Raw genomic sequence first — 72,089 nt, 5'->3', positions numbered from 1 at the left:
CCTCCGATCCTGCTCCCCTCTCTATGATTCAGGGCTCTGCTTTTACGTGTGTCATAGCCCCACCCCTCTCTCCTAGAAGCAGGGGGGTTGGGCAGGAAATCCCTAGGAAAATAACTCAGGTTTCTCCTAGGCTGATAATGTGCATACCTTGCAGAACTAGGACTCCACTTCTCAGTAAAAGTCCTATCAGGCTTTCTGGTATACTTATTATGATATGGCACTCTGCTGGATATTCTTAGGCTCATACCTCTCCTGCTCTACCTCACTGTCTGAGGGGTAGTCAGCCATTTCCATCTCCTTACTTTTAACCTGGTCAGCTCTCCTGACCAGGGACTGTGCTCTGCTTTTATCCATTACAGGGACAAAGCTGGCTATGGGTTTGTCACAATATTAATTGATGTTATTTTCTAACATGCTGTTCCGCCACTTATTTCTGTCAAATGGGATGATCAGTAACACTCAGAAAAGCACACATACAATATAAAGCATAAAAATAACACTTTATTATATATATATAAGAATTAAATAACTTCACCGTAATTCCAGGCATCGACCTCCTTCACAATTGGGAACCCCTGCAGCAATTGATAGGTGGGAAGAAAAACGGGAGACTGTCCCTTTTAGGCGTCTTGGATTCTGTATCCCTGGAGACGTCTTGGATTCTACGGTTAGAGGCAAGTCCCGTCTTTTATATTGGGTGAAAAGCTGAAAAAGCTGCTGGGTTCTTAGTAAAGCATAAACAGCTGGTCTTGCTCTTTTGTTCTCTGTTTTGACAACACCTAGGTTAAGGAGGTGTTTGCAGAGATCGGTGTCCCATCTGTCCTTTTGATGTTATTGTGGGTGACACGCAGGCAAAGGAAGTCAGGAAACAAGGAGGTGTTTCAGTTCACTGTCCCTTTGATGCTATCGGGCGACATGCAGGCAAAAGGAAGTCAGAGAAGCAGACTTTGATGTTATCCAGGAGGTGTTTGCAGAGACTGGTTTACCATCTGTCTTTACTATCCCTTTGATGTTGTCAAGGTAACACTAAGGTTAAGGAGGTTAGATAAGCAGACTAGAGAGCTGCACGGGAACGGGGACGACGGGAATCCCGCGGGACCCGCGGGCATCCCGCGGGTTCCCCCTTTGGGTCACGGGGATCCCGTGGGGACGCCCCTAGGGTCGCGGGGATCCCGTGGGGACGCCCCCTAGGGTCGCGGGGATCCCGTGGGGATGCCTCCGAGGGTCACGGGGTTCCTGCGGGGCTGGATGTACTCAGTCGCACGGCTCTTCTCCCTACCTTCTCTGCTTGCAGCACAGAGCCGAACGGAAGTCTTCCCGACGTCAGCGCTGACGTCGGAGGGGAGGGAGGGCTTAAACAAAGCCCTCCCTCCCTCCGACGTCAGCGCTGACGTCGGGAAGACTTCCATTTGGCTCTGTGCTGCAGGCAGTGCAGGTAAGGAGGAGAGTAGCCTCGCGGTTCGAGTGGCTACCAAGGGAGGGGGCGGTCCGCCCCACCACACCCCGCCCCGGTTGCAGCACAGCCGGCCAGGTCCCCTTACTTTTGTGGCACTTCCCCGACCGACCGACAACAGCCCCGGTCCGACAATCCTCCCTGCCCTGTAGCCGCGAATCTAAATTATCTTCTTACAGCAGCTGTAATAAGGTAATTTAGATTCGCGGTTAAGGGCAGGGAGGTTTGTCGGACCGGGGCTGTTGTCAGTCGGTCGGGGAAGTGCCACAAAAGTAAGGGGACCTGGCCGGCTGTGCTGCACCCGGGGCGGTAGAGAAGGAGTGGGGAGAAGGATGCTGAAAGGCCATGGGGAAGACGGGAGGAGGGGGGGAAGGACTCTGAAAGCACTTGAAGACAGAGGAGGGAGAAGGACGCTGAAAGCACATGGGGAATACAAAGGGGTGGAGAAGGACGCTGAAAGGCCATGGGAAGGGCGGGGGGGAAGGACTCTGAAAGCACTTGTGGAAGACAGAGGGGGGAGAAGGATGCTGAAAGCACATGGGGAAGACAAAGGGGTGGAGAAGGATGCTGAAAGGACATGGGGAAGACAAAGGGGTGGAGAAGGACGCTGAAAGGCCATGGGAAGGGCGGGGGGGGGGAAGGACTCTGAAAGCACTTGTGGAAGACAGGATGCTGAAAGCACATGGGGAAGACAAAGGGGTGGAGAAGGACGCTGAAAGGACATGGGGAAGACAAAGGGGTGGAGAAGGACGCTGAAAGGCCATGGGAAGGGCGGGGGGGGGAAGGACTCTGAAAGCACTTGTGGAAGACAGAGGGGGGAGAAGGATGCTGAAAGCACATGGGGAAGACAAAGGGGTGGAGAAGGACGCTGAAAGGACATGGGGAAGACGGGGGGTGGAGAAGGACGCTGAAAGGCCATGGGGAAGACAGAGAGGGAGAAGGACGCTGAAAGGACATGGGGAAGCAGAGGGGGGAGAAGGACACTGAAAGCACATGTGGAAGACAGAGGGGGGAGAAGGACGCTGACAGGACATGGGGAAGATGGGGGGAGAAGGACGCTGAAAGGAAATGGGAAAGAGAGAGTAGGGAGAAGACGCTGGCAGGGAAGAAGACAGATGCCAGACTATGGGGGGAGCGGAGAGAAGAAGATGGGTGCCAGACCAATTTGGAAGGGGGAAGAAAGAGAGAGGCACAGTAACAGAGCAAATGGAAGATGCAGAAGGAAGAGAGACAGTGGATGGAAGGAATTGAATGAGAACATGAGGAAAGCAGAAACCAGGCAACAAAGGTAGGAAAAGAATTATATTTCTTTTTTTTTATTTTGCTTCAGGAAAAAGTAGTATATTAGTTGTGTTGATAAAAATTTATAAACATTAGAGGCTCTGGTAGAAACCCATTTGCAAAGTATGTATTCTTCCCAATTAATATTTTCAAATTAATAAAGTCTTTTTGCTTATTTGTAAACGGGTTTCTACCAGAGCCTTTAATTCAGTAGCATAATTAAATGAAATAACTATTTCTGAAGTTTATATGGACGGGCGGGGACGGAGGGGATTCCTCGCGGGGACGGGTGGGGACGGAGGGGATTCCTCACGGGGATGGGTGGGGACGGAGGGATTCCTCACGGGGACGGGTGGGGACGGGTGGGACTTTGGCGGGGATGGGTGGGGACGGGTGGGATTTCTGTCCCCGCGCAACTCTCTAAAGCAGACTTGAGGAAACATGTCACGTAGTATGCTAGGTATAGCAGTCCACCCCTGGATCCTTAAGTCTGCACCTCCCAATAAGAAATAATCCGCATAAAGGGAGAGAGTGTCCTTTTGTATACACAATAGGTAATAGATTAAGGAATGAAGAAACACCTTTTGTGCCGTAGCCCTCCCTCTAGTAAAAGCATCCCACCAAGGGTGTGCAGTGGTAGCTTCAATGTGATCTGATTGCTATATTTTGCATGGCTTTCTTTATAGATGGCAATAAAATATATTGGCAAAAGAAAAATTAATATTTACATTTGATATAAACATACTGAAAAGGGAGCTTGAATAGCAGGAATCACAAGTTCAACAGTACTGCTAGCAACACAAACATTTTTATGTGATATTTCTTGTATAAAGGTATAACCTTGCAGTGGAATGGTCCATTGGCACAAATTGTAAAGAACATGGTTCATAGATGACACATTTGTTTTATTTTGTTCATCTATTTGTTGCCCATGATAAGTGGGAAACCCTAATTGGGGTCCCAATGTCAAAGGCATCACCATAAAAGGACACATTGTTTCATTTCAAAATTACACCATTTTCTATCTAAGGGTATAGAATGTGATGTGGTTTTAAATCAATGAGATACAGTTAATTCTTTGTGATATCATTAACATTAACTGATCATATCGTAGCATTAGTTCATAATTATGTACAGTATTTGGCACCCATTCACCTTCCCATCTAAATACATCTGCTTCTCTGGAGCCAAAATATGCTTGTTTGCCAGCCAGTATTTCAGAAACAATAGTATTTATTCTACATTTAGGTAAAGGTAAAATGGGAAAATTAATTTTCCCTTCATAAATTATTTCCTTATGTTCTAAACCTGGTATTCTTGCATTCCCTAATATTTCTTGCTAATTAGGCATTTTACTTGAAAGTATCACATATAGGGAATCATGGAAATTAATAATCTTATTAATATTATATTTGTGCTCTTACTCATGGCTTACATACTTTTAGGGTAGCTTCATATTCACCATTGCTCACTGCAGTTATCTGGTATCCCGTTTTTCTTAGCAGCTTTGGTTAGGGTCTGGCTATGCTCCAGTTTCAATAGGCTTGCTATGCCACTCACATGCCTTCACTCACGTAAGATTCAAGTGCCAGAGACCAGCCCTAATGTGAAGTGGCAGGATATAGGCTCACTTCTATTCCCAAGTCGGTGCCACATAATAGCGTCATGGCACGGCACTGTATGTCTGGTTGCGTGTCATCATCTTCTTGATCTGGTGAAATTTTCTCTTAACCCAGCATGTTAGCCAAATCATCAGAATAAGAGAGTAGAGCTGACCAATTTTATCACAAAAGGATGAAAGTCTATATGGAATAACATTTTCCCAGTACGTGATTTTCCAAGGAAAATATTTCATCATGACTGTTTAGCTTCAATGCTTTAGTTACAATAAACACCCCTAGTGGTAAAAGAGAAGATAAAAAAAACCACTTTATGTACAGAATGTGATAACATGTGACACAATACTGGTGTGTAAGGTAGTATTTGTTTGAGATAAAAGAAACAACACTAATGCACTTAAAGGTATTCTGTAGGACATTCAGAAAATACACCTTTTTATGTTTTGGACATAATTATTATGTCACTTAAAAGAGACCATAAACACGTACTGATGGTAATACCAAAATAACTTATGTCAGAGATGTGCACTGCACTGTTTATACCTGGTAAGTTAAATAAAGAGAGACCATTTTTTATTTTATTTAGCAAATATCAAATACCAATGAGCACCATTTTACCAGGTATAAAGCTTTCTAATTTTTTCTCTTCAGATATCCTCTTATAATATAACCCCTAACTAAAATATAATTGGGCTGTATGAGCCATAGCATAAAATCATTGTGAGCATGGTTTTCATAAGATACTTTCTTGTAAGTGGGGGAATCTTTTTTGGAAAGGGTTATGGTACCATTTGGACTAATAGAAGGGGTGGAAAAAAAAACTCTGGAAATGGCCAATGTGCGATGTTTATTGGGGTACCCCATAAGCTAAAACAGACAACACATAACAGAAACAGACAAACACAGAGCTCCGGCATGCTTTCTTCCATCGGTAATGATTCAGGGTTGAATTTAATCTGTAAATAAGCACACTATTAATCAAAAGAGTCATAAACAAATTTGGTATCCATTAGATTCCCACTATCAGATCACAGTGCTGGAAGTATTTTAAATATAGCACAGTGAAATTGGTTCTCCTGACCATGTCTGGATACTAAGCTTCTAAAAGAAAGAGAGATAGAAACTTAAGTTCTTGCTGGTCTCCTTTCTTTCTTCTTCCATTTCAAAGCTCTGTCACACAATCATAAGAGAAAGCAAGCAGGGACTTTTTCATCTATAAAACATACAAGAGAAGTTTACGTGCAGGTACAGTGGTTCACACTGTTAGTGTGTGAGGTAAAGGACACATTTGCAAAATCACTTGGAGTGCAACTTCCTTATACTATCTAACAAAACTTTATCTATATATATAAAATCGGATGTATGTATGTATGTGCCGCGATCACGCAAAAACGGCTTGACCGATTTGAACGAAACTTGGTATGCAGATCCCTCACTACCCGGGATGATATGTTCTGGGGGTCTCACGGCCCACCTGCACATGTGGGCGGAGCTACAAACATAAAATCAGATTTCACCCATTCGTGTCAATGGAAAAAAATGTAAAACAGCTGCCAACACAAAAACGGCTTGCCCGATTTGAACGAAACTTGGTATGCAGATCCCTCACTACCTGGGGTGATATGTTCTGGGGGTCTCACGGCCCACCTGCACACGTGGGCGGAGCTACAAACAGAAAATCAGATTTCACCCATTCATGTCAATGGAAAAAATGTAAAAACTGCCTCCGCAAAACCGGCTTGCCCGATTTGAACGAAACTTGGTATGCGGATCCCTCACTACCTGGGGTGATATGTTCTGGGGGTCTCACGGCCCACCTGCACATGTGGGTGGAGCTACAAACATAAAATCAGATTTCACCCATTCATGTCAATGGAAAAAATGTAAAACAGCTGCCAACGCAAAAACGGCTTGCCCGATTTGAACGAAACTTGGTATGCAGATCCCTCACTACCTGGGGTGATATGTTCTGGGGGTCTCACGGCCCACCTGCACATGTGGGTGGAGCTACAAACATAAAATCAGATTTCACCCATTCATGTCAATGGAAAAAATGTAAAACAGCTGCCAACGCAAAAACGGCTTGCCCGATTTGAACGAAACTTGGTATGCAGATCCCTCACTACCTGGGGTGATATGTTCTGGGGGTCTCACGGCCCACCTGCACACGTGGGCGGAGCTACAAACAGAAAATCAGATTTCACCCATTCATGTCAATGGAAAAAATGTAAAACAGCTGCCAACGCAAAAACGGCTTGCCCGATTTGAACGAAACTTGGTATGCAGATCCCTCACTACCTGGGGTGATATGTTCTGGGGGAATCGCAGCCAACCTGCACACCTGGGCGGAGCTACAAACAGAAAATCAGATTTCACCCATTCATGTCAATGGAAAAAATGTAAAAAACTGCCTCCGCAAAACCGGCTTGCCCGATTTGAACGAAACTTGGTATGCGGATCCCTCACTACCCGGGATGATATGTTCTGGGGGTCTCGCGGCCCAACTGCACACGTGGGCGGAGCTACAAACATAACTTCAGATTTCACCCATTCAAGTCAATGGGAAAAATGTAAAAAGCTGTGGGACCGATTTGAACTAAACTTGGTATGCTGATCCCTCACTACCTGGGGTGGTATGTTCTGGGGGTCTCGCGGCCCACCTGCACACATGGGCGGAGCTACAAACAGAACATCAGATTTCACCCATTCATGTCAATGGAAAAAATGTAAAAAGCTGCCATTCTCACTGTGACCAATTTGGACGAAACTTGGTATGCAGATCCCTCACTACCTGGGGTGATATGTTCTGGGGGTCTCGCGGCCCACCTGCACACGTGGGCGGAGCTACAAACAGAAAATCAGATTTCACCCATTCATGTCAATGGAAAAAATGTAAAAAGCTGCCATTCTCACAGTAATTCAAAAACGTCTTGACCAATTTGAACGAAACTTGGTATGCAGATCCCTCACTACCTGGGGTGATATGTTCTGGGGGTCTCGCAGCCCTCCTGCACACGTGGGCGGAGCTACAAACAGAAAATTGGATTTCACCCATTCATGTCAATGGAAAAAATGTAAAACGCTGTGGGACCGATTTGAACGAAAATTGGTATGCAGATCCCTCACTACCGGGGGTGATATGTTCTGGGGGTCTTGCCGCCCACATGCACACATGGGCGGAGCTACACACAGAAAATCAGATTTCACCCATTCAAGTCAATGGAAAAAATGTAAAAAGCTGTGGGACCGATTTGAACGAAAATTGGTATGCAGATCCCTCACTACCGGGAGTGATATGTTCTGGGGGTCTCACGACCCACCTGCACACGTGGGCGGAGCTACAAACAGAAAATCAGATTTCACCCATTCAAGTCAATGGAAAAAATGTAAGAAGCTGTGGGACCGATTTGAACGAAATTTGGTATGCAGATCCCTCACTACCTGGGGTGATATGTTCTGGGGGTCTCGCGGCCCACCTGCACACGTGGGCGGAGCTACAAACAGAGAATCAGATTTCACCCATTCAAGTCATTGGAAAAAATGTACAAAGCTGTGTGACCGATTTGAACAAAACTTGGTATGCAGATCCCTCACTACCTGGGGTGATATGTTCTGGGGGTCTCGCGGCCCACCTGCACACGTGGGCGGAGCTACAAACAGAAAATCAGATTTCACCCATTCAAGTCAATGGAAAAAATGTAAGAAGCTGTGGGACCGATTTGAACGAAACTTGGTATGCAGATCCCTCACTACCTGGGGTGATATGTTCTGGGGGTCTCGCAGCCCACCTGCACACGTGGGAAGGGTGGGTTCACCCAAGAATGTATATGTTCTTGCTCCTGGAGGTGAAACTAAAAATGTTGTTTATAATCAATTTTTGTGTTAGTTGAATTGTATTCATTTTGTCAAATATTTCACATTATACTTTGAATATTTTACTTTTTATAAAGCTGTAACAAAATTATTTCATTCACCACTATAAAGTATCTTTATTTAAATCCATTTACAGTGTTATTGCTATAATTAAATACCCGTGTAACGCCGGGGCATCAGCTAGTACATTATAAAGGTCACTTAGCAATATTTCTACTTTTTTATTGTCCAACCTACCCCATATGTTACCCCAGATGTGAAATATGTTGCCTCCAGAATCAAAAAAAGGCCCAAGTCTGTTGTTTGTTTGTTTTTTCTTTGCGGAGAAGGGAAGTTTACAATTTTCTGTTTAACTTTCTCTATCACCTCTCGGCATCCTTTTGCCCTCTTTCTGCTATAATCTTGTGATAGAAAGTGGGACTATGTAAGTATTTTTGTGGTAGTCTGGTAGATATATATTGCCTCCCTTGCCAAGTGAATGCAAATTGTTCTGGACGTTGCTCCACTATAGGAATAGTAAAAAAATGCATTGGTTCATGTTTACAATTTTTGTGGAGATCGGTACTACTATTGGTTTCCCAACCACTACTGATCTCATAGGAATGTCTGGCAATTTACCAAAACTATAGATTCCATCGGAAAGCTGTAATGTTAACCCTTTTAGGATATCTAGCCCTATTATATTTTAAGGAATCCCATAGATTAATACAGTATATTCCCAAATTGGTAATTGTCCAATTTTAAAATTTGTAATTTTTTTTTCTTCCTGCTTGTATAATTTTCCCCCAATCCTGATATTTATATTCCTCCACCCCAGTGTCCACTACAGCTTGTACCTTTTGCTCCCCAGATTTCTATTAAATATTTATCGCTACCTGCGGACGCTGTTCTAATTTGGTCCAGGCAAACACTGAGGCTCGGCATTCACATTATTGATCCTCCCAACACTTCCACCCTTTTAAATCAGGATAAAGAATGGAAGCAGTTTCCTCAGGGGGAGCCGTTGGCACCAAAATATCCTCCCTCTCTCCTTTGTTCATTTGTGCTTGAGACATAGATTTCTTTCCCAGTCCTCTACTTTTGTACATTTCCCATAATGTCCTTGTATTCTTCCCATCTATTTCTTCCCCCTTTACACCATCTTTTATTAATTTCAAAAACATATTCCTCCGAGACACCCGATTAGCCCTGTTTGAATTGGATTGTCCTTTTCTCTTTTTATCAAAAGTATTTTGAGGTCCCCAGTCCCCCCCAATCTCCTAACTGTCGGACCGCTTCTACGGCTTCCAAAATAGTCCTGTCTATTTGATTGATCAACAAAGTTATCGTTACCTGTTTGTATGCCGGTGCAGCATACTTAATAATTTTATTTCTCATGGACACAGTAAAAGGTAATGTCATATATATTGTGACAAACCCAGCACCAGCACTAGTCCGGTCCCTGATAGGATCGGATGCAGAAGAGCAGACCAGATCGATTCTGGCACTCACCTTGAGGCTGACCTCCCTTGCCCCCATAACCAAAGAGATAGTGAACTGGAACAGAGGCAGGCAGATTGGCAACAACAGCCTCCTGTCTTTAGAGCAGCTAGAGAAGCCACGAGGAAGGTAGCTGCAGTAGAAAAACCTAGGCAGAGAAAAACTGCTGTAGAGCCAAAACCCATCCCCCGCTACAGGCTGAAGGGGATTGGCTCTGGTCTGTTTAAAAGCAGGCAGAGACAAACAGGAGGAGGAGGAGCGAGTGACCAGGGCGAGTCACTCCCACAGCTCAAGGCAGGTGAAGAGCTGTGGAACAGAGCAGGAGAGGAAAACGTGCTGGATTATTCCATGCAGGATTTGGAGGAAATCCTGCCTACTTCAAACTACCAGGTTCTAGATCGTGTGGAAGGCATGGAGATAGAACTGGCTGGCCCTATCTTAGAAAGCCAGACGGAAGGTATGGAAGTTGCATGAAAGAATGCAGCAACTGAGAAACCATTAGTGGTTTGTGTTTTTTCTTTCTTGTGCTGATGTTTGGTTTGTTTCTGCTGTGCAAACTATGCCTGCAGAAGTTAAGATATGTTTGAACTTTATAATTATTTTGAGAGTAAGAATAATACTTGCTTCAAACTGAGGAAGGGATTTAAAAGCAAGTTTATGAACCTGAAGCTCAAACTGACATAGTTAAGTTTGGTTTTTGGAACTTTAGAAATCCTGCTGTGACTCCCGTTCTTGAAGCTAATTAGATTATCTGTCTCAGCTGTGTGATGTTGCCTGCATGTGTGAGCTGAGAGAAAAGCTGAACTGTTACCAGAGTTTGCTGTGGCTATGTTTGCCTAAGGAGTTTTGATTTATTTTGAATTTGCAGTAAAGCTTTATTTTTGCAAAACTACTATTTTTGTTGAATGACCTGCAAAAGTGATGTTTGTTTTCTGTTGCATACTTTTGACCTGTGGGTCAGAATAAACAACTTATTCTTTCCTAAAGAACTTGTGTTGACTGGTGATATGGTGAAACCTTGTTACTTACCTTGCATCTCTTAGGCCCAGGCAAGTGCCTAGGGCCACCTGAAAAAGTCCTGAAGGTACCCCTGGTTGTAGGGGACACGCCAGAATCCCTGTGTTTGTCACCCGGCAGCCCTACACTACGGAGGGTTGGTGACAATTTGGTATCAGGAGTGCGGATCTGGTACCTCTTCAGGTGAAGGTTAGGGAGTGCAAAGGTGGAAAATTTTTTTTTTTACTTACTTTCTACAATTGTGTGGTTCATCGGAACCAGGATTACAACTGCTGTTGAAGGGAAGCGGCTTAAACAGTGCAAGGATGTCGGTTCCAGTGTCCGGAGTTTGGCGGCTGCAGGAAGGGTGAATAGCAGACCGGGGGTCAAGGCCATCATCCTGAGCTGGCGAGGAACAAAAGGGGGACCAATAGGTCTCTGAAGAAGGGTGGTGCACCCTGTAATGAGCACGCAGGCGATGATGCATCAGTACCTCTGGTAAGCATATACAACAGAGGGGCTGGTGAAGATAGTGTCGGGGAGAAAGAACTGTGTGGTATCGCACTTGGAGTGTGTGTTTTTTCATTTTTTTTTACAGAGTCAGCATGGAGCCGGTGGCGTTAGCAGTGGTTGCGGGAGAACGTCAGAGGCAGAATGAGGACTTAAAGAAGGTCCTGGAGACTAGCCACGGACTATGGCAAGCAAGCCAGGAGGCTAGTGAACGTCATCACAGTGACTTTATGCGAGCCATGGAGCAGCAGTCTCAATTAATGGCGCAGCTATTGAAGCCTACGACTGGTGGACAGATGCATATACCGGTATTGGGGACTGGGGGTAATCTACCTGTGGTAGGGCAAAACTCTCTAGGTTTATTGAATTTGAACAAAATAACACCACAGGATGCCCCAGATGATTTTTTAAACTCTTTTGAGAGGGTTGCTGCTGCAGCAGGTTGGCCTCCAGAGCAGTGGGCGGTTCGCCTTCTGCCATGTTTGGCTGGCGAGACCCTTGCGGCTTTTCAGACCATTGCTGCGCATCAGGCCAGTAGTTACCCAGCTGTGAAAGCACATATCCTAGACTTTCTGGGGTATACAAGAGAATATTACAGGCAAACCTTTCGTGCTCTCCAGTTAAAGGTTAGAGAAAGACCTAAGGCGCTGTTACAACGCCTAACGAAAGCTGCAGAGAGGTGGTTACAGCCTTTCTTGGCAGACCCACGAGCGATGTTCGCTGAGTTAGTCAGGGAACAATTCCTAGAAGCTCTGCCCCAGAACATAAAGGGGTGGATCCAGAAACAAGGATGCCAGGATCTGACACAGACATTATCTGTGGCAGAAGCTTATCTGGACGCCCAGGGACTTCCCGAGAAACCAGGCCCAAGTTATAGACCCCAGACACAGTTCCAGAGGGACACTGCACTTCAGGCTCCTACTAATAATAACATGCCACCCAGGAACCCTCAGAATCGTATACAGAAACCCCTTAATCCAGCTCCCATATATTGCTTCAGGTGTGGGGGAAAAGGACACCGTCAAAGGGAATGCAGGGAAAGAAGGGATTTTACTATTGCATGTGGGGTAAAGAGAGCTAGTCACGGAGAATATTTTCAGAAAGTACAAGTGGCTGGTAGGACAGTGTCTGCCCTAATTGATACGGGGGCAGAACAGAGCGTTATGGCACAGAAATTATGGCATCAAATTAGGGGTGCCAGCCCCAGTGATAAAGGGTTGGATACAGTGAAGGTGTGGTGTGTGCATGGTGATATGAGAGAGTATCCCCGTCAGCAGGTGAACTTGAGAGTTGGGGGAGAAATGATTGAGCTAAAGGTAGCTATTGCTAAGAATATACCTCATTCCTTGATCCTGGGTCAGGATTGGCTCAGAACCAAGGTTAGGGGTGATTATAAGACCCCTACCGGATGCAGGAGGGGGGAAGAGACCCAGATTAAGGGTAGACTGATATTGGGAGCATGGTCTAAGCAATATCAGTTCCAATCCAGGAGGGCCAGAAGAGCAGGGGACTGGCGAGCTAGAAATGGTGGAAAAGAATGGCAGCCCACAATCAGATGGGTACCCTTATCTGAAAAAGCAAAGGCCCCTACACGTGCATATGGGAAGGCTGCAGGATATGATCTTTATGCCGCACAGGAACAACTGATTCCCGCCAATGGGAGAGCCCTGGTTAATACTGATTTACAGTTGTCTCCGCCACCAGGCTCGTATTTAAGAATCGCGCCCCGCTCAGGCTTAGCGTGGAAAGCTTCGGTTGATGTAGCAGCAGGAGTAATCGACCCTGATTTTCGGGGTAATGTAGCGGTCCTATTGGTAAATCACGGGTCTGTACCCTTCCAAGTACAGCCTGGAGATTGCATTGCCCAGATAGTGTGTGAACGTATATGGGTGGCAAGACTGGAGAGATGGGTTTACTTCCCTGAGACTAAGAGGGGTATGAAAGGCTTTGGGTCATCGGGGAACACACACCCTAGTACACACGAACGATTGACTGACCAGGATAAAATACCTACACAAGTGGAAAGTAAGGGGACAGAAACCATCCAAATACAGAATTTGGAAACACATACTCCGGCAACCTTCCCGGTTCCTGGGGACTCACACAAGGGGGAACACAGTGAGGGGGCCGAATGGAGGAAGGAGATGGAGGAATTACAAGCACAGATAAGAGCTCTGACAAAGGATAAAGAGGATCAGGGTAAAGAAATACAGCAGGAACTTGAAGAACGAAATCAACAAAAGATAGGGTCCTTTAATAAAGCTCTAGAGGAATTGACCAAGCAACTTGCCCAAGTAGGAGAGCAGGTCGCAGGAAATCAGCGACAGCAGACTGAGTTTAAAAAGTTTATGGAAGGTTGGGCAGGAAAATGGAAAGACAAGGAAGGTGAAACAGGTAAATGGGTAAAGCAAAATCAAATATTTGAAACCCAGCTAGGCCAGTATAAATCTCAGTTGAACCGAGTGGAAGAAGTGTTGGAAGATTTACAGGCTCAACTGGAACATTCAAAGGAGGGTAGTATGGGTGAAATATCGGAGGCAGTAGCAGCTTTAGCCCACAGGGTATTCAGTTTAGAGGGGTTGGAGTGCACAAAGGGCGTAGATGTGTGTGAGCCAAACGAGGTCCCAGTGTTACGGTGGCCTGATGACTTTTGTGATACAGGCCCTAGTCCGAGCCCTTCTGATAAAAGAAACAAAAATAGGAAACGCCATTGAAGTTATTTAGCCTGTCACATATTCCCGAGAATATAGGGACTCCTCAGGGTACAAGCGAGGGTCATCCTTTAAGGGTGGGGGAATGTGACAAACCCAGCACCAGCACTAGTCCGGTCCCTGATAGGATCGGATGCAGAAGAGCAGACCAGATCGATTCTGGCACTCACCTTGAGGCTGACCTCCCTTGCCCCCATAACCAAAGAGATAGTGAACTGGAACAGAGGCAGGCAGATTGGCAACAACAGCCTCCTGTCTTTAGAGCAGCTAGAGAAGCCACGAGGAAGGTAGCTGCAGTAGAAAAACCTAGGCAGAGAAAAACTGCTGTAGAGCCAAAACCCATCCCCCGCTACAGGCTGAAGGGGATTGGCTCTGATCTGTTTAAAAGCAGGCTGAGTCAAGCAGGAGGAGGAGGAGCGAGTGACCAGGGCGAGTCACTCCCACAGCTCAAGGCAGGTGAAGAGCTGTGGAACAGAGCAGGAGAGGAAAACGTGCTGGATTATTCCATGCAGGATTTGGAGGAAATCCTGCCTACTTCAAACTACCAGGTTCTAGATCATGTGGAAGGCATGGAGATAGAACTGGCTGGCCCTATGTTAGAAAGCCAGACGGAAGGTATGGAAGTTGCATGAAAGAATGCAGCAACTGAGAAACCATTAGTGGTTTGTGTTTTTTCTTTCTTGTGCTGATGTTTGGTTTGTTTCTGCTGTGCAAACTATGCCTGCAGAAGTTAAGATATGTTTGAACTTTATAATTATTTTGAGAGTAAGAATAATACTTGCTTCAAACTGAGGAAGGGATTTAAAAGCAAGTTTATGAACCTGAAGCTCAAACTGACATAGTTAAGTTTGGTTTTTGGAACTTTAGAAATCCTGCTGTGACTCCCGTTCTTGAAGCTAATTAGATTATCTGTCTCAGCTGTGTGATGTTGCCTGCATGTGTGAGCTGAGAGAAAAGCTGAACTGTTACCAGAGTTTGCTGTGGCTATGTTTGCCTAAGGAGTTTTGATTTATTTTGAATTTGCAGTAAAGCTTTATTTTTGCAAAACTACTATTTTTGTTGAATGACCTGCAAAAGTGATGTTTGTTTTCTGTTGCATACTTTTGACCTGTGGGTCAGAATAAACAACTTATTCTTTCCTAAAGAACTTGTGTTGACTGGTGATATGGTGAAACCTTGTTACTTACCTTGCATCTCTTAGGCCCAGGCAAGTGCCTAGGGCCACCTGAAAAAGTCCTGAAGGTACCCCTGGTTGTAGGGGACACGCCAGAATCCCTGTGTTTGTCACCCGGCAGCCCTACACTACGGAGGGTTGGTGACAATATGTCAGTATGACCTATTACTAAGGCTACCTTCATAGTCTCCTCCTTAATTTTCATTTGAGCATCTTTTAATGTATACCAAATTTTATCATTTGAGGGCCAATCAGATTCAAGTGGATATCGCTTCGTGACACCCCTACTAATTATCTCTAATAAAGACCATTGGGCATTTTTTGCAGGATAAGGATCCTCCCGTAATGCATTTTGTACTGCTACTTCTTGACTAATTTGAACAAATTTAGGGGCATCTGTGGCATCCAACATAATCCCTGCTGCGCCCAGCTCCTGCACCCGAATTACCAATTGTATTAGTGGTTCCCCAGGCTGCTGTGTAAAGCATGCCATCGTATTGTGACAAACCCAGGTCCGTTTCGGGTTTTGGCCAAAACAAACCCGAATCCGTACCGGGTTTTGCCCCAGTGATCAGGAGTATTCACCGTGCACCTAGATGCAGGAGGGCTGATCAGGTGACCTGCCAATTGATTGATGAAGCTGACTTCTGCTCTGATTCTGACATGTAGGTAGAAGAGACAGGGCAGGATAAGATTAAGAGAAAAATCCTACACTCCATGCAGACCTGTCACTGTCAGAAAGCTTATTCAGTTTGAACAGCCTGTTAAAATCAGGGCTAGGGAGAAACCTGCCTGTAATAGCAGGAAGCAAGCCGGTGTGTGGAAAACCCTTCCCCCCCACCTTCTCAGAGGGGGAGTGGTTATCCACAGGATATAACGAGGCACAGGGGACATATGAAAAAGAGAGAGGAGAGACGGGAGAATGGGAAGCTGAGAGGAGGCAGTCTCTCACAGACTGTCCCATGCTGAGGCAGATGAGTTACCTCCTGTCTGGGACACTGGAGTACAGCCAGAAGGAGAAGCCATGGAGGGGCAGGAAAGCTGTGTAGGAGCTGACACTCTGCCAACACCCATGGAGACCCAGTAAGCCTAAGATTGGGATTTAATTTCTTTATGCTGCAAGCTTGTCTCTTACCCGTTTGAAGCCGGTGAAGCTCTCCTGGGAAGCCACATTTTTGAGGTTTTCTGTAAAGCAGGAATGTGTGTGTTTTCTGACAAACCATTTTGAATGTATTTCCTGTATGATGATTCAGCTGGGAAATCTCGATGGTCCTGCACAGCTGTGCCTGATTGCTACAGCAACGTTTAGAGGGAAACGTTTGCTTGATTTTGAACTCTGAATAATGCTGTGATTCTTATGTGTTCTGGACTGTTGGATAAAAGCATTACTTATCTGATTATTACTGCTCTGGTGAAGAGAACTGTATTTCTTGACTGATTAAAGTCCAGAAGCAGGGGACTGTACACAAGGCAGTGCTGACCCAGATTCAACTGCCTAATTATATTATTGTGAACCTTTGTATTTCATGCAATATCAGTCCATCTTGAACTACAAGGCTGTTGCCTATATTTTTTTGATTTATTCAACCAGTAGTTGAAATAAAGTTTATTTTTGCTTTGCCATTTCTGACTAAGATGCCTTTATACTTTGCATGCTGATAAGTTTAGAATGTGCCTGTTCTAAAGACCTGAAGGATCCCTTAGTGGAAAGGGACACGTCGGGTTTCAGCTTTGGTCACATTCCCAGGTGCTCGCTGCGCCTTACAGGAGCCTGGGTTGTGACAATTTGGTGTCAGGAGTGCGATTTGGTACCTCCTTCAGGTGAAGAAAGGCATAGCAAGGTGGGAAATTTTTTTTTTTTTTTTGTTCTTCTGGATTTTCAACTGTGGATTAATGTTGCCGGAGGAAAAGTTTGTTGGACTAAACTTCTGGAAGTGATTGCTGAACTGGGAGTTAGAAGTCTTCAGGACAGCGTTTTGGAGCCTGCAGAGGAGCAGCTGGATCAACAGCGGAGGAATCCACAGCAGTGCAGTGCAGGAGAGTGTTCCAGGAGTGGAGCCGGTGACCAGACGATCCCTGGAGTTTCCAGTGGAACCAGAGGGGGCCGGGAGGTCCTGGAAGAAGGGCGGTGCACCCTGTAAGGAGCACAGAGGCGAAGACTCACCAGTACTGCGGTAAGCGCACTAGACAGAGGGTCTAGGAGGGTGGTACTGGGGGGTCAGTGATTGTTAGGATACCACACTTGGATCGAGTGTTTGTGTCTCACATTTCCACAGATCCAGAATGGAGTCTTCAGCATTTGTGGCAGTGGCAGCGGAGTGTCACAGGCAGAACGAGGAGCTGAAGAAGGTGATAGACGCCAATCAAGGGTCTCTCATACGAAGAAAGACTGGGCAAATTGCAGCTCTATACTCTAGAGGAGCGCAGGGAAAGGGGGGACATGATTGAGACATTTAAATATGTCACAGGACGTGTCGAGGTGGAAAACGACATCTTCCTTCTCAAAGGACCATCGGTCACAAGAGGGCACGAACTCAAACTCAGAGGAGGGAACTTTAATGGTGACACCAGGAAGTACTTCTTCACAGAAAGGGTGGTGGATCACTGGAACAAACTTCCGATGCAGGTGATCAAGGCCACCAGCGTGCTCGACTTTAAGAATAAATGGGACATACACGTGGGATCACTACGAGGGTCGAGCTAAAGAACTAAGTCATTAGCACCCAGACTTAATGGGGTGGGTCAGTAGAGTGGGCAGACTTGATGGGCTGTAGCCCTTTTCTGCCGTCATCTTTCTATGTTTCTATGTTCTATGTTTCAATCAAGGTCTGTGGCAGGCGAGCCAAGAAGCAGCAGAGTGGCACCACAAGGACTTTGTACATGTAATGGAGGCACAGGCACAAATGATGGGACGGCTGTTGCAAGTGTTAGAGGCGTACATGGACGCCCAAAGTAGGGTAAATATTGTGAGACCTGCTTTTAGAGCACACCCACCCACACCCATCCCGATACACACATCTGGGGATATAGGACCCAGTGGGAAAATATTTGCTAGAACCCAGGGTAACACCCAGAGGAAATTTACACCTAATACAGGGGTGCAATGTTTCAAGTGTGGGGGAAGAGGACACCGACAGTGGGAATGCAGGCAGAGGAGAGACTGTACCATAACAACTGAGGTAAGGAGGAGCCCTCAGGGGGGTTATGTGCAGAAGGTATGGGTACAAAACAAAGCAGTGACTGCCTTACTAGACACAGGGGCGGAACAGAGTGCTATGGCCAGTGACCTGTGGCAACAGATAAAAGGTGACATCTCGGAAAGCACTAGCCTTAAGGAAGTTGAGATAGGATGTGTCCACGGTGATAAAAAGAAATACCCGGTGCGGATAGTGAATGTGAAGAGTGAAGGGGCAGCGGTATCATTGCAAGTTGCCCTAGTACACAACCTACCTTATGCCCTGATATTAGGTCAGGATTGGCTAAGAACCCAGGGAGGAGAGTTCCAAGTAGCCGGCCATAATAATATAAGCATACAGGCGGGTAGCCAAATATTAGGGGCATGGACCAAAAGAAAGCAGAATTACCCGAGGAGAGTACGGAGAGGCTGGCAGCCGACATTAAGATGGGTATCAATGTCTGATAAAGCCAAGGCCCCTACTAGAGCTTATGAGCGCGCAGCAGGTTATGACATATATGCAGCTCAAGAGGTAGAGGTGCCCGCTCAGGGGAGAGCAGTAGTATGCACTGACATACAGGTATCACCACCCCCAGGCTCCTATATAAGACTTGCCTCACGGTCAGGTTTGGCAGCGAAGAAGGCTATAGAAGTGGCAGCTGGGGTGATTGATCCCGATTACCGGGGTAATGTTGGAGTAATATTGGTGAATCATGGGTCGGAGCCCTATTGGGTCCGACAGGGGGATTGCATCGCTCAGATGATATGTGAGCGGATCTGGCCAGCAAAATTGCAACAGTGGGTACACTTGCCAGTAACAGGCAGGGGTGCTAAAGGCTTTGGCTCATCCGATAGGGCAATTCCCGCAGAGCAAGGTAAGCAGGAACAGCTACCAGGAGAGGCTCAGCAGGGAGTTAGGATAGGACAGAATGGCAGTCAAGAACATAAGATACAGGGAAGTGTCCCAGAAACAATTACACTACATGAACCTCAAAGGAAGGGCAGAGCAGGTATGGAGGAAGTCCTCAAACAAGAACTGAGGGAGTTGAGGGAACAATTAAAGTCCCTGAGGGAGGAAAAGAAACAAGAAATGTACGATCATACACAACAGTCAGCAGAAACCTTTAATAAAGCCCTGACGGAGATGGCTGGGCAACTCTCCCAAATGGGTTACAGGATCCGAGGCAACATGGCTTTACAAAAGGTAAATCGTGCCAAACGAACCTGATTGAATTTTTTGATTGGGTGACCAGAGAGCTGGATCAAGGACATATGCTAGATGTAATTTACTTGGATTTCAGCAAAGCCTTTGATACAGTTCCTCATAGGAGGCTGTTGAACAAACTTGAAGGGCTGAAGTTAGGACCCAAAGTGGTGAACTGGGTCAGAAACTGGCTATCGGACAGACGCCAGAGGGTGGTGGTTAATGGAAGTCGCTCGAAGGAAGGAAAGGTGACTAGTGGAGTCCCTCAGGGTTCGGTGCTGGGGCCAATCCTGTTCAATATGTATGTAAGTGACATTGCTGAAGGGCTAGAAGGAAAAGTGTGCCTTTTTGCAGATGATACCAAGATTTGTAACAGAGTAGACACCGAAGAGGGAGTGGAAAATATGAAAAAGGATCTGCAAAAGTTAGAGGAATGGTCTAATGCCTGGCAACTAAAATTCAATGCAAAGAAATGCAGAGTAATGCATTTGGGGATTAATAATAGGAAGGAACCGTATATGCTGGGAGGAGAGAAGCTGATATGCACGGACGGAGAGAGGGACCTTGGGGTGATAGTGTCCGAAGATCTAAAGGTGAAAAAACAGTGTGATAAGGCAGTGGCTGCTGCCAGAAGGATTCTGGGCTGTATAAAGAGAGGCGTAGTCAGTAGAAGGAAGAAGGTGTTGATGCCCCTGTACAGGTCATTGGTGAGGCCCCACTTGGAGTATTGTGTTCAGTTTTGGAGACCGTATCTGGCGAAAGACGTAAGAAGACTTGAGGCGGTCCAGAGGAGGGCGACGAAAATGATAGGAGGCTTGCGCCAGAAGACGTATGAGGAGAGACTGGAAGACCTGAATATGTATACCCTAGAGGAAAGGAGAGACAGGGGAGATATGATTCAGACGTTCAAATACTTAAAGGGTATTAACGTAGAACAAAATCTTTTCCAGAGAAAGGAAAATGGTAAAACCAGAGGACATAATTTGAGGTTGAGGGGTGGTAGATTCAGGGGCAATGTTAGGAAATTCTACTTTACGGAGAGGGTGGTGGATGCCTGGAATGCGCTCCCGAGAGAGGTGGTGGAGAGTAGAGCTGTGACTGAGTTCAAAGAAGCGTGGGATGAACACAGAGGATTTAGAATCAGAAAATAATATTAAATATTGAACTAGGCCAGTAACTGGGCAGACTTGCACGGTCTGTGTCTGTGTATGGCCGTTTGGTGGAGGATGGGCTGGGGAGGGCTTCAATGGCTGGGAGGGTGTAGATGGGCTGGAGTGGGTCTTGACGGAGATTTTGGCAGTTGGAACTCAGGCACAGTACCGGGTAGAGCTTTGGATTCTCGCCCAGAAATAGCTAAGAAGGAAAAAAAAAAAAAAAAAAATTTAAATTGAATCAGGTTGGGCAGACTGGATGGACCATTCGGGTCTTTATCTGCCGTCATCTACTATGTTACTATGTTTAGGTAGTTGATAACCAACATCAGCAAGAAGAACTGGGAAAAATCTTAGAAACCCTATCGGGGAAATGGAAGGATAGGGAAGGAGAAAATAATAAATGGGGTGAACAGAAACAAGTACTAGATGCCCAAGTAGAACAACAGAAGTTGCAGCTTGATAAAATGGAGAATACACTAAAAGAAATTCAAACCCAAGTAGGGAGGAGTAAAAAGGAAAGGTTGAACGAGAGGGCTGAGGCTGTTGCAGCCCTAGCCCAGCGGGTGGAAGGGGTAGAAGTTCTGGATCAAAGAGAGATGGAGCCTACCCAAACACCAGTGCTACATTGGCCTGAAGATTTTCAGGACCCTCCTGCCATTACACAGGACCTTGAGAAGGACTGTAGGAATTCTAGGTTAAGTGAGGAGGCTGAAATGAATAGGGTAGAGGAAGATCTATCCCTACCGGACCCAATGATGTTAGGAGAGGAGGTGAGACTCTCTCCCCAGAAGTGGGCACAATTTTTCCCTCACTTGTGTCCCGGTCAGCTCGGAGGGAGTTTACAGGGACCTGAAGCCACTCAGTCCTCAGGTAAAAAAACTAGAAATAAGAAACGTCATTGATTATTGCGCATCCCAGAGAATACAGGAGGTCCTTCATCTTTAAGCAGGAGTCAGCTTTTAAGTGTGGGGGAATGTGACAAACCCAGGTCCGTTTCGGGTTTTGGCCAAAACAAACCCGAATCCGTACCGGGTTTTGCCCCAGTGATCAGGAGTATTCACCGTGCACCTAGATGCAGGAGGGCTGATCAGGTGACCTGCCAATTGATTGATGAAGCTGACTTCTGCTCTGATTCTGACATGTAGGTAGAAGAGACAGGGCAGGATAAGATTAAGAGAAAAATCCTACACTCCATGCAGACCTGTCACTGTCAGAAAGCTTATTCAGTTTGAACAGCCTGTTAAAATCAGGGCTAGGGAGAAACCTGCCTGTAATAGCAGGAAGCAAGCCGGTGTGTGGAAAACCCTCCCCCCCCCACCTTCTCAGAGGGGGAGTGGTTATCCACAGGATATAACGAGGCACAGGGGACACATGAGGGGGAGAGAGGAGAGACGGGAGAATGGGAAGCTGAGAGGAGGCAGTCTCTCACAGACTGTCCCATGCTGAGGCAGATGAGTTACCTCCTGTCTGGGACACTGGAGTACAGCCAGAAGGAGAAGCCATGGAGGGGCAGGAAAGCTGTGTAGGAGCTGACACTCTGCCAACACCCATGGAGACCCAGTAAGCCTAAGATTGGGATTTAATTTCTTTATGCTGCAAGCTTGTCTCTTACCCGTTTGAAGCCGGTGAAGCTCTCCTGGGAAGCCACATTTTTGAGGTTTTCTGTAAAGCAGGAATGTGTGTGTTTTCTGACAAACCATTTTGAATGTATTTCCTGTATGATGATTCAGCTGGGAAATCTCGATGGTCCTGCACAGCTGTGCCTGATTGCTACAGCAACGTTTAGAGGGAAACGTTTGCTTGATTTTGAACTCTGAATAATGCTGTGATTCTTATGTGTTCTGGACTGTTGGATAAAAGCATTACTTATCTGATTATTACTGCTCTGGTGAAGAGAACTGTATTTCTTGACTGATTAAAGTCCAGAAGCAAGGGACTGTACACAAGGCAGTGCTGACCCAGATTCAACTGCCTAATTATATTATTGTGAACCTTTGTATTTCATGCAATATCAGTCCATCTTGAACTACAAGGCTGTTGCCTATATTTTTTTGATTTATTCAACCAGTAGTTGAAATAAAGTTTATTTTTGCTTTGCCATTTCTGACTAAGATGCCTTTATACTTTGCATGCTGATAAGTTTAGAATGTGCCTGTTCTAAAGACCTGAAGGATCCCTTAGTGGAAAGGGACACGTCGGGTTTCAGCTTTGGTCACATTCCCAGGTGCTCGCTGCGCCTTACAGGAGCCCGGGTTGTGACAGTATCCATGATTTCATGTGGAGTAACATCCTCCATAACATTATTTCTAGTTAGATTTTCTCCTGTTTGTAGACTTCCCTGTAATCTTTGTCTCCTCACAGGCTCTGCTTCTAAACTTTCTGCCTGTTCTCCTTCAACAAATATATCCTCCTCACTGTTATTATAATTTGAATCCCAAATATCCCCATCCCGTTTGTTTGGATTCCAATCATCCGGCAGATGATAAATTAAGATTTTAACTTTTCTGTAACTCACTTTCCGCCTCCATTTTTTGTATTTATATCGTGCACATCGCACAGCCTTATCCATTAACAACTTATTCTGACATTGTAGCATTCTAATGGCATGCTGTTGATTACACCTTTTCTTTTCCAGCTCTCCTCATTTCAATTGTAATTCATGTTTAGCTTCATGCAAATTCCTCCAGTCTGACAAAATCATCCTTCCTTGTCTAGAAATTCCTTCTTGCTCTTCTCCTTTTGAGATTTTCACCTTTTGTAAGGAGGCATATAATTCATGTGGATCCCCACTTCCAAAAGTACAGGATTCACATAATCCTGCTTCTACAGACCACTCAGTGGCCATTAATTTACCTATACTGTCATTCCCATTCGGAATGGAGGGATTGATCAACCCCACTTCTGGTACCAATTTGTTCCGCCACTAATTTCTTTCAAATGGGATGATCAGTGACACTCAGAAAAGCACACAGACAATATAAAGCATAAACAATCACACTTTATTATACATATATATATATATATATATAAGAATAAAATAGCATCACCGTGATTCTGGGCAACACCATCCTTCACAATCGGGAATCCTTGCAATTGATAGGAGGGTCGACACGGGCTGTCCCTTGGTTGCAACGAAAAATGGATTCTCAGGTTAGAGGCAAGTCCCGTCTTTTATATAGGGTGAAAAGTTGGAAAAGCTGCTGGTCTTTTGTTCCTTGTTTTGACAACACCTAGGTCAAGGAGGTGTTGTGGAAACCTTTGATGTTGTTTGGACAACATTCCGGTCCCATTTGGCGTTACTGTCCTTTTGATGTTATTAAGGAGGTGTTTGCAGAGACTGGTTTCACTGTCCCTTTGATGCTATCGGGCGACATGCAGGTAAAAGGAAGTCAGAGAAGCAGACTTTGATGTTATCCAGGAGGTGTTTGCAGAGACTGGTTTACCATCTGTCTTTACTATCCCTTTGATGTTGTCAAGGTAACACTAAGGTTAAGGAGGTTAGATAAGCAGACTTGAGGAGACATGTCACGTAGTATGCTGAGTTCATTTACCCCCGGGCCCTAGGTGGCCAGGGGGGTAACTGAAACTCTGCATACTACTGATATGTCTCCTCAAGTCTGCTTATCTGATCTGGGTGTTGCCAAGGCAACATCAAAGGTTTCCACAACAAGTATCTGCTATCTTGACCTTTTTTGACCTGGGAGTTGCCCAAACCGCATCAAAAGGACAGTAAACTGCAACACCTCCTTGTTTATCTGAATGTTCTGACTTCCTTTGCCTGCGTGTCGCCCGGATAGCATCAAAGGGATAGTGAAGACAGATGGTAAACCAGTCTCTGCAAACACCTTCTTAATAACATCAAAAGGACAGTAACGCCAAATGGGACCGGAATGTTGTCCAAACAACATCAAAGGTTTCCACAACACCTTCTTGACCTAGGTGTTGTCAAAACAAGGAACAAAAGACCAGCAGCTTTTCCAACTTTTCACCCTATATAAAAGACGGGACTTGCCTCTAACCTGAGAATCAATTTTTCATTGCAACCAAGGGACAGCCCGTGTCGACCCTCTTATCAATTGCAAGGATTCCTGATTGTGAAGGATGGTGTTGCCCAGAATCACGGTGATGCTATTTTATTCTTATATATATATATATATATATATATGTGTGTATAATAAAGTGTGATTGTTTATGCTTTATATTGTCTGTGTGCTTTTCTGAGTGTCACTGATCATCCCATTTGAAAGAAATTAGTGGCGGAACACATGCTGTTAAATGTGTGACCTTTTAGTCAAAAGACACATAAATATCAGACATAATGTGCATATCCCTTCCATAACTTACTTAGATTTACAATTCCCTTCCTTTCTCAATATTTCAATAACTCACCACTTTCTATTTTATGACTCATTGGATTACCAAAATTCAATTATACTGTGCTATCTATTATACCATACTCAGAACAATTAAGTACAGAAAATAAAATGATGTAAAAACATTGCAATTTAAGAATGCTTATTTTCATTGTGTATATTTTGGATCTTATTCACCATATCCTCCACTAGTCTTACAATATTGGTCTTTTGAGGCTGTCTCTAAGATACAAGATATTTAACAACCTTCTTATTCTTATTCTTGAGCCTTCTTATTCTCAGAGTTGTCACTGTGTCTCTTAGTATGAGTATCTCCCATGCCTACAGCTTTCTGTTCTGCCTGGGCCAGCAACCTCTGCTTTTTCTCTTGTTTGGTTTCAGGTCTGTATTTGTGAAACAATTTAAAAAGCTGTGTAGCTGTCTGATGGTCCAAAGCCTGGGTAAACTGGTTGATTGAAGAAGGCACTTTCAAACTCTTATAAAGAATTGACCTCTGGCGCTGCAGTCGAATGTAACGAGGCCATTTCACAAAGCGAGTCAGATCACGCTTTGGCTGAATATCTTGACCCTTACCAAAATTATTGGGTCTCTACTCGAACAGTGGATTGACAGCCTTCTTGGCCTCCTGCTTCTTGACTACAGAAGGGGCTGGAGCCACCTTCTTCCCCTTGGCCTTCTTCTCTTTAGGTATAGCAGACAGCAACAGAGAAAGGGTTGAAATCAAATTAATGATGTCTATCAAAGCTCTCCTCATGCTATGTAGAAAAGGGAAATGACCCATTAAAACGACATAGACCAACTGCTATTCCCTTCGACGTTAGCTGCAGTGTTGTGTAAACGTGGCCCAGGTTGGCACGCGCTGGCTCTCAATGACCCACCTTATCTCTTTCTTCAGGCCCGATGCTTCCACATCCTCGGTGCCTAAGATTGAATCATTGGAGCTTCCATAATATTAATTTTACTGTTCCATCTGTATAGAATCTCTTAAAAGCCAGTAGACAGTGCAAAGTCAGTTAATGTATGTCCGACTTGATTTCTTCAAAACTATAAGAACTCGTCTGGTAAAAGATATTATAATCCCTTAAATAGTGTCAAAGTGACGATATTACTGGAAATATAGAATGAGGCGGGACCAAAGGAAACTGTCCAATCAGAAAGCCACATATGAAAAATGTTTAGCTGTTAAACTGTAAAATATTTAACCCTATCCCTATCCTGTAAAATATTTCCTATCCAGAGAACACTGTTGAAAGTTATACCAACTCCATTTGTTGATCTTAAAAAACAAGACCCAATAATTTAAAAAACTGACACTTCTTTAGCATTAACCATTATTGATAAAGTCATTCTAATGAAACATACCAACTGATCCATCACAAAATACATTTAATTTGAATAAGAATTCTCATTCTGAAAGGTCACTTTGGGCAGCCAAAAAACCTAGAGACTTGAAGAAAGCACAGATGGTTTATTAGCATACATATGCGACTTCCGAGCTCCAAGCTGGCTTCAGAAGTGCCGAAACCAGGACGTTACAGAGATATTTATACATTCTTCTGGCTATACAACTGAATTCTAGAAAAAACTTTTCACGTGATACTTTTCTTAACAATCATTGGTCCTCAGCTCACACTAGCAGGTCACTAGCAAGTCACTTATCTAGGCCCTGCAGTCTTTCTGTTACATGTTGTTTATGCTGAGATAGCCATAAGAAGTTAGAATGTCCAAGCTAAAAAACCCAGTACAGGCAGGCTAGAACATGAGATAAGTTAGGTCTGCAGCTAAACATAATTCAGCATTTTATTAAAGAGAAAACTTAGTTCAACACTTAGGAAAACCAGTCCCAGACTCCTTCAATTCCATTGGCGTTGTTTGTTGTGATATAAATTATTTTAACTTTACTGGGTCTTCAAAATGTAAAGATTTGTTTTGATATGTTACCCGCATAACAGCTGGGTAAAAAAGACCGTATTGAGCCCCTAGCTGTTTTAACTGAGGTCTTAATTGAAGAAATTGTTTCCTGGTATCTGCAATTCTCTTTGCAAAATCCGGTACCAATAAGATTTTTGCATCCTTGTAATTCAAATTTTTGTTTTGTTTAGCGATTTGAAGAATTTCAAATGCTTGTTGATACTGCAGAACACAGAATATTAAAGGTCTTGGACCAGTATAGCCATTATTTATTTTTATAGGAATTCTGTGTGCCCTTTCCACTTCAAATGGAAATTTAGATAACAGTGGTATCAGTTTCGGAATAAGCATTTCTATAAAGGCTACAGCATTTTTCCCCTCTGAATTTTCCGGTAGTCCTAAAAGTCTTATATTTGCCTTCTTGCACGATTCTCTAGATTTTCAATTTGTGCTGAGAAATCTTGTTGTATTTTCTGACTTTTTAAACATGTTTTTTGAAATGTTATAACTGCTGACTCTGTTTTTTCTAATCTACTTTCCACATTGTCCATCCTTATTGTAATGCCATCCATTTTATGAGATAAACATGTTACCTCTTCAATTACAGTAGCAAGCTTTTCTGCGTTGCCCTGTAATAGTTCTCGGATATTCTTAATTCTTCCCTTATACTGATTTTATCTGGTGAATCTTCAGGTAAGGGAACCCTGGACGGTGCTGACAGATCTTGCTCACTTCTTTTTGATTTTCCACCCGAAAAAGCTGTTTCTAAATTAATTTGTTTCGAGGCAGCCATATTTAGCAAAAGAAGTTTTGTTTTTTGTTTTTAAACTTGATATCCGCGATCAAAAATCAATAAAAAGTATCCTGGGTACACAGAGCTACTTAGTTAGGCATCCATTAGCCAGCGATCGCAAGCCACCAGGATAAAGTAGTATATTAATTGTGTTTATAAAAATGTATAAACAAAGCCCTGCCAGCTGAACATCTCTTTCTCTGGTTCAGCAGCAGGAACTTTGATTTATAAGGAAAGAATAAGCTAAATATTGCAGAATGGCTTGTATGGATGCTGCGGGGACGGGGTGGTGAAAGTAAGGTGACCATATGTCCCATTTTCAACGCGACAGTCCCGTTTCCGGATGTCCCGTTTTCAGGGACAGCGTCCTGAAGTTGTGCACGGGGACACTGGCACGTGCGATCGCTTTACCTCCCTCCGGGGTCCATCAATTCAAAGCCCGATCCGCCGCCGCTGCTTCTTGTCTTCTTCCCGATGTCAATTTTGACGTTGGAGAGGAAGTTCCGGGCCAGCCAATCGCCACTTAGAATAGATGTTAGAATTGATGTCGGGAAGAAGGCAAGAAGCAGTGGCGGCGGTGGACCGGGCTTTGAATTGATGGACCCCCGGGTGTCACATATGCTAGGTACGCCACTGCCCCGGTCCCTTGTACGAAAAACAGTAGGATGCAGCACCAGAGCGAGGCCTGAATCCCACTTGTAAGAAGCAGTTGGAGGACTAGAATGAGGCTTGAACTGCAATGAGGGATAGTATTGGAGGCTTGAAAGTCAGGAAAAAAAGCATTGGTGGACCAGAATGAGGTTTGAAACCCAATGAAAGAAGCTATTGGTGCACAAGAATGAGGCTTGATATACGGAACTTCGAGAATGAAGTTTGGAACGCAAATCGGTTGACTAGGAAACAGCTCAGAGCAGCAGCAGCGCCAAGAATGTCTGGCAAAACACCTCGGATCGTCTGGGTCGCATGCAAATCGATGGGCAGGCACCAATGGCGTGTGCTGACGCGTTCGCCCCTTCCCCGCCCTCTGCTGAAGGCGGGAGAGGGGCACGGACCCTGGCTGCGCTCTGATTGGCCGCGGGGTGCCGACGCCTCTTCCCGGCTGTTGAGGTCAGCTCGCACTGCTTATAAACTGCGGCGGGGCCGAAAGTGTTTCTCTCTCTCGCGACCGGAAGGTAAGACTGAAGCAAGATATGGGGGGAGGGGGCGTAAGGGGGGGGAGGTTCCGGCTTCATTAAAAAGACAGAGGGGTGGGTCCGGACCCCCTCCCCAAGAAGCAGGAGCACTGTTTATAACTCTAAAGAGGAGGGAAGAAGGGGGGGAGGGTCCGGTCCGTTCCCCCCCCCCCGGAAGGAAGCGGCAGGAGGCCCAGGACAGAGAGGCCGAGGGGAGGGGGGGGCGCCTGTGCCAAAGATCAGCAAAGAAGAGAATGGAAGGAGGAAGCTTCTGCTTCTAGTAGACATACAGCGCTGTAGAAGCGATAGTCCCTGCTCAGAAGAGCTTATCTACTGGATGACAGGCTGGGGGGGGGGGCGTCAGTCCCTGCTCTGAAGAGCTTATCGACTGGATGACAGGCTGGGGGGGGCGTCAGTCCCTGCTCAGAAGAGCTTATCTACAGGATGACAAGCATAGGGGGGGCGACAGTCCCTGCTCAGAAGAGCTTATCTACAGGATGACAGGCTGGGGGGGGCGTCAGTCCCTGCTCAGAAGAGCTTATCTACAGGAAGACAGGCTTGGGGGGGGCGACAGTCCCTGCTCAGAAGAGCTTATCTACAGGATGACAGGCTTGGGGGGGCGTCAGTCTCTGCTCAGAAGAGCTTATCTACAGGATGACAGGCTGGGGGGGTGAAAGTCCCTGATCAGAAGAGCTTATCTACTGGATGACAGGCTGGAGGGGGGCGACAGTCCCTGCTCAGAAGAGCTTATCTACAGGATGACAGGCTAGGGGGGGGCGACAGTCCCTGCTCAGAAGAGCTTATCTACAGGATGAGAGGCTGGGGGTGGCAACAGTCCCTGCTCAGAAGAGCTTATCTACAGGATGACAGGCTGGGGGGGGGCGTCAGTCCCTGCTCAGAAGAGCTTATTTACTGGATGACAGGCTGGGGGGGCGTCAGTCCCTGCTCAGAAGAGCTTATCTACTGGATGACAGGCTGGGGGGGCGTCAGTCCCTGCGCAGAAGAGCTTATCTACAGGATGACAGGCTAGGGGGGGCGTCAGTCCCTGCTCATAAGAGCTTATCTACTGGATGACAGGCTGGGGGGGGGGCGTCAGTCCCTGCTCTGAAGAGCTTATCTACTGGATAACAGGCTGGAAGGGGGGACAGTCCCTGCTCAGAAGAGCTTATCTACAGGATGACAGGCTAGGGGGGGCGTCAGTCCCTGCTCAGAAGAGTTTATCTACTGGATGACAGGTTGGGGGGGCGTCAGTCCCTGCTCAGAAGAGCTTATCTACTGGAAGACAGGCTGGGGGGGCGTCAGTCCCTGCTCAGAAGAGCTTATCTACTGGATGACAGGCTGTGGGGGGGCGTCAGTCCCTGCTCAGAAGAGCTTATCTACAGGATGACAGGCTTGGGGGGCGACAGTCCCTGCTCAGAAGAGCTTATCTACAGGATGACAGGCTTGGGGGGCGTCAGTCCCTGCTCAGAAGAGCTTATCTACTGGATGACAGGCGGGGGGGGGCGTCAGTCCCTGCTCAGAAGAGCTTATCTACAGGATGACAGGCTGGGGGGGGCGTCAGTCCCTGCTCAGAAGAGCTTATCTACAGGATGACAGGCTTGGGGGGGGGCGACAGTCCCTGCTCAGAAGAGCTTATCTACAGGATGACAGGCTGGAGGGGGGGAAAGTCCCTGCTCAGAAGAGCTTATCTACAGGATGACAGGCTGGAGGGGGGGATAGTCCCTGCTCAGAAGAGCTTATCTACAGGATGACAGGCTGGGGGGGGCGTCAGTCCCTGCTCAGAAGAGCTTATCTACTGGATGACAGGCTGGGGGGGCGTCAGTCCCTGCTCAGAAGAGCTTATCTACAGGATGACAGGCTGGGGGGGCGTCAGTCCCTGCTCAGAAGAGCTTATCTACTGGATGACAGGCTGGGGGGGCGTCAGTCCCTGCTCAGAAGAGCTTATCTACTGGATGACAGGCTAGGGGGGGCGTCAGTCCCTGCTCAGAAGAGCTTATCTACAGGATGACAGGCTAGGGGGGGCGTCAGTCCCTGCTCATAAGAGCTTATCTACTGGATGACAGGCTGGGGGGGGCGTCAGTCCCTGCTCAGAAGAGCTTATCTGCAGGGTGACAGGCTTGGTGGGGGGGCGACAGTCCCTGCTCAGAAGAGCTTATCTACTGGATGACAGGCTGGGGGGGCGTCAGTCCCTGCTCAGAAGAGCTTATCTACTGGATGACAGGCTGGGGGGGCATCAGTCCCTGCTCAGAAGAGCTTATCTACAGGATGACAGGCTTGGGGGGGCAACAGTCCCTGCTCAGAAGAGCTTATCTACAGGATGACAGGCTGGAGGGGGGGACAGTCCCTGCTCAGAAGAGCTTATCTACAGGATGACAGGCTGGAGGGGGGGACAGTCCCTGCTCAGAAGAGCTTATCTACAGGATGACAGGCTGGAGGTGGGGACAGTCCCTGCTCAGAAGAGCTTATCTACAGGATGACAGGCTGGGGGGGGGCGTCAGTCCCTGCTCAGAAGAGCTTATCTACTGGATGACAGGCTGGGGGGTGTCAGTCCCTGCTCAGAAAGCTTATCTACAGGATGACAGGCTGGGGGGGGCATCAGTCCAAGCTCAGAAGAGCTTATCTACTGGATGACAGGCTGGGGGGGTGGGGGCGACAGTCCCTGCTCAGAAGAGCTTATCTACAGGATGACAGGCTGGAGGGGGGGACAGTCCCTGCTCAGAAGAGCTTATCTACTGGATGACAGGCTGGGGGGGTGAAAGTCCCTGCTCAGAAGAGCTTATCTACAGGTTGACAGGCTGTGGGGGGGGCGACAGTCCCTGCTCAGAAGAGCTTATCTACTGGATGACAGGCTAGGGGGGGCGATAGTCCCTGCTCAGAAGAGCTTATCTACAGGATGAAAGGCTGGGGGGGCGACAGTCCCTGCTCAGAAGAGCTTAACTACTGGATGACAGGCTGTGGGGGGGGGGGGCGACAGTCCCTGCTCAGAAGAACTTATCTACAGGATGACATGCTGGGGGAGAGACAGTCCCTGTTCAGAAGAGCATATCTACTGGATGACAGGCTGGGGGGGTGAAAGTCCCTGCTCAGAAGAGCTTAACTACTGGATGACAGGCTGTGGGGGGGGGCGACAGTCCCTGCTCAGAAGAACTTATCTACAGGATGACATGCTGGGGGAGAGACAGTCCCTGTTCAGAAGAGCATATCTACTGGATGACAGGCTGGGGGGGTGAAAGTCCCTGCTCAGAAGAGCTTATCTACAGGATGACAGGCTGTGGGGGGGCGACAGTCCCTGCTCAGAAGAGCTTATCTACTGGGTGACAGGCAGGGGGGGGCGACAGTCCCTGCTCAGAAGAGCTTATCTACAGGATGACAGGCTGGGGGGGCGTCAGTCCCTGCTCAGAAGAGCTTATCTACTGGATGACAGGCTGGGGGGGCGTCAGTCCCTGCTCAGAAGAGCTTATCTACAGGATGACAGGCTTGGGGGGGGGCGACAGTCTCTGCTCAGAAGAGCTTATCTACAGGATGACAGGCTGGAAGGGGGGACAGTCTCTGCTCAGAAGAGCTTATCTACTGGATTACAGGCTGGGAGGGTGAAAGTCCCTGCTCAGAAGAGCTTATCTACAGGATGACAGGCTGTGGGGGGGGGGCGACAGTCCCTGCTCAGAAGAGCTTATCTACAGGATGACAGGCTGTAGGGGGGCGACAGTCCCTGCTCAGAAGAGCTTATCTATTGGATGACAGGCTGGGGGGGAGACAGTCCCTGCTCAGAAGAGCTTATCTACTGGATGACAGGCTGGGGGGCGTCAGTCCCTGCTCAGAAGAGCTTATCTACAGGATGACAGGCTTGGGGTGGGCGATAGTCCCTGCTCAGAAGAGCTTATCTACAGGATGACAGGCTGGGGGGAGACAGTCCCAGCTCAGAAGAGCTTATCTACTGGATGACAGGCTGGAAGGGGGGACAGTCTCTGCTCAGAAGAGCTTATCTACTGGATGACAGGCTGGGAGGGTGAAAGTCCCTGCTCAGAAGAGCTTATCTACAGGATGACAGGCTGTGGGGGGACGACAGTCCCTGCTCAGAAGAACTTATCTACAGGATGACAGGCTGGGGGGAGACAGTCCCTGCTCAGAAGAGCTTATCTACTGGATGACAGGCTGGGGGGGGGCGTCAGTCCCTGCTCAGAAGAGCTTATCTACAGGATGACAGGCTTGGGGGGGGCGTCAGTCCCTGCTCAGAAGAGCTTATCTACAGGATGACAGGCTGGGGGGGGGGACAGTCCCTGCTCAGAAGAGCTTATCTACTGGATGACAGGCTGGGGTGTGTGAAAGTCCCTGATCAGAAGAGCTTATCTACTGTATGACAGGCTAGGGGGGACAGTCCCTGCTGAGAAGAGCTTATCTACTGGATGACAGGCTGGGGGGCAACAGTCCCTGCTCAGAAGAACTTATCTACTGGATGACAGGCTGTGGGGGGGGGGCGACAGTCCCTGCTCAGAATAACTTATCTACAGGATGACAGGCTGGGGGGAGACAGTCCCTGCTGAGAAGAGCTTATCTACTGGATGACAGGCTGGGGGGGCAACAGTCCCTGCTCAGAAGAGCTTATCTACTGGATGACAGGCTGTGGGGAGGGCGACAGTCCCTGCTCAGAAGAACTTATCTACAGGATGACAGGCTGGGGGGGAGACAGTCCCTGCTCAGAAGAGCTTATCTACTGGATGACAGGGTGGGGGGGCGTCAGTCCCTGCTCAGAAGAGCTTATCTATTGGATGACAGGCTGGGGGGGGCGACAGTCCCTGCTCAGAAGAGCTTATCTACTGGGTGACAGGCTTGGGGGGGGCTTCAGTCTCTGCTCAGAAGAGCTTATCTACAGGATGACAGGCTTGGGGGGGGGGCGACAGTCCCTGCTCAGAAGAGCTTATCTACTGGATGACAGGCTGGGGGGGGGGGAAAGTCCCTGATCAGAAGAGCTTATCTACTGGATGACAGGCTGGAGGGGGGCGACAGTCCCTGCTCAGAAGAGCTTATCTACTGGATGACAGGCTAGGGGGGGCGACAGTCCCTGCTCAGAAGAGCTTATCTACAGGTTGAAAGGCTGGGGGTGGCAACAGTCCCTGCTCAGAAGAGCTTATCTACAGGATGACAGGCTGGGGGGCGACAGTCTCTGCTCAGAAGAGCTTATCTACAGGATGACAGGCTGGGGGGGGACGACAGTCCTGCTCAGAAGAACTTATCTACAGGATGACAGGCGGGGGGGGAGACAGTCCCTGCTGAGAAGAGCTTATCTACTGGAGGACAGGCGGGGGGGGGAACAGTCTCTGCTCAGAAGAGCTTATCTACAGGATGACAGGCTGGGGGGGGGACGACAGTCCCTGCTCAGAAGAACTTATCTACAGGATGACAGGCTGGGGGGGAGACAGTCCCTGCTGAGAAGAGCTTATCTACAGGATGACAGGCTGGGGGGGAGACAGTCCCTGCTCAGAAGAGCTTATCTACTGGATGACAGGGTGGGGGGGCGTCAGTCCCTGCTCAGAAGAGCTTATCTACTGGATGACAGGCTGGGGGGGCGACAGTCCCTGCTCAGAAGAGCTTATCTACAGGATGACAGGCTTGGGGGGGGCTTCAGTCTCTGCTCAGAAGAGCTTATCTACAGGATGACAGGCTTGGGGGGGGGGCGACAGTCCCTGCTCAGAAGAGCTTATCTACTGGATGACAGGCTGGGGGGGGTGAAAGTCCCTGATCAGAAGAACTTATCTACTGGATGACAGGCTGGAGGGGGGCGACAGTCCCTGCTCAGAAGAGCTTATCTACTGGATGACAGGCTAGGGGGGGCGACAGTCCCTGCTCAGAAGAGCTTATCTACAGGATGAAAGGCTGGGGGTGGCAACAGTCCCTGCTCAGAAGAGCTTATCTACATGATGACAGGCTGGGGGGCGACAGTCTCTGCTCAGAAGAGCTTATCTACAGGATGACAGGCTGGGGGGCGACAGTCCCTGCTCAGAAGAGCTTATCTACTGGATGACAGGCTGGGGGGGGGGCGTCAGTCCCTGCTCAGAAGAGCTTATCTACAGGATGACAGGCTTGGGGGGGGCGTCAGTCCCTGCTCAGAAGAGCTTATCTACAGGATGACAGGCTGGGGGGGGGGACAGTCCCTGCTCAGAAGAGCTTATCTACTGGATGACAGGCTGGGGTGTGTGAAAGTCCCTGATCAGAAGAGCTTATCTACTGTATGACAGGCTAGGGGGGACAGTCCCTGCTGAGAAGAGCTTATCTACTGGATGACAGGCTGGGGGGCAACAGTCCCTGCTCAGAAGAACTTATCTACTGGATGACAGGCTGTGGGGGGGGGCGACAGTCCCTGCTCAGAATAACTTATCTACAGGATGACAGGCTGGGGGGAGACAGTCCCTGCTGAGAAGAGCTTATCTACTGGATGACAGGCTGGGGGGGCAACAGTCCCTGCTCAGAAGAGCTTATCTACTGGATGACAGGCTGTGGGGAGGGCGACAGTCCCTGCTCAGAATAACTTATCTACAGGATGACAGGCTGGGGGGGAGACAGTCCCTGCTCAGAAGAGCTTATCTACTGGATGACAGGGTGGGGGGGCGTCAGTCCCTGCTCAGAAGAGCTTATCTATTGGATGACAGGCTGGGGGGGCGACAGTCCCTGCTCAGAAGAGCTTATCTACTGGGTGACAGGCTTGGGGGGGGCTTCAGTCTCTGCTCAGAAGAGCTTATCTACAGGATGACAGGCTTGGGGGGGGGCGACAGTCCCTGCTCAGAAGAGCTTATCTACTGGATGACAGGCTGGGGGGGGGTGAAAGTCCCTGATCAGAAGAGCTTATCTACTGGATGACAGGCTGGAGGGGGGCGACAGTCCCTGCTCAGAAGAGCTTATCTACTGGATGACAGGCTAGGGGGGGCGACAGTCCCTGCTCAGAAGAGCTTATCTACAGGTTGAAAGGCTGGGGGTGGCAACAGTCCCTGCTCAGAAGAGCTTATCTACAGGATGACAGGCTGGGGGGCGACAGTCTCTGCTCAGAAGAGCTTATCTACAGGATGACAGGCTGGGGGGGGACGACAGTCCCTGCTCAGAAGAACTTATCTACAGGATGACAGGCTGGGGGGGAGACAGTCCCTGCTGAGAAGAGCTTATCTACTGGATGACAGGCTGGGGGGGCAACAGTCTCTGCTCAGAAGAGCTTATCTACAGGATGACAGGCTGGGGGGGGACGACAGTCCCTGCTCAGAAGAACTTATCTACAGGATGACAGGCTGGGGGGGAGACAGTCCCTGCTGAGAAGAGCTTATCTACAGGATGACAGGCTGGGGGGGAGACAGTCCCTGCTCAGAAGAGCTTATCTACTGGATGACAGGGTGGGGGGGGCGTCAGTCCCTGCTCAGAAGAGCTTATCTACTGGATGACAGGCTGGGGGGGCGACAGTCCCTGCTCAGAAGAGCTTATCTACAGGATGACAGGCTTGGGGGGGGGCTTCAGTCTCTGCTCAGAAGAGCTTATCTACAGGATGACAGGCTTGGGGGGGGCGACAGTCCCTGCTCAGAAGAGCTTATCTACTGGATGACAGGCTGGGGGGGGGTGAAAGTCCCTGATCAGAAGAACTTATCTACTGGATGACAGGCTGGAGGGGGGCGACAGTCCCTGCTCAGAAGAGCTTATCTACTGGATGACAGGCTAGGGGGGGCGACAGTCCCTGCTCAGAAGAGCTTATCTACAGGATGAAAGGCTGGGGGTGGCAACAGTCCCTGCTCAGAAGAGCTTATCTACAGGATGACAGGCTGGGGGGCGACAGTCTCTGCTCAGAAGAGCTTATCTACAGGATGACAGGCTGGGGGGCGACAGTCCCTGCTCAGAAGAGCTTATCTGCAGGATGCCAGGTTGGTGGATGGTTAATTTGCTTGCTGGGGTGGGGAGCAGTGGTAGTAGGGTTATGGGTCAAAAAGTTGGAGTTTCAGGTTGCTTTTAAGCAAGGGATGGGGTGTGACAGATCAACTGGGGTAGTTCATTCTAGGCATCCAGGGTAGCTAGACCAGTGTTTCTCTACTCGGTCCTGGAGTACCCCTTTGCCAGTCGGGTTTTCAGGATGTTCACAAGGAATATGGTTGAAATAAATTTGCATATAATGGAGGCAGCGTATGCAAATAAAGTTTATGCATATTCATTGTGGATATCCTGAAAACCCTACCAGCAAGGGGGGAACTGCAGGACCGAGTTAAGAAACACTGAGCTAGACAACGTTGTACATCACAACACAAAAGAGACAGTCCCTGCTCAGAAGAGCTTACAGTCTACTCAAGATAGACAAACTGGATAAGAAGGTGCATCAATACACTGTGCTCGGCCGGGAGAATGGGGCATGTGAGAGCAGCACCACAACCTAGTAGTCATCTTGACATTTCATCTGATTTATATTGGTTATTTTGAAAATCATTCCCCCCTCCCACACCAACACCACAGCCCATATGTAGAACTTCTCATGCTGATAATGTGATTGCAATATGCTTTTCTGATCTCCCTCCAGCTGGCAGCATGGAGGGTGGGGAGAGGCTTACGCAAACAGCTTCCAGCTCACATCATAGGAGGCTGCTGACATTAAAGTAGGGGAGGAAAGGAGATTAATGTTGGAATAGGAGTTAGATAAGGACACACCAAGTTCTTTTGGGCAGGGACATCCTTAATTTGAACTATTAAATGCTGTAAGCTGCCTATTTATTAATTGGGACTTATATACCTCCTTTTTCAAGGAATTCATTCAGGGCAGTGTACAGCAAGAAGTCAAACATAAGCAATAGACGATTACAGCAACAAAAATATTGAAATTGCAATCAATATATGACACAGTATGCTACATTACATTAGTGCTTACGATTTACAAAAGCAGGTCCTTCTCCATAGTGCTGGGCCCGGTTGCTCTGCCCACAATGTTGCATAGTTTTGCATCATCAGTAAATAATGCAATGTTGCCTCGAAGTCCCTGAGTTAGATCCCTAATAAAGATATTAAATAGCATCAGGCCCAATACCGAGCCCTGTAGCACTCTGCTGGTCACCTTTGACGTTTTTGAGGGGATACCGTTCACCATTACTCTTAAGTCTGCCGCTAAGCCAGTCTTGAACCCATGCTGTCGGTGTTTTTCCTAGTCCTAACGAGTACATCTTGTTCAATAACCTACAGTGTGGAACACTATCAAAAGCCTTGCTAAAGTCTAAATACACAATATCCAGGGACTCACCCTCATCCAGTTTTTTGTTTTTTGTTACCCAGTCAAAGCTAACTCTCACCAATTCCCCTCTTGGTCTCCTGCCTCTGCTTCTCTCTCCTGCTGTTTTATCTGCTTTTCCCCCTTTGGCTTCTCTCTCCCTCTTCCTCTCTATGTAGCTGCTTTTCTCCTGCTCAGGTTGTATATTTACTGCATTTCTTCTGGTATAATAAACTTGGCCTGCATCCTGTACATAGTTTGCAGATTGTGTTTTGTTTTTTGCTTGTTGCTTGGTTTGCTGCAGACCTTGTTGGATTTTTTCTTTTTGTTGATGTAGGAAAGGCCAGCATTGTTTGTAGACTGGCCATACAGACATCCCAGCAGAATAGTGGGGCACTCTGGGGGGGTGCACTGCAGTGAACGTCACATAAAGGGTCCCAGGTAAACGTCTTGCCATAACACCCTTTTAGTGTATGGCGAGTCCTCCAAAACTTGCCGGACCCAACTGTTCAGCACCACTATAGCCCTTAGTCTGCAGGTGTCGCCTATATGTGGGTACAGTGGGATTTGGGTGGGTCTTGGTAGGCTCACAAGTGTAGTAGTTGGAGTGAGATATGGGCCCAGGTTCTCTCCTCTGGAGTCCAGGGCACTGACCTGCTTTGCTGCTCTCGTAGGACTGGCCATAACATCTGCAGCTGTGTTTCATTCACATCTTTAGGGGGTGGGAAGGGGGTCATGCTTCCATTCCTCCAGTGGATATCTGGTCAGTTTTGGCACCTTTATTTATTTCTAAAATAGGTCTAGCCCCTGGATGTTTCCTAGAATGTTTGATTCTGGCAGAAAAACATCCCTTCGAGGGAGTAACAGGCAGATAGATAAGGGCGACCCGGTCGACATTGTATATCTGGACTTTCAGAAGGCATTCGACAAGGTTCCGCATGAACGACTACTTCGGAAAATTGCGAGCCATGGAATCGAGGGAGAAATACTCACGTGGATTAAAAACTGGGGGTAAAGGGGCAATACTCAGACTGGAAGAGTGTCACCAGTGGGGTGCCGCAGGGCTCGGTGTTTGGACCCATACTCTTCAACATCTTTATAAACGATCTGGACATAGGTACGTCGAGCGAAGTGATTAAATTTGCGAATGACACAAAGTTATTCAGAGTAGTAAAGACGCAGGGGGATTGCAAAGATCTACAAAGTGACATAACCAGGCTCGAGGAATGGCCATCAACATGGCAGATGAGATTCAATGTTGATAAATGTAAAGTGATGCATGTCAGTAATAAAAATCTCAGGCAAGAGTACAGGATGTCTGGGGCGGTTCTTGGAGAGAACTCCCAGGAAAGGGACTTGGGAGTTTTGATTGACAAGTCGATGAAGCCGTCTATGCAATGTGCGGCGGCGGCGAAAAGGGCAAACAGAATGCTAGGAATGATAAAGAAGGGGATCACGAACAGATTGGAAAAGGTTATCATGCCGCTGTACCGAGCCATGGTGCGTCCTCACCTGGATTACTGCGTACAGCACTGGTCGCCGTACATGAAGAAGGACATGGTACTACTCGAAAGGGTCCAGAGAAAAGCGACTAAGATGGTTAAGGGGTTGGAGGAGCTGCCATACAGCAAAAGATTAGAGAAACTGGGCCTCTTCTCCCTTGAACAGAGGAGATTGAGAGGGAACAAGATCGAAACATTCAAGGTATTGAAGGGGATAGACTTAGTAGATAAGGACAGATTGTTCACCCTCTCCAAGGTAGGGAGAACAAGAGGGCACTCTTTAAAGTTGAAAGGAGATTCCATACAAATGTAAGGAAGTTCTTCTTCACCCAGAGAGTGGTGGAAAACTGGAATGCTCTCCTGGAGGCTGTCATAGGGAAAAACACCCTCCAGGGATTCAAGAAAAAGTTAGACAAGTTCTTGCTGAACAAGGGCTGGTAGGGCTAGTCTCAGTTAGGGCACTGGTCTTTGGGCCACCGCATGAGCGGACTGCTGGGCATGATGGACCACTGGTCTGACCCAGCAGCGGCATCTCTTATGTTCTAAGTCATGAGCCCGCCCTAGTCCCACTCATACCATGCCTCTAACACGCCTCCTTGTGCTTTAAATGAACTGTAGACGAACAGCATAGAAATCCTTCTAGAAAATAGGTCTTGAAAATAGCAATTTGGCACTTTTGGGGTGTTTTTCTCTTTTGAAAATGAGCCCTGCTGGGTCAGACCTGAGGTCCATCGTGCCCAGCAGTCCGCTCACATGGCGGCCCAACAGGTCCAGGACCTGTGCAGTAATCCTCTATCTATACCCCTCTATCCCCTTTTCCAACTGGAAATTGTCCAATCCTTTCTTAAACCCCAGTACCGTACTCTGCTCTATTACGTCCTCTGGAAGCGCATTCCAGGTGTCCACCACCCGCTGAGTAAAGAAAAACTTCCTAGCATTTGTTTTGAATCTATCCCCTTCCAATTTTTCCGAATGCCCTCTTGTTCTTTTATGTTTTGAAAATTTGAAGAATCTATCTCTCTCCACTTTCTCTATGCCCTTCATGATCTTGTAGGTCTGTATCATGTCTCCTCTGAGTCTCTACTTTTCCAGGGAGAAGAGCTCCAGCCTCTCCAATCTTTCAGTGTATGAAAGGTTTTCCATGCCCTTAATCATTCGTGTCGCTCTCCTCTGCACTCTCTCAAGTATTGCCATATCCTTCTTAAGGTATGGTGACCAATATTGAACACAGTACTCCAGGTGCGGGCACACCATTGCCCGATACAACGGCAGGATGACTTCTTTTGTTCTGGTCGTAATACCCTTTTTAATAATACCCAACATTCTGTTTGCCTTCTTCGCGGCTGCTGCGCATTGCGCCGTTGACTTCATTGTTGTATCCATCAGTACACCCAAATCTCTTTCAAAGTTACTTCCCGTTAATACTAATCCCCCCATTTGGTAGCTGAACATCGGGTTCTTTCTCCCTATATGCATGACCTTGCATTTCCCTACATTGAATTTCATCTGCCATTTATTCGCCCACTCCTCCAGTTTGTTTAGGTCCCTTTGTAGGTCCTCACACTCTTCCGTAGTTCTAACCCTTCTACAGAGTTTAGTGTCGTCCGCAAATTTTATAACTTCACATTTCGTCCCCGTTTCCAGGTCATTAATAAATACATTGAACAGCAGCGGTCCAAGTACAGACCCCTGCGGAACTCCGCTCGTGACTTTCCTCCAGCGGAGTTCAATGTGGTTACAAATGAAGATACTGGACATTACTCTGTGAATTACAATCTAAACAAGAGTAAGACATTTAACAGAAGCTTTAACAAAAGAAAATATTTAAAAGATAAGTCCTCAGTGCTAAATGCCCACGGCGACTGTCTCTACCCACCACCACCACCACCAGTCCTGATTGTAAGAGCCTCTTATTGGGCAGTCTGATGCAGTTGCACTGAAAACAGGGCCAATAAAACTTTTCTGGTTACAGCACCTCTTCCAGAGGGCTTGTCTCCTACAGGGTATAGAGCAGTATTTGTGGAAGCACAGAGGTGCTTGTAGGGAGTTCTCGGAAGCCAAGACATCAAGGCAGAAGAGCTCCAGAGCAGTTTTTGATTCTGTTTCAGATTCTCTGTCTGCTTAATACTTTAGTAGTTTGGCCAACTGTCCTGAATGATGTCATCCTAGCTTGCAATCTACTTACTACTTTTGACCAATGAACTGTACAGAAGAGAGATGAGAACTGTTTGGCAGGCTAAAGGTATGTTGGGGGGCCGAGTTGTGAGTGTCCAATCGTACTGAACTTCCTCACCTCATACACTTTTCACATGTTGGAAAGATGAATGTTAGCCAAAATCATGGCTGTTTGCACATTGTTGGCGCATGGTATGAGGCAATATTTAATTATTTACTTTTTGTTCAGATAGCAAAGAAAGTTAAATGTTGGCTTCTGCTCTCTGTCTTTTTTTTTTTTTTGACCCCACATACTTTTAGGAACCTGAACAAAAAATGTTGATCTACACTTTTCTCTCACTTCTGCTCTCTTCCTTACCTGTTCTGTGCAAGGAAACAGATGCTTGTTTTTAGGTGTTGGGCAACCTGGTACCTGAGCTTCTTCCATCCCATTTTCAGCTCTCCGAACATAAGACTAGTCATAGGGAGTCAGATCAGTGGTCCATCTAGCCCAGTAGCCCGTCTTCACAGTGGCCAATCCAGGTCACAAGTACCCCCAAAGAGTAGCAGCATTCCATGCTACTGATCCAGGGCAAGCAGTGGCTTCCCCCATGTCTGTTTCAATAGCAGACTATGGACTTTTCCTCCAGGAATTTGTCCAAACCTTTTTTTAAACCCAGCTACCGTAAGCAGTGTTACCACATCCTTTGGCAACAAGATCCAGAGCTTAACTATTTGGTGAGTGAATAAACTTCCTCCTATTTGTTTAAAGATATTTCCATGTAACTTGATTGTCCCCTAATTTTTCTAATTTTTGAAAGAGTCAAAAATCGATTCACTTGTATCTGTTCTATACCACTCGTTCAGGATTTTGAAGACCACAAACCATATCTCCCCTCAGCCTTCTCTTTTTCAAGCTGAAGAGCCCTAATCTCTTTAGCCTTTCCTCATATGAGAGGAGTCCCATCCTTTGATCATTTCCTAATTCAGCTCTATCTTGAGATAGGGCGACCAGAACTGAATGCAATACTCTGTGAGGTTCCACCATGGAGTGATAGAGAGGCCTTGTTTTCCTAATTCCTAACATCCTGTTTGCTTTTTTAGCCGCTGCTGCACATTGGGCAGAAGATATCAGTGTACCTACTACAGGATATTATGTATGTAAGCAATGTGTAAACCGCATTTTTATGCAGTATATAAATTGTTAAATAAATAAATGCTATTAATTACTTCTATAGTACTACCAGATGCACGCAGTGCTGCACAGTCACAAAGAAGAAATCAGTCCCTGCTCCAAAGAGCTTACAGTCTAAACAGTTAAGGGGAATGGTTAATCAGCTGGCTGGGTTAAAGGGCAGAGGAGTAGGGTTAAGGATTGATGGTTATATGAAAAAGGTGGGGTTTCAGTCTGCTTTTAAACAAGGGAAGGGGCTTGACGGACAAATTTGGCTAATTCATTCCAGGCATAGGAGGCAGCTAGATGAAAGAAACGAAGGATAAATCTAAGAGCAGCATATCTGAGGAACAGAATTCTCTGGGAGGTGTATAAGAAGAGAGAAGCAAGAGATATTGAGGGGCAGGGCCACCTAGATTGTTAACTCCTGATTTCAAGTTTACCTCTTGGATTATATTTGGGCATCTGTTAACAAAGTTGTAACTTTTAGGTTAAACTGTACTTGCTGTATACAGCCTTAGGTGAATCTCTTCATAAAGCATAGAAACATGATAGCAGATAAAAGCCAAATGGCCCATCTACAGCATCCACTATCTCCTCCTCTCCCTAATTGATCCCACGTGCCTGCCCCACGCTTTCTTGAATTCAGACAGTCTCTGTTTCCACCACCTCTTCCGGGAGACTGTTCCGTACATCTACCAACATAAGAATAGCCTTACTGGTCCATCAAGCTCACTCACGGTCACTAGTACCTGGCCAAAACCCAAACAGTAGCAATGTTCCATGCTACCAATCCAGGGCATAACAGACTCCAGGAATTCCTCCAAACCTTTCTTAAAACCAGCTACGCTATCCGCTTTTACCACAACCTCTGGCAACGCATTCCACAGCTTAATTATTCTCTGAGTGAAAAAATATTTCCTCCTATTGGTTTTAAAAAGTATTTCCCTGTAACTTCATCGAGTGTCCCCTAGTCTTTGTCATTTTTGACGGAGTGAAAATTGTACACTTGTACCCGTTCTACTCCACTCAGGATTTTGTAGCCTTCAGTCATATCTCCCCTCAGCCATCGCTTTTCCAAGCTGAAGAGCCCTGACCTTTAGTTTTTCCTGTCTGTAAAAAAAAGTATTTCCATAGATTACACCTGAGCCTATCACCTCTTAGCTTCATCCTATGCCCTCTCATTCCAGAACTTCCTATCAAATGAAAAAGACTCGACTCTTAGCATTTACGCCACAAAGGTATTTAAACATTTCTATCATATCTCCCCTCCTGCTTTTCCTCTAAAGTATACAGTATACTTGATGGGTTGAATTTAGGACCCAAAATGGTGAACTGGATTAGAATCTGGTTGACGGACAGACGCCAGAGGGTGGTGGTTAATGGAATTCGCTCAGAGGAAGGAAAGATGAGTAGTGGAGTCCCTCAGGGATGGGTATTGGGGCGATATGTTTGTGAGCGACATTGTTGAAGCGTTAGAAGGAAAGGTTTGCCTTTTTGCGGATGATGCCAAGATTTATTGCAGAGTAGACACCGAGGAGGGAGTGAAAAACATGAAAAAGGATCTGCAAAAGTTAGAGGAATGGTCTAATATCTGGCAACTAAAATTCAGTGCAGTGCAGAGTAATGCATTTGGGGATTAGAAATCAGAAGGAGCCGTATGTGCTGGAAGGTGAGAAGCTGATATGCATGGATAGGGAGAGGGACCTTGGGGTGATAGTGTCTGAAAATCTAAAGGCAAAGAGACAGTGTGACAAGGCAGTGGCTGTTGCCAGAAGATGCTGGGCTATATAGAAAGAGGTGTAGCCAGTAGAAGAAAGGTGTTGATGCCCCTGTACAGGTCGTTGGTGAAGCCCCACTTGGAGTACTGTGTTCAATTTTGGAGACTATATCTGGCAAAGGATATAAGAAGACTTGTAGTCCAGAGGAAGGCGACGAAAATGGTAGGAGGTTTGAGCCAAAAGATGTGTGATCAGAGACTGGAAGCCCTGAATATGTATATCCTAGAGGAAAAGAGGGACAGGGGAGGTATGATTCAGACATTCAAGTATATGAAAGGTATTAACGTAGAATAAAATATTTTCCAGAGAAAGGAAAATGGTAAAACCAGAGAGCATAATCTAAGGTTGAGGGGTGGTAGACTCAAGAGTAATGCGAGGAAATTCTTCTTTATGGAGAGGGTGGTTGATGCCTGGAATGTGCTCCCGAGGGAGGTGGTAGACAGGAAAGCGGTGACAGAGTTCAAAAAAGCATGGGATGAACAAAGAGGATCTCTAATCAGAAAATAATGGTATATATTGAAGAACTAAGGCTAGTACTGGGCAGACTTGCACAGTCTGTGTCACGTATATGGCCATTCAGTTGAGGATGGGCTAGGATGGTTTAGATGAGCAGGAGTCGGCTTCAATGGAGACTCCAGTAGATGCATAATACTGGGCAGAGCTCTGGGTTTCTGGCCCAAAAATTTCTAAGAAAAAGAACAATTTAAATTAAATCATTAAATTATAGAATGTATGTTTGGGCAGTCTGGATGGACCATTCAGATCATATTTGCCATCATTTACTATGTTACACATAAAATCATTTCTACCACGGGAGACCTCTTACTACCACTACTTATACCGTGTATACTCAAATATAAGTTGATCCGAATATAAGTCGAGATTCCCTTTTTCCCCAAAAAGAGGAGGAAAAATGGTTGACTCGCATATAAGTTGGATGGCTTAATAGTCAAGTGCCCTGCTCTGTCAGGCTCTGCACCCAGCTCCCTTTTTGCTAGGCACAGCACGCAGCACCCTTCCCTCCCTCCCCTGTTAGGGATTGCACCCAGCCTCCTTCCTTCCCTCCCTCTCCTGTCAGGCATTGCACTCAGCCCCCTTCCTTCCTTCCTTCCTTCCTTCCCTCCCCTGTCGGGCATTGCTCCCAGCCCACTTCCTTCCTTCCCTCCCCTGTCAGGCATTGTACCCAGCCCCCTTCCTTCCTTCTCCCGTCAGACTTTGCACCCTCCCTAATTTGCGGGAACCATTAAGGAAGCCACTCAGCACTGAGCAGCAGCGCAAAATCGCGCGCCTTCTCGTGCTTCTTCTCAGTGGCCGATGACGCTCACAGGCAGCTAGTTAGCAGCGGGGTAGGAACTTGGAAAGTTCGCTCCTGCCCGCTGCACCTCCACCGACGATCATCAGTAGAGGTATGAGCCTCAGGCTTGGACAGGGAGGGCAGCGGCCTGCAATAATTTTGGAAGGGGGGTAGAGGTGGTAACCTGAATATAAACCGGGACCCCCATTTTTTTGGCCATTTTATATTTGAGTATATACAGTAATTTAATGTACTGCACTGCGTAGATCTAGCAGTGGTATAGAAACACGTAAGAGATGATCACTGCTTAATAGAGCTTACAATATAATTAAAACAAATAGGAGAAATAGAGATTAGGGAATTTCTCACAGGGGGAATGATAAAACAGACATGAGTACTTTACCAAGTGAATGAGAGGATTTAAAAGCAGCCTTGAAAAAATTTGACTATTGCCAGAAACTGAGCTTTATGTCCTGACTCAGGAAGTCTGTTCCAGGGATATGGTGCAGCAAGATAGAAGGGATGGAGTTGGCAGTAGAGGAGAAGGGTACAGCGTGGAGTTCCCAGGGAGAAATATAAGGAGAGATAATGAGGAGCTGCAGAGTGAATGACTGGATAGGAAGCTGATGAAATGATTTGAGGAGAGGGGTAACGTGAGCAAAGCGACACTGGCGGAATATAAGTCATGCAGCAGAATTTTGAATGAATTGAAGGAAACAGAGATGGGTTTAGTAGACCTGTGAGAAACAAGTAGCAGTAATCTAGGCGACAGGTGAAAAGGGTGTGGGTAAGGGTTTTGGTAGTGTGCTCAGAAAGGGAAGGTCAGATTTTGGTGATATAGAGAGAAAGAAATGATAGGTTTTAGTGGTCTTTTGAAAGAGAGAGGAGTCAAAGGTGACTCTGAGGTTGCGAGACAGGGAAGATGTGTTCTACATAGAAACAGAGAATGGGAAAAGAGGTGGACAGGAATTGCTTTCTCCATTCTGCATGTTGCTAACAGAAATAACAGCACATGACAGAATCTGTCCTGGGCAAACAAATGATGTGGACAGTGGCGAACCTGGGGTATGTGACACCCGGGGCCAATCATTTAACAACCCCTCCCTCATATAAAAATGTTAAGTTTATTTAATCTTGATATACCGCACAAAAATATCTTAAATTGTAAAATAACAAAAACAGGAGAACAATAAGACAAAAATTTGAAATATAAAAGAGAGGCTAAAAGGGAAGGATAAAAATGAGAAATACAAAATCATGATAGGAAAGAAAACAAAGGTAAATTACATAAGAATAAAATAGATCAGGGTCGCCCGGAAATCAAGATGGTGTCGGGAGCAGATGCCTGAGCGAGCTGTGCTGCTCATTGTATCTGGACCCGCGTTGTGTGTTTCCTTCTTGGTAGCGATATGGGGAAGAGGAAGGGAGTTTCCCGCTTGGTCCCTCCGGCGGTCGAGCCCCCTCAACGGCTGATCCAGACGACGTTAACGAGCGTCTTTGCTCGTTCGGGTGAGGAGACCCAAACTACTTTGGGAGGAAGCCCAGAACTTTCGGGGAACCTCAACGCTGAGAGTTGGGCTACGTTGAGTCCCGAACAGAGGCTGGTTCCTCCCCAGCCTGGAAGTGCATCAGTGCAGGGAACGGCTGGAATCCGGCAGCCCCGAGAGGGAGAGCTTGACCCCAGCACAAGAGGGACATCCCCATTAAGCCCTTCGGATGAAGGAGGAGATGGGAACTACCAGAAATCTCCCTGCACTTTAGAGGAAGAGGTGAGAGGCGCTTCGGGAGGGAATACTATCAGCTTTGGGGAGATGAAAAAATCAGACAAAATAGATATGGAGGCGCTGTGGCAGGCCATATCAGTCATGGATTCCAATCTCAAATTGACTTCATCTACTATTAAAACAGATTATGGAACTATCTTTTCTAAGGTGGAACAACAAGGGGTATGTCTTATTAATTTGAAAGAAAGGCTGGAGAAACAGGAAAATAATTTAAATGATGTAAAGAAGCTACAAATGGAACTGGTTAAGGAGAGATCTTATGTTTCCCGTAAGATGAAGAATTTTTAAAATCAACTGAGGAAAAATAATTTAAGATTTTTGAATTTTCCAAAATGTCCTATTTTATCACCAGTTGAGATGGCTAGGAAATATTTTTGTGAAACTTTAGCCGTTCCACCAGAAAATTTACCTCCAATCGTTAGAGCTTACTATCCGAATATAAAGACACCACCACAAGGGAAATCCACTCCTACAGAAATTCCAGTGGATAAAGCAATGGATATGAATTTGTCTTCATTTCTGGAAAATTCCCTTGAAGTTGTCACCCATAGAACTACCATGTTGTTGACTCTAGCCTTGGAGAGTGATAGGGAATTATTTCTTCGTATGTATTTTCGTCATATAAATGATAAGTTTTTGGGCTCTAATGTTCGAGTTTTTCCAGATTTAGCTCAGAGGAACCAGAGACGTAGGAAGGAGTTCTTGTCCTTGAGGCCAAGAACTCTTGCTTTGGGGGCTACATTTCTTGTTAAATTTCCTGCAAAGTGTTATGTATCTTATCAAGATAAGAATTTTCTTTTCTTTGAGCCTAAACAACTTTTGGAATTTATTGGATCAAAAGTAGTAGATAAAGTCAATCCAATCTTATCAGCTTCTTTGATTGGGTAACAGGGAAGCTAGACTCGGGAGAATCTCTGGACATAGTGTACTTGGATTTCAGTAAAGCTTTTGACAGCGTCCCACACCGTAGACTGTTAAGCAAGATGAAATCGATGGGGTTAGGTGAGACACTAATTGCATGGGTTAATGATTGGCTGAGTGGTACATAAGAACATAAGAACATAAGCACATAAGCAGTGCCTCCGCCGGGTCAGACCATAGGTCCATCTAGCCCAGCAGTCCGCTCCCGCGGCGGCCCAAACAGGTCATGACCTGTCTAAATCATCCGAAGGGGCCCCCATGCCACCTTGGTTTCCTGATGAGTCCTATCTTCCCATCGAAGTCCTAGCCCTCCGGTCTTGCACATGCACGACCTGGTTGGGTTTCTATACTTTCTCAGTATCCCACGATCCTTTATCCCCCAGGAATCTGTCCAGTCTCTGTTTGAATCCCTGTACCGTACTCTGCCCGATCACTTCCTCCGGTAGCGCATTCCAAGTGTCCACGACCCTTTGGGTGAAGAAAAACTTCCTTGCATTTGTTTTGAACCTATCTCCCTTGAGTTTCTCCGAATGCCCCCTCGTACCTGTTGTCCCCTTCAGCCTGAAGAATCTGTCCCTATCCACCCTCTCTATGCCCCTCATGATCTTGAAGGTCTCTATCATATCACCCCTGAGCCTCCTTTTTTCCAGAGAGAAGAGCCCCAGCCTGTCCAACCTCTCGGCGTATGGGCAGTGTTCCAGCCCTCTTACCAGTTTCGTTGCTCTCCTTTGGACTCTCTCAAGTACCGCCATGTCTTTCTTGAGGTATGGCGACCAATATTGAACGCAGTATTCCAGATGAGGACGCACCATCGATCGATACAATGGCATGATGACTTCCCGCGTCCTGGTTGTTATGCCCCTCTTTATGATGCCCAGCATCCTGTTGGCTTTTTTCGAGGCCGCTGCGCACTGTGCAGATGGCTTCAGTGATGCATCCACCAGCACACCCAAGTCTCTCTCAAGACTGCTTTCTCCCAACAATGCCCCCCCCCCATTTTGTAGTTGAACAACGGGTTCTTTTTCCCTATATGCATGACCTTACATTTTTTCACGTTAAAGCGCATTTGCCATTTGTTTGCCCAGTCTTCCAGCTTGTCTAGGTCCCTTTGCAGGTCCTCACACTCCTCCCTGGAGCTAACTCTGCCGCACAGTTTGGTATCGTCTGCAAATTTTATAACCTCGCACTTTGCCTCCTTTTCCAGGTCATTGATAAATATGTTGAAGAGTAACGGCCCCAGCACCGATCCCTGTGGCACACCGCTCGTGACTCCCCGCCAGTCAGAAAATTGGCCCTTTACTCCGACCCTCTGCAGTCTACCCGACAACCAGTGCTCGATCCATCTGTGCACATCCCCTCCCACCCCGTGGTTCCACAGCTTTCTAAGCAGCCTTTCATGTGGAACCTTGTCGAAAGCCTTTTGGAAATCGAGGTAAATGATGTCGACGGGTTCCCCATTGTCCACCCGACTGCTTATTCCCTCAAAGAAGTACAGAAGGTTCGTTAAGCACGACCTTCCCTTACAGAATCCGTGCTGGCTTTTTCTCAGTAGGCCATTTCTCTCAATGTGTTCGCAAATGCTGTCCTTGATCATAGCTTCCACCATCTTCCCTATAATTGAAGTCAGGCTCACCGGCCTGTAGTTCCCGGGGTCACCCCTCGATCCCTTTTTGAAGATAGGTGTGACATTCGCCAATCTCCAGTCCTCTGGTACCTCTCCAGTTCTTAAGGATAGGTTGCAAACATGCTGGATTGTGTCCGCTATTTCTTGTCTTAGTTCCTTCAGAACCCTTGGGTGGATCCCGTCCGGACCCGGTGATTTGCCGCATTTTAACCTGTCTATCTGTTTGAGGACATCCTCCTTACTTACCTCTATGTGCTCCAATTTTTCAGCCTGTTCCCCACTCATGAGCTCCTCTGAGTCCGGTATATTAGATATATCTTCTCTCGTGAAAACCGATGAGAAGAACGTGTTCAACCTCTCAGCTATCTCTTTATCCTCCTTTATCACTCCCTTCCTATCCCCATCGTCCAAGGGCCCCACCTCCTCTCTCGCTGGTCGCTTCCCCTTTACGTAACTGAAGAATGCCTTGAAGTTTTTCGCTTCCCTGGCCAGCCCCTCTTCGTATTTTCCTTTTGCTTTTCTAACCTCTCTGTGGCATTCCTTTTGGCAATTCCTGTGCGCCTGGTGATTTTCCTCCGTTGGGTCCTTTTTCCATCTCCGGAAGGATACTTTTTTGTCATTTATTGCCCTCTTTACTTCTGTTGAGATCCAAACTGGGTCCTTTGACCTCTTGTTCTTGCAGCCTTTCCTGAAACTGGGGACGTACCTTCTTTGTGCTTCCTGCAGGGTGTCCCTGAATAGGGTCCAGGCGCTTTCCACAGTCTCCATCCTAAAGATGTTTTTGAGCTTCCTCCCCACCATTTCCCTCATAGCAACATAGTTCCCTTTCTTGAAGTTGAGTGCAGTTGTTGCGGTCCTCCTTACTGTGGGTGTCCCCCTTTCTAATGTGAATCTGATCGCATTGTGGTCACTGTTGCCTAGTGGTCCTCCCACTTCTACCCCACTTGCAGGCCCCCCTAATCCGTTCAGGATGAGGTCAAGAGTAGCACTCCCTCGTGTCGGTTCCCTGACCAGTTGCTCCATGAAGCAGTCCCTCACAGCTTCTACAAATCCTGTTTCCCTAGTGCAGTTGGAGTGACCCGTACTCCAGTCTATCCCCGGGTAGTTGAAGTCCCCCATCACTGTCACACTTCCAGTCCTGCACTCCTGTCTCAGTTCAGCTTCCAAGTCGTGTCCGACTCCTTCCGGCGTACCAGGTGGGCGATAGTACAGCCCCAGTTTTATGCCTGCACCCTTGTTTCCTGGCAATTTGACCCATAGCGATTCCAGCCCCTCTGCCTTCGTTGCCATATCCATCCCGACCGAGTAGATAGAGTCCTTTATATATAGTGCTATGCCTCCCCCCTTCTTGTGGGTCCTGTCCCTTCTGTTGAGTTTGTACCCAGGCAGCGCTACATCCCAATGATTCTCCTCTGTCCACCATGTTTCTGTAATTCCAATTATATCCAGGTCTTCCCCTTGGCCACGACCTCTAGTTCACCCATTTTGGCCGTGAGGCTTCTTGCATTTGCGTAATAGCATCGCAGGTCCCGTCGTTTTTTCCTCCACCTCTGCATATACCTGGGCCGCCTCTCCTGTTCCCTCTATTTCTGCTTTGCCCTCAGCTTTTACCCTCGTAGCTTTCAGTTTCCCCACATTCCCGTCACCCCACTTCCCCGCTTTTCCTCCGGTTTTTCTTGCCCCCTCTTGGGCCCTGGCCTCTGTTCGATCCCCCTCGCCTTGTGTCACCCCTATATTGCCCTCCGTTTTCGCCCTTGTGCCACCCAGTCCCCCTGTGTCCCCATGCCCCTTCAGAGGGTGGTGGTCAACGGCACCCTTTCTGAGACATCGGATGTGACCAGCGGAGTGCCACAGGGCTCAGTCCTGGGTCCATTCCTTTTTAACATATTCATAAGGGACTTGTCCCGAGGGCTTCAGGGTAAAGTAACACTATTCGCCGATGACACCAAAATATGTAATATAGTAAGTGAAAGCAATCGGCAGGATAGTATGACGCAGGATCTGCTTACGTTGGAAAACTGGTCCTCGACATGGCAGCTGGGCTTCAACGCTAAGAAATGTAAGGTCACGCATTTCGGCAGTGGAAATCCATGCAAAACTTACACCTTAAATGGAGAAACATTAGCTAGGACTTCAGAAGAACGAGACTTGGGAGTAATCATCAGTGCAGACATGAAGGCTGCCAAACAAGTAGAGAAGACCTCATCCAAGACAAGGCAAATGATGGGATGTATCAGTAGAAGCTTCATCAGCCGCAAACCTGAAGTCATAATGCCACTATACAAAACCATGGTCAGACCTCATCTGGAATACTGTGTGCAATTCTGGAGGCCACATTACCATAAAGACGTGCTTAGAGTTGAGTCAGTTCAACGGATGGCCACTAGGATGATCTCCGGGCTTAAAGGTCTCCCGTACGAAGAAAGACTAAACAAATTTCAGCTCTACACTCTAGAGGAACGCAGGGAAAGGGGGGACATGATTGAGACATTTAAATACATCACAGGACGTGTCGAGGTGGAAGACGACATCTTCTTTCCCAAAGGACCCTCGGTCACAAGGGGGGCACCCACTCAAACTCAGAGGAGGGAAATTTAATGGTGACACCAGGAAGTATTTCTTCACAGAAAGGGTAGTAGATCACTGGAACAAGCTTCCAATGCAGGTGATCAAGGCCACCAGCGTGCTTGACTTTAAGAATAAATGGGACATACACGTGGGATCCCTACGAGGGTAGAGTTAAGGAACTAGGTCATTAGCACTCAGACTTAATGGGGTGGGTCAGAAGAGTGGGCAGACTTGATGGGCTATAGCCCTTTTCTGCCGTCATATTTCTATGTTTCTATGTTTCTAAGAAGGATTGGTAACCATGTCTAGAGATGTATGACCTGCCAGCTGGCTGTAATTCGGGAATCTAATACCGTGACCTTAATTAACTTTGTTATTTCTATTTGGAAGTTTATTTTTTTTCTTGATCTTCATTTTTGTGGACTAAATAAGATATAGTTAATGTTTCCTTTATAACTTTTATTGAATATAATTTCTGGATCTGTAGCATCAAGTAAAGCAATGCTTGTATTTAAAATGGAAAATCTTATAAATAAATTAAAAAAAAAAGAATAAAATATGCATCGGAAAAAAAAAAGGATCGGAGGAGCTACACCCAGGGTGGACCTCTGAACCCCCTATTAGTATGCCACTGCCCAAGGAAGGGGATTTTGGTCTCCAAAAGTCATTAAGAATGTATTAAAATTAGTCCAATAAAAAGATGTCCTTATTTCCATTTCCATTTTTTTAAAATAAAAGTTAATCAATACAGCTACAATAATATTTTATTCTAAAGCAACCCCCCAAAAATCTTTTTTCTACCTTTGTCATCTCTGGTTTCTGCTTTCCTCATCTTCTCTTCATTCTTCATTCCATCCAGCATCCGCCCTCTTTCTCTGTCCCTTCCATTTTTCTTTGTCTCCACTCTCCAAGCTTTGGCATCTTTTCTTCCCTCCTCTCCTTCCCATTAGAGAATGACACAGGTACAAATTTTTCCCCATCCTCGCAGGAGCTCATTTTCCCATCCCAGCGAGTTCTTTTCCTGTCCTTGCCCCATTCCTGCAAGCTCTGTACTCATCTTCACAAGCCTCAAACACTTTAAATCATAAGTGTTCGAGGCTTATGTGGTTAAGACAGAGCTTACGGGAATAGGGCGGAGACAAGATGGGGACATTGAGTTTCTGCAGGGATGGGGACAAATATGTCCCTGTGTCATTCTCTACTTCTCACCCCAATTCACCCCATGATCTGGCATCTACTGCCCTTCCCCTATTCCTTTGATTCTCTCTCCTCTCTTCTTTTTCCATCCCTCTCCCTCCATGCTCTGGCATCTCCTTAACTTCCTTCCTTCCTTCCCGATGGTCTGGCACATGCCTCCTTCCCTGCCATGGCATTTCTCTTCTCTCCTTCCCTGCCATGGCATTTCCTTTCTTTCCCTCCCTCTCTTCCTTTCTGATGGTCTGGCATCTCGGTTTCCTTCCCTTCCTCCCTGGTCTGGCAACTCTGTCTTCTTCCCGCCCCCTATGCCCTGGAATCTCTTACTCGTTTAACATCTCTTTCCTCTCTTCTCCCTTCCCTGGTCTTCCTTCTCCCTCCCTATCTTTGTCATCCCCTGTCAGCAGTGCAACATTCAGAACTCATTGGTCTCGTCGGCGTCGGGTCTTCCTCTCTGCCAGGGCTTGCCTGGCAGAGACCTGTTGGAGAGGAAGGCCTGATGCCGGCATAGCAGTATATTATGAATGCTGCCGGAAGAAGTTCCCGGAGTCGGATCATGACACCGGTACTCACTCGGGGCATTCTTTTATGGGCTGCACCCAGGGCAGGCCGCTACCTCCCCTTGGTATGCCACTGAGCATGTAATGTTGCTACTATTTGGGTTTCTTCCAGGTGCTTGTAACTAAGATTGGCTACTGTTGGAAACAGGATCTGGCTATGATGATAAAACTGTAGAATGTCAATGCTTCTGTACAATGAGATTTGTTCTTTAAACCTGTTTTCTGTCTATTGTGGTGTATGTTATAGATTGGACTCCAGACTGGTTGTGGCCAACTGAAGCTGAAAAGAGAAGGACTAGAAAAAGTACACTCACTCTTGAGGTGAGTGGAGTGATTTTTCAGTCCTAAAACAGACATTTCAGAGTTTAGAAAAATAAAAAGCCCTCTGATTTATTGAGCATCACTTCTGGTGGCAATTGATTTTACTACACCATAGGCGTGAGGTAGCTATATCCAGAATGATGGGTACAAATATGAAAAAATGATAATCTGGTCAGCAATGAAATGCTATTTACTTTGTATTGTAACTATTAATGTCGTCTGCTCTTTATTTTTATTCCTTACTGAAGTTGTCTCTGAATACAGTACTTGTTCCTGTTTGCACTTTTGCTTCTGAATGATTTATTTTTCTAGCAAATATTTGGTACTTTTTCAGTTAAAATTAATAAATTGTCATGAAGAAAAGAAATTTCAGAGAAGTTGTTCCAGCAATAAGCCTAACTAAACCCTTGATATCCTTAAATGTTTTATCTTGTAGCCTCGGTCGTAATCTACCTAGGAGGACACGTCAGCTACTGCTGGTTTTATTTCCAACCTTTGGCCTGCAGTGGAAGCTGAATGTCTAGCTTGCTTTCTTCCATCTGTTGTTTTGTCCTCCGTAGCCTGTCACACAGTTTGCTGTGAAGTGAATTTTCCATTTTTTTTTCTAGGAAGAGTAGTTTGATTTTCCTAGAAGACTTATTTCCTTTTGGGAATTGCTTTTGATTTAGTTCATTATTCAGGTCTCTTACAGAGACCTTTGGTTGGTATCTCGGGTCAAGTTCTGTGCTGATATTCTCGTTTTCTGCGGATCCACACCTTCAAAGTAAGTGCTTCAGATACCTCTCTCTGCTCTTATCTGCTCATTTGTGGTGGTCCCCACAGATCACTATCACCCTGTGAGGCTGTCATTTCCCTCTTAAGAATACTCCTGGGTTGTCAGAGCCACCTTGAAACTCAGTCCTGCCATGAGAAGGGTAGAACCAGAAGGCCATGGTTCAATAGGTATAAAAGCTTGAAGCACTGCTAGATTAAAGAGGCCCAACTGTATGTGAACCTCATCTGCGACAGTCAGGTAGGCCACATTTAATGTGGTATCTTTGACCCAGCTGGGCACAGTCTGACCTGGGTAAACTGCTAACCATTGTACAGGTAACTCTGAGGAGCCCAGCAGTGATGGCTGCTTTGCCCATAGATGATGGTACCGACAATTAAAGGATATTTTCATGTCTGAGGACTTTTGTTTGCTTTTCTCCCTCACCAGACCTGGTAAATGAACAGGTTAAAACGAACCTACCTGATACCTTAAATATTTCTTCACTGAGTGGCTCTGGTTTATTCTTGTTCCTCTTTCCACACACCCATTCTTTTTAATATCTTAATCCTTTGGCTACATTAATCCAATCTTTGTGTAAACATCCTTTTGATTCCACGTCATACCTGCTTTAAACAAATTGCTACTTGGCTTATCAAGTATCTCCTTAAATCCAGACAAAATATTACCTAATTAGATTAGAGGCCATTTGGCCCTTCAAGTCCACTGCTCTTTGATGATCACAATAATCCTGATGGTTTTTTGTTGTTGTTGCAATCCTTCGTTCCCACCTTACCTGTTTCTAAACAAATCTCTGCAGTTTGAAGTGGATTTCTTCACTTTGTAAACTAGAAGAGTACCCTTAGACTGGAAAACGGCCAACGTCACTCCACTGCACAAAAAGGGTTGCAGGACAGAAGCTGCAAATTACAGACCGGTGAGTCTCACATCGATAGTGAGTAAACTCATGGAAACGCTAATTAAACATGAAATAGATATGATTCTGAGCAAAGAGAATCTACGGGATCCCCACCAACATGGATTTACCAAGGGTAGGTCCTGCCAATCCAATTTAATTAGTTTCTTTGATTGGGTCACCAGAAAACTGGATTTGGGAGAGTCCTTAGACGTTGTGTACTTGGACTTCAGTAAAGCTTTTGATAGCGTTCCACACCGTAGGTTATTAAGCAAGATGAAATCAATGGGATTAGGAGAAACACTAACTGCATGGGTCAACGACTGGCTAAGTGGTAGACTTCAGAGGGTGGTGGTTAATGGCACCCTCTCCAAAACGTCGGTAGTAGCCAGTGGAGTGCCGCAGGGCTCGGTGTTGGGCCCGATCCTTTTCAACATATTCGTAGGAGACCTGGCTCAGGGGCTTCAAGGTAAAATAACATTATTCCCAGATGACGCCAAACTGTGTAACATAGTAGTGAAAGGTCACTTGGACACACAAAGTCAGAGGTGTGAAGAAAGTACAAGAGAGGTTTATTACAGCATACCGGACTCTAGTGCAGTTAACAGCCTGCCTACTAGAGTGTTAGAATCAGGAAATGCATGGACTTTTATGCCCTTTTCGCAAACTAATATATGCAAAAACTACAATTTTCATTTGTTACTTCTATAACTTTCTACAATTATTATTGGTCCTAAGCCAGCACTTATGATAGGTTCAGGGATACAACTTATAGTCCTATAGGAAACTAGCTCATTTCTCTGCTTATCTAAATCTTACAGCTCTAAATGTTACATGTACAGAAGGGCAAGGTACATCATGGCTCAAACTCTTATCTATTTAGCTTACAATGTGGTAAGGCAGGGACATACATTTCAGGCAGATGAGGTCAGTAGATTGTACACTGTTTTCAGCTATGTAGGCCAGAGCAATATTTTAAACAACAGTTAACCATTTCATGACCCTACAGTAGGTAATAGCACTTTGCCCGACGGTATGACACAAGACTTACTCTTGTTGGAACGTTGGTCCTCGACTTGGCAACTTAACTTTAACGCTAAGAAATGTAAGGTCATGCACCTTGGCAGCAGAAATCCGTGCAGGAATTACACCCTAAATGGTGAGACCTTAGCTAGGACCACAGCAGAGCGCGATTTAGGAGTAATCATTAGGGAAGACCTGAAAGCTGCCAATCAAGTGGAGAAGGCTTCATCCAAGGCTAGACAAATGTTGGGATGTATCCGTAGAAGTTTCGTCAGCCGGAAGCCCGAGGGTCATTATGCCATTGTACAGAACCATGGTGAGGACCTCATCTGGAATACTGTGTGAATTCTGGAGGCCACACTACCGTAAAGATGTTCTGAGAGTCGAGTCGGTTCAGCGTATGGCCACCAGGATGGTCTCAGGGCTCAAGGATCTCTCATACGAAGAGAGGCTGAATAAATTGCGGCTGTACTCTCTCGAGGAACGTAGGGAGAGGGGAGACATGATTGAGACGTTTAAGTATATCACCGGTCGTATCAAGGAGGAAGATGATATTTTCTTTCTTAAAGGACCCTCGGCCATAAGGGGGGCATCCGCTAAGAATCAGGGGGCGGGGAAATTTCATGGCGATTTCAGGAAGTATTTCTTCACCGAAAGAGTGGTTGATCATTGGAATAGATTTCCTGTGCAGGGTGGTCAAGGCCAGCAGCGTGCCAGATTTTAAAAAATAAATGGGATGCGCATGGTGGATCTCTAAGAGGGTAATAGTGTGGGGAGAGTCATCAGAATATGCAGACTGATGAGATATAGGATATCTGGGAGAATAAATTTAGGGAAGGGGATCTTTAATGTGGGCAGACTAGATGGGGCTGCCCTCATTTTTCTATGTTTCTAGATCTATTAGGAATTATTTGAATCTGAACTCACTACAAACACTTGATCCTGTGACCCTGGACAAGTCACTTAATCCCCCATTGGTAGAGTGTGAGCCCACAGAGACAGATAGGGAAAAGTGATTGAGTAGCTGAATGTAAACCACTTAGAATAGATTATAAGTGGTATCACCCAATCTGAGGTAAATTTACAATCTCTCCAACACTGCTGCAAAAATATGAGAAAATCATGCCACTCTACTGGCTTCCAATATACTCCTGGATTCAATTCAAACTACTTTGTTCGGTATTCCAGATTCTCTCCTTCTTTAAATGATAACCATCTGGTTCTTCTAAATCCCTCTCAAGAAAAATGGGAATCTCCCAGGAACAGTGTTCTGCTTTTTAGCTCCTGGACTCTGGAATGACTTACCCCTACCTAGGATTTTAAGATTCATTGGGAAACTCCTGACTTTACCATATTTTACCTTTGATAAATGGGGAATTCTGAAAGCTATCCCAGCTGGTGTCACGTAGAATAAATGTTTATGTTATTACTCTGTTCTAATTTCAGTCCTTTAATGGCGGTGTGTTTAATCCCCTTTCTTTCAATTTCCATAATAGCTGTATACAAAGGCAGCCTTAGCTGTAAAATAAATGTTATTGTTAAAACAACCTTTTTCCTTCCCTCCCCAGGAAATTGTTCTGAAGTTGAAGATGTTTTCCAAGCTTACTCAGAGACCGATATTCACCATCCTATGTCGCCGTGTTCACGCTTCAATACATTCTGCCCCTACAACGCTGACCCAGAAAACACAGGAAGAGCCGCTTACATCTAACTATGTGTTTGAACGGGAGGAAAGATACGGAGCACACAACTATCATCCACTACCTGTAGCACTTGAAAGAGGAAAAGGTACTCAGCTCGGTTAGAAACATAGAAGCATGATGGTAGATAAAGGCCAAATGGGCCCATCCAGGCTGCCCATTGCCGCAGTAACATCTCTTCCTCTCTGAGATCCCATGTGCCTATCCCAGGCTTTCTTGAATTCAGGCATTGTCTGACTCCACAATCTCTTCCTGGAGACTGTTCTATGCATGTACCACCCTTCTGTAAAAAAAGTAAATTCCTTAGATTACTCCTGAGCCTATCACCTCTTAACTTCATCTTATGCCCTCTCATTGCAGAGTTTCCTTTCAAGTGAAAGAGACTACGGCTCTGTTAGAAACATAGAAGCATGATGGTAGATAAAGGCCAAATGGCCTATCCAGGCTGCCCATCCACAATAACATTATCTCTTCCTTGCTGAGATCCCACGTGCCTATCCCGGGCTTTCTTGCTGGGCATGGGAGGGTGTAGATGGGCTGGAGTAGGTTTTAACGGAGATTTCGGCAGTTGGAACCCAAGCACAGTACCGGGTAAAGCTTTGGATTCTTGTCCAGAAATAGCTAAGAAGAAAAAATTTAAATTGAATCAGGTTGGGCAGACTGGATGGACCATTCGGGTCTTTATCTGCCGTCATCTACTATGTTACTAATGAATTCAGGCATTATCTGACATCCACAATCTATTCCTGAGGACTGTTCTATGCATCTACCACCCTTTCTGTAAAAAAGGATTTCCTTAGATTACTCCTGAGCCTATCACCTCTTAACTTCCATCCTATGCCCCTCTCATTGCAGAGTTTCCTTTCAAGTGAAAGAGGACTCAACTTATGGCCATTTACATTACGTAGGTATTTAAAAGTCTCTATCATATCTCCCCTCTCCCGCCTTTCCTCCAAAGTATACAGATTGAGATCTTTAAGTCTGTCCCCATACACCTTATGACAAAGACCACACACCATTTTAATAGCCTTCCTCTGGACCGACGCCAATCCTTTTATATCTTTTTTGAAGGTGCGGCCTCCAGAATTGTAAATTCTAAATGAGGTCTCACCAGAATCTTATACAGGGCATCAATAGCTCTTGGGCTCAGGAACACCATAGCTTGGGCACAAACAACAGATTTTTCTATGCATGCAAAAACCTCACGTGTGGCTTTTAACGGATGGAAGTGTGCTGTTCATTTCACATTCACTTAGAATTGTTATTTACGCAGGAGGCTCCCACAGTCAAATGAAGAAATTCTGGAGTCCAAACAGTATGTATGCTGCTAAAGTACGTTTTCTTGTCTTTCTCTAGGTGTTTATGTGTGGGATGTTGAAGGTAGGAAGTATTTTGACTTCTTGAGTGCTTACAGTGCAGTAAACCAAGGTCACTGTCACCCAAAGATTGTCAGCGCTCTCAGGTCTCAAGCCGAGAAACTACACTTACGTCTAGAGCTTTCTACAATGTTGAACTTGGGGAATATGAAGAATACATGTCAAAACTCTTCAACTATCACAAAGTTTTGCCAATGAACACAGGTAAAAACTTGAGCTGGTCTTGTGCTGCTCTTTTGAATATTTATCTTGATTCATAAACTGTTCATATGATTTTGGGGATGTTAACTTTGGCTGTGCACAACTCGTAGCTTTCTAAAGCCTGGGGTTGGTTTGGATTGCCATGTTGTGGTATTCTTGGACTAACTGTTTAAATGAATTTGAAATTGCTAGCTGGAAAAACATTTACAACTTTAATAAGGCCCCATGGTTTGGTTGTTTAAAGTAGGCAGAGCCATCTTACTTTGGCAAAGTTTAGAAAAGGCCTGGAATATTCAACTAGGCTTTCCGTTTGATAACAGGGGGACCTCCATAGAAGTGAGCTTAAGGCCACATGAGAGGGGTCTAGCTTCCATTACAGAATACCAGGGTATCTCAGTCTTGGCACCTGCCGTTACACTTCCTTGCGTTGGAGTCTAAATATGGCAGAGACGTGTATAGAAACCCTACCTTAAGTTCCACTCATGTTCCTAATGTTTGTTACAAATCAGCAACTAGGAATTAAAATCTGCAGAAAATACAGAGTTAAACATGACATTCTGCACTGACGTCAAGTTCCTGCTTCTGGGTTCACCTTACATAGTGCCTGTTTGTAAGGGGGAGGGCATACACATAAGGAGTGCTTTATGCTAGGCTAATCAGAGTTTCTATTCTGCCTTTATCTAGTCAGTTCAAGGTTGGATTATGTTAGAAGAGGTTGAAGTTTACAATGGACAGTTAGTTTGACACTAAGGGCTCCTTTTATCAAGCTGCGGTAGGCGGTTAACGCACGGAATATCGCGCGTTCAATCGCCTGGCGCGCTAGTCGCTAACGCCTCCATTGACGAGGTGCTAGTTTTTTGGGTGTGCCGCGGGGGTTAGCGCGTGATGAAATGTCCGACGCGCTAACCCCGTAGCACACCTTGATAAAAGGAGCCCTAACATTCAATAAAGTTGCTCTTACAGGTAGAGATCAGTATCGTATAACTATTAATAGGGTTAGTCATAGTTACAAGGAGTGGTTAGAGCTGCTGCTTCCGTGCCTGAGGTTGTGGGTTTAAAACCAGCATCACTCCTTGTGACCCTCCATTGGCCCAGGTACCCTAGTTAAATTATGAGCCCACCAGAAGAGAGAAGGCAAATGCTTAGAGTATCTAAATCCCAATAAATAAAATGTGAAACTTAACAGTATTCTGAAAGATTCCTATGTATGTAACTTAGACGTAAGCATTTCCACCAGTTCTATTGGTGGCAGAAGAACTCGCCCTCCACTTCAAAGCCTAGAGGTAGAGCTGCTGCCTCTGCACTCTGAGGTTATGTGACTGAATCCCAGGGCTGCTCCTTGTGACTTAATCCTCCATTGCCCCAGGCACAGAGTCACAAAGAAGAAGACAGTCCCTGCTCCAAAGAGCTTACAATCTAAACAGACAAACAGGATGTCATGAATCCAGTGAAGGGGAATGGTTAATCTGCTGGCTGGGTTGGAGGGTTATGGATCGAAGGCTATATCAAATAGGTGTGTACTGTACATGTATTCTGCTAATCTTTCTAATGTGTATACTTCCCCTTCAAAGAATAAACACAAAGGAGATTAGAGACTTTAAAATGAAGAGTCATCTGAGTTCCCTACAACTAAAGGCTTGTCTGCCCATATTTGAAAGTTTACCCAAGACAAGACTAGTGGCTCATGTGACCTATTGTGCATTGTACAGTTTGGGCGAAATGCCATGCCAGCTTCCAGTTAGTTTGTGCCCCTGGATAAGAATATAGCACCAAGTATCTGAGCTCATATTCTAGGAGGCTGATTTATTTTATTTATTTATTTAAGTATTTATAGACCACTTCTAGCCTAAGTGGTTTACATTCAAGTACTCAAGTATTTCTCCCTATCTGACTAATGTACCTGGGGCAATGGAGTGTTAGTGACTTGCCCAGGGTCACAAGGAGCAGGCAGGACTTGAACCTGCAGCCCTAACCACTAGGCCACTCCTCCACTCTCCACGTTGCATAGTCTGGTCTGCTAAGGTGGTTGTACTTGTGCTTAGAAATCCAGAGGTAACTCTCAGTTGAAGCTGGTGTGAGGTCAGAGCACCAGGAAAGCCCAGTTCACATCCTCCTGATGCTGCTCCTATGATCTCGGGTACAAAATTAGATCACTGGGGATAGGGAAACAGCATGGAAGAACTGCTGAAAAGGGGTGAGCTAAGTGCAAAATGCAATGTACAAGGAGCTAAAAATACCTGCTTTCTGATGAGACTGAGAAATGGCGACATATGTACCTTTAGGGACCAAAAGAAAATATTTGCTATTAATACTGTTATCCTTTCCAGGTGTGGAAGCTGGTGAGAGCGCCTGCAAGCTGGCTCGCAAGTGGGCTTACACTGTGAAAGGAGTGCCAAAATACAAAGCAAAAATCATTTTTGCAGGTAGAGTATGGCAGCTACACGTAGAATGTAGGACTAAATGGGAAAAGTAGCTGACACTTCTGCTGAATGAAGGAGAATTTTAAACTAAATTAAACTAAAACTTAGCTTTATATACCAGGTCTTCAGCCAGACAGGAGCTCAACTTGGTTAACAATAGCTAAAAAAATACTTAAAGTAACAATCAGAAAACATTAATAGGACTAGTTTCCAAAGTGTTTGGGAAATAAAATAGTTTTTAAAGATTTACGAAAAAGTTGAAAAGGACCCCTTAAAATAAGAGGAAGTTCGTTCCATAGTTGAGAAAATTTGAAATTCTTGACTCCTTTGATTCCTTTCACTGAAGGAAGGGAGACATTGAATTGTTGGCTGCCTCTTGCATAGAAGAATCTATAAGAGATGAAGATACCATATAAAATTTGAAAAGGAATACATGCACATTTAAAGTGAATCCTGAGATAGACTGGAAGCCAATGAAGGTTTAAAAGCAAAGGAGACACATGGTCAAATTTACTTTGGAAAAGCAAGAGGTGAATTCAGATTAAAGCATATCAAAGTACACATTATAAGCAGTGTATATCCAAAGGCTAGACAGTCCTTTAATCTAACACAGCATACAAGACTAGAGCTTAATTGTCCTACTGGTTCAGACCGAAGGTCCAAGAACAATCTGGTTTTCTAGATCGAGAACTCTGTACGTTTCATGCTGCTTACCCCCAAGGATAAGTAAGAACATAAAAGCATTACTGAGTGGACCAATGGTCCATCAGGAACTTGTCAAAACAGTTTTTTAAACCCAGAGACAAACAGGGGACATGCATGCATGCTTGCTGGTGAAGTCCTCTGAATGAGTCTGCATGTCAGTGCTCTCCCCTAGATTCAAGTTGTTGGGGTTTTGTTTTGTGTTTTTTTCTGGGGGGAGGGGTTAATTACTGAGCATGTGCGGACACCTTGCCTCCAGAGTTCCACCCCCTGGAATTCAGTTTTTTCTTTGACTGGTGCCAATAGATCGCAGCTCTCCTCTTTTCTTTGCCTCTTTAGTCAAAAAAAAAAAGCAGGATTTCTAAACTCAGATAATTCTTCCTACTATTCTCTAAACAATTTAGATTGGGGGCGTGGCTTGGAGCGCGCACGATATGGCAGCTTAACCGCGGTGCTCCTAGGTTCCAGGCAACAAACTGAATAAAAATAAACTGTTTACTTTGCTCGCCCGATTTAAAAATAATAAAAATCAACGTCGGAGATGGCTGCGATGAGGCAAGGGAAGAATGAAAAGCCATGTACATCGGGAGTTTCGGCGAAAAGGTCAAAGGTAACTCCCGTGTCGCCGTCGAGTGTACCAATCCCGCTGGAAGTTGAGGAACTTAATGAAAAATCGGACATCATGGCGGAATTATTTAAAATCAAATTAATGTTGACTGATAATGCCAACAAAATATCAGAAGTTAAGGAGGAGCTGCTCAATCTGAAACAGGAGATCCAAACTGACAGGCAGAGAATGTCTGTGATAGAGGAAAGAATCGGGCAGTTGGAAACTTTTACACAAAAGTGTGAAAGATGTTACAGCCTTAAAAAATCAACTGGTCGATATGGAGAATCGAGGAAAAAGAAAGAATATTAGAATTCTTGGTTTAGCTGAAAATCTTGAAGGAGGGGACCCTATACAGTTTTTGGAAAATCTTTTGCCTAAACTGCTGCAGCTAAATTCTAAATGGCCGTTGGAGATAGAACGTGCCCACAGAATCCCCACAAGAAAACCAACAAACCAGGCAGCTCCTAGTCCCTTGATCTTCAACGTATTAAGATACCAACAAGCATTAGAGATCTTAAAAGTGGCAAAAGCAAATAAAAACCTAAACTATAAAGGATCTAAATTGATCTTGGTTCCTGATTTTGCTAAATATACTGCAAATATAAGGAAACAATTCCTCACATTCAGACAGCAATTAAAAGAAAAGGGCTACATGTATGGTCTATACTATCCGTCTACAATGAGAGTATCCACTGGGAATAAATCTATGTATTTTCAAGATCCTGCAAAACTGAAAGAATTTTTGACACAAGAAGAACCAATGTCTACATGATAAAACAGAATAAAGGAAATTTTCATCTAACGAAAGTAGTTGGAAGCAAAAAGGGAAAAAAGAAGATGATTAAAAAGGAAGAAGAAGATAATACTTACTGAATGAATAGAACATTTTTGAAACATTTGATAGGATTTGACTCAATTATTATAATATATTGGAGAGTATGACATAAAAATAATTATATATAGAATTATTCCATTCATATTTATAAATACTAATATTAACAAAGATTAATAATTGAATGGCGTATTTTTAACAGTTTAATAATTTTTGTTTCAAATATTATTAATATATTCGATGCTATGATATAATTATATTTTAATAGAAATCAAATTATTTATAGATTTATTGCATCTATATTTATTAATGCTAAAGCTAATATCAACTGAAAGAAATAAAAGGGAAAAAAAAAATTGATATAAAGATAAGGATTTGATTACTTGAATGGGAGATAATTTATAAAATAGGAGTTAATTATAAAATTTATTTATTGATATGTTTATTTTATTCAATTATTTATTCATATTAACTTAATATGAAGATGATGTATGAAAATGTATCTAATATAATAAAATGCTAGGCCGCGCATGCGCACTAAAAAACGTGTTCCCTGATCCGTCCCGAAAACACGAGTGCGCATGCGCGCGTTTTACGTCATCACCTACTCTCCACCTTGCGCCACCAATCACTGTCATCACCTGCTCTCTACCTCGCGCCACCGATCACTCCTCCTGCACCATGCCACGCCAGGCATGTCCGCAACCGGCCTCGAGCTCCTGGGGGCCGGCGGCGCGAGCCGCCTGGCGGTGCAGTGCTGAGGTCCCGCCTTCGCCCTACACGGCGCCGCCAGACCCGGCCCTACACTGAGATCCGTGATCGGGTTGCCATGGAAACCCCGCCGCAGCCTCGCGGCTAGGTAGGGGGACAACAATCGCGCTTATGTTCAAGCCGCCGCCATGACTCCTCTCTCGAACCGCACCAGGATCGAGAGAGGAGCTGCGGAGGGCTTGAGCATAAGCGCCATTGTTGTCCCCCTACCTAGCAGGCGGCCTTACTCACCCGGCCCCACCGTTCCTTCCCTTCAGTTCAGCTCCGCCTATGTTAAAAGGAGCTGCTTTGAAATTGGAGCCCTGCCTCCACCGTAACACATTCCTTCTGCCGCGGTCCCATAGGTCAGAGAAGGGGCGGGACCAAGGCAGAAGGGAACGTGCTACGGCAGTGGCAGGCCTCCGATTTCGACGCGGCTCCTTTTAACATTGGTGGATTCACTGCACTTGATGGAGGGAGGGAAGGAAAGGTGGTTGGGCGCTGTTGAGCCCCTCTTTGCCCTTAGAGCCTCTCCTAACTGCTCCCTCCTGTCTCAGACCACTGGGGAGAGGTGCCTGTCTTCAGCTGCCGGGAAGGAGGGAGGGAAGAAGAAAGAAGGGGCCCTGGCAAGCGAGTTATCAAAAGCCAACCATAGCCTGGGACCCCTACATAATATGAATAATGACCAGACAACAAAAGGTAAGAAAAATAATTTTATTTTCTGTTTTGTGATTACAATATGTCAGATTTGAAATGTGTCTTGAGGGAGGCTGCTGCGGCGGCTTTGGACAGAGGGGTACCATTTTCGTGGGAGCCGGCCTTCGGAGAGGCTTGGAACGCGGGGACGGATGCGGGAGGGGCTGCCACTGCGAAGGGCTTTGGTGGGGGAGCCAGCCAGACCGCGAGTGTGGGGACGTTGTAAGCGCGGATTGGTCAAGGAGCCGCCACTGCTGAGGCTTTGAAATTGCTCTCCCACCGTCACTCCCTCCCGCCCCGGCTCTGCCTCTGCCCCTGCCCAAGTTCAAAAGCAGGAGACATCTAGCACCCGTTAATCTAACGGGCTTAAACACTAGTTTATTAATATTATTATTAATACTTTTATAGAAATGGGTATATCTAATTTACATGATGAGTAATTAATATATAGGGAATGAGAGCTAAATTTGAAATATGTTAATTTATTAAAAGAATATTATTTTAGTTATATGCAAGATATGAATATAATTTTATGAATCAATTACATATAATTCTTACTATATTCATAAAATTATACAGATAAAATTGATACAAATTATAAATATATAATGGGTTTTTTAATGAAAGGATAAATAAATATAGGGTAGGTAAAGATATATGGAATGTATTGAATTTAGAGATATGTTTAAAATAATATAGTGACAATATTAGTTGCCTGGGGGAGGGGTTTTAGGTTTTGCATGACCAATGTGTGTTCCAGGTCAGACAATGATAATGGGTGGGTGGGGAGGGAAAGTAGAGGGAGGGAAAGAGTATCAATATATATTGAATGTGCTAAGATCTAATCATGTAAAATATCATAGAATATTGGTTAAAATTTGATTATGAAATAGATGGATATAAAACTTTATTCTATGAATGTCAATGGTTTAAATCATCCTATTAAGAAGAAGAAATTATTATCGTTCCTTAAAAATCAAAATGCGGACATTTACTTCATTCAAGAGACGCATCTTTCTGAAATTGAATCTAAAAAATTATCTGGGGGTTGGATTTCTAAATGTTTATTTGCACCGGCTTTAAAGAAAAAAGCTGGAGTGGCTGTTCTGATAAACAAAAAATGTAATGCAGATTTCAAATTAATAAACTATGATCCCTTAGGTAGATGGGTGCATATCGAAATGGTTCTGGGAAATACAACCCTGAATTTATTTAATTTATATGCTCCTAATACAAATCAAACGGAGTTTTTCAAAAAAATTCAGCAACTACTTTTACCATTGGCTACATCTAATTTAATAGTAGCAGGGGATTTCAATGCTAATGGATCCGATTTTGGATAAAAGACCAAGTAGAATTATGAAATCATTAGGCTTAGATAATTTGATTCAATCCTGTGATTTAGTAGATATATGGCGTATTCTTCATTTTAATGATCAGGAATTTTCTTTTTGTTCTCAGGTCCACAAATCCTTTTCACGAATTGATTATATATTTGTTTCTAATAACATAGCGCAGCGTGTATTAAAAGCAGTAATAGATCCCATTATAATATCAGATCATGCTGGTGTGTGGATTAATCTTCAAAATCTTGATATTGAACACTTCAACTCAATTTGGAGATTTAATAATACTTTACTAGCGGATTCAAATTTTCTGGAAGATTTTAAATTAAAAATGCAAGAATTCTTTCAAATTAATGATTCGGATAATATTAATGCTGAGATCTTATGGGATGCTTTTAAAGCAACAATGAGAGGAAATATTATTTCATATTCAGCATATATTAATAAACAACATAAAATACAATTTCTTGAGATAGAAAAACAAATTAAATTATTAGAAAATAAATTAATTGAGAAATGGGAAAATAATACATTACAAGAATTATTAAAACTAAAAGTTAAATATAATGAGATTTCTTCTCAATTTGTGAGGAAAGATATATTTAATAGACAAGTTCAATTTTACGGAAATTCAAATAAAGCTGGAAGTTTATTAGCAAATTTTCTTAAAGCAAAAAAAAGAAAATCCAAGATTATTGCAATAAAAGATATACAAGGTAATACACACACCAGCAATAAAGACATTTTAACACAGTTTCTTGATTTTTATAAAGATCTATATTCTTCTGAATCTTATGAAAATAAAGAACAAGATGGACTAAATTTTTTAAATTCATTTATTGGACCAAATGTTCCGGATCATATAAAAAGAAGTTTAGAAGAACCTATATCTTTAAAAGAAATAGAATCAGCATTGAAGTCTCTTAGAGTTGGATCCGCTCCGGGTGGTGATGGTTATACTGTTGAATTTTATAAATCATTTCAAAACATTATTTTACCATATTTATTAAATTTATATTAATATCAAATGAATAATGGAAACATATCAGGTACTATGGCTGATTCACTAATTATTGTCTTACCAAAACCAAACAAGAATCCTACTTTGGTTTCAAACTACAGGCCTATTTCCTTATTAAATGTAGATGGTAAATTGATTGCTAAAGTACTAGCAATAAGATTGGCAAAAGCTCTTCCTTTCATTATTGACGTACACCAAACAGGATTTATTGCTAAAAGACATTCATCACATAATACTAGATTAAGCATTTCACTCTTTAAATTTAGCAAAAACTATGAATGATCCAGCTTTTATGGTTTCTTTAGATGCAGAAAAAGCATTTGATAGAGTGGAATGGAGTTTTATGTATCAAGCTCTGGAATGGTTTGGAATTGGTTCCGGTTTTATTAAAATGATTCAGACTTTGTATAGCTCTCCTGGTGCAAGATTATTTATAAATAACAATTTATCAGATAGATTTAACTTGCAAAGGGGAGTTAGACAAGGATGTCCTTTGTCTCCCTTACTTTTTGATGTTCTAGAACCCTTATTAATTGCAATTAATCAAACTAAGGAGATAAAGGGAATCCCATTCTCTTACTGGGAATATAAACTTTCTGCATATGCAGATGATATTTTATTATATTTAAGAGAACCGGAGAATACTATTCCAAGTTTACTTAATCTTCTAGAGAAATTTGGAAAATTTTCTGGATATAAAATTAATTGGAGTAAATTGGGAATTCTTCCAATTAATGTTCACTGTACCAAAGGACTATTTGATTCATATTCATTTATTTGGAAAGAAGAAGGATTAAAATATTTAGGAATTATGATCAAAAATACAATTGATGATACAATTAAAGAAAATGAAAAACTTTTATTGAAAAAAATAACTGAAATGTGTGAACAATGGAATCCTTTACATCTTTCATGGTGGGGAAGAGTTCAAACAATTAAAATGATGATTTTGCCTGTGGTTTGTTATCAAATGAGTATGATACCAATATTTTTTCAGGGGTCCTTTTATAAAAAATTAAATAATATTCTTACAAAATTTGTTTGGTTTGGGAAAAGACCTAGAATTGCTTTAGTATCATTACAAAGACCAATTGTGGAGGGAGGGGTAAATTTTCCAAATTTTTATAGGTACCATCAAGCCTATATTCTAAGACAGGGTATGTATTGGATCCTCCCAGATCTCATGGAGAATGTACCAGATTGGTTATATCTAGAATGGCGGCTCCTGTTCCCATTACATTTAGAACATTTAATTAGTATAACAATGCCTAGAAGATATAAAGATAACAGAATTTTATTAGATACTTGGAAAACATTAAGATATATCAGTAATCTATCACCAGAACCAATGAATAAATCACTAAATCAATCTATTTGGGCAAACTCCAGGATCAAAATTGGCGGATTTAAGATCGTCTGGAAACATTGGATTATTGCAGGAATACGAACTTTGAATGATGTCATTTCTGAAAGTTCTCTGCTTAGTTTTTCACAATTGCAAAATAAATTTGGTTTAAATAAAACACAATGTTTTAAATGGATGCAATTGAAGCAGGCCATTCAGGAAGGGTTCCCTGAATGGAAAAATCTTACTACTCATTATAGTCTGCAGGTTTTATGTTTCCAGACGGATTTTTTGGGTCACCAAGCCGCAAAATGGTATAAATTAATATATGGATTTTTAAATAAAAAAAAGAAAACTGGTCTTAGGGATATTTGGAGTATTGAGATTGGACAGACAATTTCTGCGTCTCAATGGCCACAATTTTGGTCCTGGAGATTTAGATCTACAAAGTCAGCATCTATGAATCAAACATGGATGTTTTTATTACATAGAGTGTTATGGACCCCTACGCGCTTACAAAAAATAGATAGTACTAGATCCAATAGATGCTGGCATTGTAAAATAGAAGTAGGGACGTTAGATCACTTAATTTTTTTCTGTCCCTGTGTAAATGCTTTTTGGAATTTGATTTGGCCCCAAATTAACAAATTATTAGAAAATCATGTAGGACTCTCATATGACACCGTATTATTTGGCACTGCAATGAGAACTCAGAGTCCGATCTCAACATATAATAACAAGCTACTATTAATATTGACAGGAGTCGCCATACAACAAATCACTCAAAATTGGAAGGATTATACTAAATTGAATTATACGTTCTGGTGGAACTCTGTTTGTCACATCTACAAAATGGAAAAAGTATTAGCGTTACAACAAGGGAATCTTCACAATTTTGAGAAAATTTGGCAACCATTGACTAATTATTCTAATGATTAGACTTCTTGGCACATTGATAGTAATTATATAGGAATGGGGTGGGATATGTATAACTTTTGGAAATATGAATTGGGAGAATGGGGAGGATTTATAATTTATGATTATATATAATTTATAATATATAATGTTTATAAGTTAGGATGTATTGATGATAGATACAATGATATATAGTATTTAATTATATTAATTGTGATTCAGTTGTTGTAAGAATGGAAAATTAATAAATAAAATTAAAAAAAAAAAAACAATTTAGATTGGATAAAAAACTACAAACAAAGACTGCCACTTGGCCTTTCTCAAAAAAAAAGTATAACCAACGCAGGAATCAACACCGCCAATATACCTGGTGGTTGCTAAGACTGTGAAGACTTTTTCATTGGAAAGGAACTCCTCTTCAGTGCACTGGTAAATCTCCGATTGCTTCAGTCTTCGCAGTGTGCTCCTCCTCCTCAGGACCCAAGTAAAGTACCGCCGGGGAAAGGAAGCCTTTTA

General features: G+C 44.9%; 1 protein-coding gene across 8 annotated transcripts; it reads left to right on the top strand.

The window, feature by feature from the left end:
- Window positions 1–28,619: 28,619 nt before the first annotated feature.
- LOC117354790 (ornithine aminotransferase, mitochondrial-like) lies at window positions 28,620–63,383 on the top strand. 8 transcript variants are annotated; one of them, XM_033932764.1, is made up of 6 exons: window positions 28,620–28,878; window positions 42,853–42,909; window positions 54,896–54,969; window positions 59,228–59,447; window positions 60,716–60,939; window positions 63,264–63,383. In XM_033932764.1, the coding sequence occupies exons 1-5, from the start codon at window positions 28,635–28,637 to the stop codon at window positions 60,931–60,933; spliced, it is 813 nt and encodes a 270-aa protein (XP_033788655.1). In that variant the 5' UTR covers window positions 28,620–28,634; the 3' UTR covers window positions 60,934–60,939; window positions 63,264–63,383. The 8 variants fall into 8 exon arrangements, 6 of the variants coding, with proteins under 6 accessions (XP_033788655.1, XP_033788657.1, XP_033788661.1 ...); XR_004538253.1 differs by having other exon boundaries at window positions 28,863–28,878; window positions 42,853–42,905; XM_033932768.1 differs by lacking the exon at window positions 28,620–28,878 and adding an exon at window positions 36,749–36,770.
- Window positions 63,384–72,089: the final 8,706 nt, after the last annotated feature.

Source organism: Geotrypetes seraphini, chromosome 2, assembly GCF_902459505.1.
Source record: "Geotrypetes seraphini chromosome 2, aGeoSer1.1, whole genome shotgun sequence".
Taxonomy (NCBI): Eukaryota; Metazoa; Chordata; class Amphibia; order Gymnophiona; family Dermophiidae; genus Geotrypetes; species Geotrypetes seraphini.
The sequence above is the reverse complement of the archived record's forward strand: the minus strand, read 5'-3'. Positions and strand labels throughout refer to the sequence as shown.

What these genes read in the sequence shown, in the direction of transcription:
- LOC117354790 (XM_033932764.1), top strand. Translation starts at nt 28,635, where the DNA reads ATGTCTGGCAAAACACCTCGGATCGTCTGGGTCGCATGCAAATCGATG. An exon ending in CTCTCTCTCGCGACCGGAAG is followed by an intron (nt 28,879 to 42,852) that starts GTAAGACTGAAG and finishes TTGCTTTTTTAG; the next exon opens with CCGCTGCTGCACATTGGGCA. An exon ending in AGCACTTGAAAGAGGAAAAG is followed by an intron (nt 59,448 to 60,715) that starts GTACTCAGCTCG and finishes GTCTTTCTCTAG; the next exon opens with GTGTTTATGTGTGGGATGTT.